General features: G+C 43.3%; 1 protein-coding gene across 4 annotated transcripts; it reads left to right on the top strand.

Annotated features, from left to right (window-relative positions):
- The first annotated feature begins 36,775 nt into the window (after nt 1-36,775).
- ppp1r10 (protein phosphatase 1, regulatory subunit 10) lies at nt 36,776-65,838 on the top strand. 4 transcript variants are annotated; one of them, XM_034160451.1, is made up of 19 exons: nt 36,776-36,823; nt 36,966-37,247; nt 40,569-40,677; nt 40,768-40,854; nt 46,520-46,655; nt 46,738-46,789; nt 46,883-46,972; nt 47,047-47,175; nt 47,250-47,355; nt 48,332-48,435; nt 48,523-48,650; nt 53,457-53,619; nt 53,960-54,103; nt 58,193-58,439; nt 58,537-58,612; nt 60,446-60,658; nt 60,922-61,045; nt 61,139-61,486; nt 64,931-65,838. In XM_034160451.1, exons 3-19 carry the CDS (start codon nt 40,571-40,573, stop codon nt 65,068-65,070), a joined length of 2,394 nt encoding a protein of 797 aa, XP_034016342.1. In that variant the 5' UTR covers nt 36,776-36,823; nt 36,966-37,247; nt 40,569-40,570; the 3' UTR covers nt 65,071-65,838. The 4 variants fall into 4 exon arrangements, with proteins under 4 accessions (XP_034016342.1, XP_034016341.1, XP_034016339.1 ...); XM_034160450.1 differs by lacking the exon at nt 64,931-65,838 and having other exon boundaries at nt 61,148-62,435; XM_034160448.1 differs by lacking the exon at nt 64,931-65,838 and having other exon boundaries at nt 61,139-62,435.
- Nucleotides 65,839-72,089: the final 6,251 nt, after the last annotated feature.

Genomic DNA, 72,089 nt, shown 5'->3' with positions numbered 1-72,089 from the left:
GGACTTAATGAGTGACAAACAGTACTCTTCATCAATCTGGCTCCAACTTTCTCTGATTGCTGTTGCCAGATCAGCTTTGCAGGTTGGAGCCTTGTCATGGACCATTTTCTTCAACTTCCACCAAAGATTTTCAATTGGATTAAGATCCGGACTATTTGCAGGCCATGACATTGACCCTATGTGTCTTTTTGCAAGGAATGTTTTCACAGTTTTTGCTCTATGGCAAGATGCATTATCATCTTGAAAAATGATTTCATCATCCCCAAACATCCTTTCAATTGATGGGATAAGAAAAGTGTCCAAAATATCAACGTAAACTTGTGCATTTATTGATGATGTAATGACAGCCATCTCCCCAGTGCCTTTACCTGACATGCAGCCCCATATCATCAATGACTGTGGAAGTTTACATGTTCTCTTCAGGCAGTCATCTTTATAAATCTCATTGGAACGGCAACAAACAAAAGTTCCAGCATCATCACCTTGCCCAATGCAGATTTGAGATTCATCACTGAATATGACTTTCATCCAGTCATCCACAGTCCACGATTGCTTTTCCTTAGCCCATTGTAATCTTGTTTTTTCTGTTTAGGTGTTAATGATGGCTTTTGTTTAGCTTTTCTGTATGTAAATCCCATTTCCTTTAGGCGGTTTCTTACAGTTCGGTCACAGACGTTGACTCCAGTTTCCTCCCATTCGTTCCTCATTTCTTTTGTTGTGCATTTTTGATTTTTGAGACATATTGCTTTAAGTTTTCTGTCTTGACGCTTTGATGTCTTCCTTGGTCTACCAGTATGTTTGCCTTTAACAACTTTCCCATGTTGTTTGTATTTGGTCCAGAGTTTAGACACAGCTGACTGTGAACAACCAACATCTTTTGCAACATTGTGTGATGATTTACCCTCTTTTAAGAGTTTGATCTGCTTTTTTCTACAAAATTAAACAACTGAATGAACATCCTCCGAGGCCAGTGATTCCATAATTTTTGCCAGGGGTTGTATATGGAGTTTGAGTGCTCTCCCTGTGTTTAACATGTGTTCTCTCTGGGTGCTACGGCTTCCTCCCACATCCAAAGACATGCAGGTTTGGAAATTTTAAATTGTCCGTAGGTGTGCGTGCAGGTGTAAATGTGTTTGTCTGTATGTGGCCCTGCGAGAGACTGGCGTCCTGTACAGGGTGTACCCTGCCCCCGCCTCATGCCCAAGACTGCTGGGATAGGCTCCAAACCCCCCGTGACCCTTAATTGGACTAAGCGGTTGAAGAAGAGTGTGTGTATGTGTATGTGTGTGTGTGTGTGTGTGTGGTAATGGAGGTTTTCTTAAAGAATTGCATCCCTAACTAGAAGTCTTGGTTTCAAAATGGCGACGTGTCTTGAAAATCAAGCATTATCAATGTGGACTGGTCACTGTTGTTATGCCACTTTGCTTTTAATATATAGATGATTTGCCGCCCCCTGTTGGAATAGTGTGTGAGTCCAAAATGTAATTATCAACGTGGATTGTTCACTGTTGATAGCTAGTATCTGCAGTTTCTCTAAAAATATTAGTCCTATCAGCGTTCTATTTAGGCAGCATTCATCCTTGAACCAAAATATATAAGCATACCAAATGGCAAATGTCAGCTGTCCTCAGTTTGCTCATGGTCGAATTTATACAGATTAATACTGGATGGATATAGTGTTTGTTTCCCTCTTCAAAAATCAACATACAGTATAGTGGAGTAGATAAGTATGACTCTTGGCCAGAATTGTTCACTTGGTGATACAAGCATCAGATTTGGCATGAATGTTCTTCATAAAATCAGTGTTTGAGAAAAAAGTGCTGGCCACTTGAAAATCCAATATGGCAGCCAGGTAGGGGTCAATGAAGAATTACACAGGGATAAAAACTTAAGAATGCTCCAATCATATTGAAAAGTATAACATATTATTTGTCTGATCATAAACATTCCAAAAAGGTATAGTTTGGACTATCTGTGACTGAATATTATGGAGTTATGAGATTAAAAAAAACAGCAAGAATGGTGACAAAGGTCAGTTTCAGTTTGTACAGGGGTCAAAAGTTAAAGTTGCTCCAGTTTTTGTATAATGTGATGCAAATTACTGGTTGATTTAACAGGGTTTTTAAAAAAGGAATAGTTTGCACCATGTGTCATGGTCAGTTGTCACGTTACAGGGTAACATGTGTCACATGCCAAAGAATCCAATGGATGTCGACATTGACATTTACTTTGCAAACCAAACGATTCCATGTATTAATCCTATTAGGTCAACCAATAATTTGCACCACTTTTTTACCAAAATTGGAGCAACTTTAAATTTTGACTCCTGTACAAATTGAAATTGACCTTTGTCACCATTCTTAATGTGTTTTTTACCCCATAACATTCAATCATAGGTAGTCCAAACTATACCTTTTTGGAATGTTTATGATCAGACAAATAATATGTTATACTTTTCAATATGATTGGAGCATTTTTAAATTTTGACCCCTAGGTAATTCTTCATTGACCCCTACCTGGCCGCCATATTGGATTTTCAAGTGGCCAGTACTTTTTTCCTCAAACACTGATTTATGAGGAACATTCATGCCAAATCTGATGCTTGTATCACCATGTGAAGGATTGTTTCAGTTATCTGCTGCACTAAAGCTTTAATCTATGAGCAGCAGAGAGCTGCGTCAGACACTTTAACACTGTGAGACAGAGTAAATGTTGTGGTGTGTTCTCTGTGTCCTGTTGTCAGTTTCTTTCTGTGTCCATCCCCTGTCTGCCTCTGTGGTCTGTCTTTTGGTGTGTGTGTACCTTTTTGTCATGGTGTTACGTCTGTGCCCTCATGGCTATGTTCTTTGTGTCAGTCCTTGTCCTCTGCCACCCCCTTGTGACTGTTTGTGGTGTTTTTGTGTTACCTGTGGGTTTTTAATTCTGAAGCTCCCCCTTGTGACTGTTCCTAGTGTTGTCAGTGCCTACGTCTCTGTGAACTTTCATATCTGTTTGACTTTCTATGCCCATGTATGTCTTTGGTTCTTTTGTCCCTGTTTTGCAGTTTAGTGTCAGAGTTGTTGTAGTCTGGGCTCAATATTTCATTCTTGAATTCATTTTTAATTTCATTTAACCTTTATTGAACCAGGTTAGTCCCATTGAGATCACAATCTATTTTACAAGGGAGACCTGGGTCTTCGTGTACAAAGCGTGCTTCTGCACAAAAACCTGGCGTACGCCTGTCTCCACGTCCACGTGCAAATGTATCAAAAGTGTAGTATTTATTTAGGTGCCTCTACTGGTGGTTGGCTCTCACTGCGGTATTGTATCACTTCCTGTTCCGGAGCACAGCGGTGTTTTTCTGTATCTGTTAGCTGTTTAATCTGCGCAGTCAGATTGATCTAGTTATCTAGATTACGATTTGTTTCCCAGTGTAATCTTTACGTGCCTTAACTAAAGCACTCCTTCTGCTGAATCACCTCTAAATTATTTACACATTATTCACTTTGCGTGTTTTTAGGAATCCGCTAGCTTAACGTAGCTACTAGCTCTTAGCCGATTTAGCATGGCGGTTTCTCCTGTCTCTCCCGCACTTTTCTGCTCTGGGTGTGAAATGTTTAGTTATTCCTCGGCCTCCTTTAGCAGTAACGGTACTTGTAATAAGTGTAGCTTATTCGTAGCTTTGGAGGCCAGGCTGGGCGAATTGGAGACTCGGCTCCGCACCGTGGAAAATTCTACAGCTAGCCAGGCCCCTGTAGTCGGTGCGGACCAAGGTAGCTTAGCCGCCGTTAGTTACCCCCTGGCAGATCCCAAGCAGGCCGACTGGGTGACTGTGAGGAGGAAGCGTAGCCCTAAACAGAAGCCCTGTGTACACCGCCAACCAGTTCACATCTCTAACCGTTTTTCCCCACTCGACGACACACCCGCCGAGGATCAAACTCTGGTTATTGGCGACTCTGTTTTGAGAAATGTGAAGTTAGCGACACCAGCAACCATAGTCAATTGTCTTCCGGGGGCCAGAGCAGGCGACACTGAAGGAAATTTGAAACTGCTGGCTAAGGCTAAGCGTAAATTTGGTAAGATTGTAATTCACGTTGGCAGTAATGACACCCGGTTACGCCAATCGGAGGTCACTAAAATTAACATTAAATCGGTGTGTAACTTTGCAAAAACAATGTCGGACTCTGTAGTTTTCTCTGGGCCCCTCCCCAATCGGACCGGGAGTGACATGTTTAGCCGCATGTTCTCCTTGAATTGCTGGCTGTCTGAGTGGTGTCCAAAAAATGAGGTGGGCTTCATAGATAATTGGCAAAGCTTCTGGGGAAAACCTGGTCTTGTTAGGAGAGACGGCATCCATCCCACTTTGGATGGAGCAGCTCTCATTTCTAGAAATCTGGCCAATTTTCTTAAATCCTCCAAACCGTGACTATCCAGGGTTGGGACCAGGAAGCAGAGTTGTAGTCTTACACACCTCTCTGCAGCTTCTCTCCCCCTGCCATCCCCTCATTACCCCATCCCCGTAGAGATGGTGCCTGCTCCCAGACTACCAATAACCAGCAAAAATCTATTTAAGCATAAAAATTCAAAAAGAAAAAATAATATAGCACCTTCAACTGCACCACAGACTAAAACAGTTAAATGTGGTCTATTAAACATTAGGTCTCTCTCTTCTAAGTCCCTGTTGGTAAATGATATAATAATTGATCAACATATTGATTTATTCTGCCTAATAGAAACCTGGTTACAGCAGGATGAATATGTTAGTTTAAATGAGTCAACACCCCCGAGTCACACTAACTGTCAGAATGCTCGTAGCACGGGCCGGGGCGGAGGATTAGCAGCAATCTTCCATTCCAGCTTATTAATTAATCAAAAACCCAGACAGAGCTTTAATTCATTTGAAAGCTTGACTCTTAGTCTTGTCCATCCAAATTGGAAGTCCCAAAAACCAGTTTTATTTGTTATTATCTATCGTCCACCTGGTCGTTACTGTGAGTTTCTCTGTGAATTTTCAGACCTTTTGTCTGACTTAGTGCTTAGCTCAGATAAGATAATTATAGTGGGCGATTTTAACATCCACACAGATGCTGAGAATGACAGCCTCAACACTGCATTTAATCTATTATTAGACTCTATTGGCTTTGCTCAAAAAGTAAATGAGTCCACCCACCACTTTAATCATATCTTAGATCTTGTTCTGACTTATGGTATGGAAATGGAAGACTTAACAGTATTCCCTGAAAACTCCCTTCTGTCTGATCATTTCTTAATAACATTTACATTTACTCTGATGGACTACCCAGCAGTGGGGAATAAGTTTCATTACACTAGAAGTCTTTCAGAAAGCGCTGTAACTAGGTTTAAGGATATGATTCCTTCTTTATGTTCTCTAATGCCATATACCAACACAGTGCAGAGTAGCTACCTAAACTCTGTAAGGGAGATAGAGTATCTCGTCAATAGTTTTACATCCTCATTGAAGACAACTTTGGATGCTGTAGCTCCTCTGAAAAAGAGAGCTTTAAATCAGAAGTGTCTGACTCCGTGGTATAACTCACAAACTCGTAGCTTAAAGCAGATAACCCGTAAGTTGGAGAGGAAATGGCGTCTCACTAATTTAGAAGATCTTCACTTAGCCTGGAAAAAGAGTCTGTTGCTCTATAAAAAAAAGCCCTCCGTAAAGCTAGGACATCTTTCTACTCATCACTAATTGAAGAAAATAAGAACAACCCCAGGTTTATTTTCAGCACTGTAGCCAGGCTGACAAAGAGTCAGAGCTCTATTGAGCTGAGTATTCCATTAACTTTAACTAGTAATGACTTCATGACTTTCTTTGCTAACAAAATTTTAACTATTAGAGAAAAAATTACTCATAACCATCCCAAAGGCGTATCGTTATCTTTGGCTGCTTTCAGTGATGCCGGTATTTGGTTAGACTCTTTCTCTCCGATTGTTCTGTCTGAGTTATTTTCATTAGTTACTTCATCCAAACCATCAACATGTTTATTAGACCCCATTCCTACCAGGCTGCTCAAGGAAGGTTACAAATGATCTTCTTATGGCCTCGGACAGTGGACTCATCTCTGTGCTTGTTCTGTTAGACCTCAGTGCTGCTTTTGATACTGTTGACCATAAAATTTTATTACAGAGATTAGAGCATGCCATAGGTATTAAAGGCACTGCGCTGCGGTGGTTTGAATCATATTTGTCTAATAGATTACAATTTGTTCATGTAAATGGGGAATCTTCTTCACAGACTAAAGTTAATTATGGAGTTCCACAAGGTTCTGTGCTAGGACCAATTTTATTCACTTTATACATGCTTCCCTTAGGCAGTATTATTAGATGGTATTGCTTAAATTTTCATTGTTACGCAGATGATACCCAGCTTTATCTATCCATGAAGCCAGAGGACACACACCAATTAGCTAAACTGCAGGATTGTCTTACAGACATAAAGACATGGATGACCTCTAATTTCCTGCTTTTAAACTCATATAAAACTGAAGTTATTGTACTTGGCCCCACAAATCTTAGAAACATGGTGTCTAACCAGATCCTTACTCTGGATGGCATTACCCTGACCTCTAGTAATACTGTGAGAAATCTTGGAGTCATTTTTGATCAGGATATGTCATTCAAAGCGCATATTAAACAAATATGTAGGACTGCTTTTTTGCATTTACGCAATATCTCTAAAATCAGAAAGGTCTTGTCTCAGAGTGATGCTGAAAAACTAATTCATGCATTTATTTCCTCTAGGCTGGACTATTGTAATTCATTATTATCAGGTTCTCCTAAAGGTTCCCTAAAAAGCCTTCAGTTAATTCAAAATGCTGCAGCTAGAGTACTGACGGGGACTAGAAGGAGAGAGCATATCTCACCCATATTGGCCTCTCTTCATTGGCTTCCTGTTAATTCTAGAATAGAATTTAAAATTCTTCTTCTTACTTATAAGGTTTTGAATAATCAGGTCCCATCTTATCTTAGGGACCTCGTAGTACCATATCACCCCAATAGAGCGCTTCGCTCTCAGACTGCAGGCTTACTTGTAGTTCCTAGGGTTTGTAAGAGTAGAATGGGAGGCAGAGCCTTCAGCTTTCAGGCTCCTCTCCTGTGGAACCAGCTCCCAATTCAGATCAGGGAGACAGACACCCTCTCTACTTTTAAGATTAGGCTTAAAACTTTCCTTTTTGCTAAAGCTTATAGTTAGGGCTGGATCAGGTGACCCTGAACCATCCCTTAGTTATGCTGCTATAGACGTAGACTGCTGGGGGGTTCCCATGATGCACTGTTTCTTTCTCTTTTTGCTCTGTATGCACCACTCTGCATTTAATCATTAGTGATCGATCTCTGCCCCCCTCCACAGCATGTCTTTTTCCTGGTTCTCTCCCTCAGCCCCAACCAGTCCCAGCAGAAGACTGCCCCTCCCTGAGCCTGGTTCTGCTGGAGGTTTCTTCCTGTTAAAAGGGAGTTTTTCCTTCCCACTGTAGCCAAGTGCTTGCTCACAGGGGGTCGTTTTGACCGTTGGGGTTTTACATAATTATTGTATGGCCTTGCCTTACAATATAAAGCGCCTTGGGGCAACTGTTTGTTGTGATTTGGCGCTATATAAAAAAATTGATTGATTGATTGATTGATTGAATTTGGTTTGCTTGTATGTTTTATTTCTTCCGGTGTCTCTCCCCAGCTGTTTAGTTATAATTTCCCACACCTGTCTGTTTGTTCATTAGTTCCTTTTTGTTTTTATACCTGCTCCATTCCCTTGTTTAGTTGCCTGTTTCTTCTCGTTATCTGCCCGTGATTACACTTGTGCGCATACTGTTTTATCTTTGTTCTTGTACCCTGAGGTTTTTGATTTTCTTTTCTTCCACCGGTGGGTTGTAGGCCAACCCTGGCGCCTCATGCGGCCTCACACACACACACACACACACACACACACACACACACACACACACACACACACACACACACACACACACACACACACACACTCTATAGCTACAACGAACATTTTTCCAGTTTCATGATTAATCCGTTTAACAGCGTAATGAATAAACTGTCCCTGCGTGTCTCCACATAATTTCCAGTCATCTGTAGTATAATTTCTTTTCTGTGTTCATGTTGTCTGATGTGACGTCGTGGGGAATCCCTGCTCCAAGGGCCTATTTACATGAAATTGCATATTTAAATGGGGAGTAGCCAGGGAGGAGTTTGGTTCTACGTTCAGTTACACACATGTCTTTGTACATGAAGCCCCTGGTTATTAGTTTTTGTTGTTACCTTAAGACCTCTGTTTTTATTTCCTCGGTTGTTGGATTTTTGTTGTGAAAGTGTAGGAACACGGACCCACAACAGGGGGCGCAAATGAACGGACAATGGAGGAGTCGAATAACACTGCTTTTACTGTTGTGAAACAGGCACAACAAATACAACCGGTTACAATATCGAAATGGAGTCCAATTACAACGGTGTCGTGTGGGCAGGCTCGACGATAGGAGACGTCTGTCCAAGTCGAACCGGAACCAACCCGATTTCCTCTGCCACCGAACCCCGGGAATACTGGAGCCGCCAAGTCCCAAATTCCCAGGTGGCCACTGCCTCCGCTCGTCGGATCCGGTACTGCTGGCAAGAAACAGAAACAGTCAGGTGTGGATGCGGCTGCACCCAGTAACACGGAGGGTGGAGAGTCCACCTCCACCTCTCGTCAACAACAATGTAGGAAGGTGAGTACTTATCCGAATGTTGTCTAGTAGTCAGCTGTCCTATAGACAATCAAACAAGAATACAAGTAAAGACACACGTATGTGCAGGCTGAAATGGTTACCTCTTTGGTAAGGCGATATCTCGGCAAATGAGGTGGAGATGCCGTCCTGCTGATATACCTCCGTATTGATTGGGATCAGCTGTCTCCGGTGATGGGTGACAGCTGTCATCCTGGCTGCTCCTGTAAGGCGGCAGCGCCCTCCGGTGCCTGGAGCCCGCACTCCAGGCAGGGCGCCCTCTAGTGGTGGTGGGCCAGCAGTACCTCCTCTTCAGCGGCCCACACAACAGGACCCCCCCCTCAACGGGCGCCTCCTGGCGCACGACCGGGTTTGTCAGGGTGGCGACGGTATAAGTCGGCCAGGAGGGCCGGGTCCAGGATGAAGCCCTTCTTCACCCAGGAGTGTTCTTCGGGGCCGTACCCCTCCCAGTCCACCAGATACTGAAAACCCCGGCCCATTCGTTGGACGTCGAGGAGCCGGCGCACGGTCCAAGCCGGCTCTCCGTCGATGATCCGGGCAGGAGGTGGCGCCGGACCCGGAGTGCAGAGGGGTGAGGTGTGATGGGGTTTAATCCTTGACATATGGAATACCGGGTGAATCCGCAGTGAGGCCGGAAGCCGGAGCCTCACTGCGGCGGGATTGATGACCTTGAGTATTTTGTAGGGGCCGATGTATCGTTCTTGCAGTTTCGGGGAGTCCACTTGAAGGGGAATGTCTTTGGTGGACAACCAGACCTCCTGCCCTGGACGATACGTGGGAGCCGGGGCCCGCCGCCGGTCTGCATGGTTCTTCGCCCTCGTCCGGGCCTTCAACAAAGCAGAACGGGCGGCACGCCACACCCGACGCCACTTCCGTAGGTGGGCCTGGACCGAGGGCACACCGACCTCCCCCTCAACCACCGGAAACAACGGGGGTTGATACCCCAAACACACCTCAAAGGGGGAGAGGCCCTTGGCGGACGACACTTGACTGTTGTGCGCGTACTCGATCCAGGCCAGGTAGGTACTCCAGGCCGTCGGGTGCGCGGCTGTCACACAGCGCAAGGTTTGCTCCATCTCCTGGTTTGCCCGTTCTGCTTGTCCGTTGGTCTGGGGGTGGTACCCGGACGAGAGACTGACCGTGGCCCCCAGTTCCCGGCAAAAGCTCCTCCAAACATGCGAGGAGAACTGGGGACCGCGATCGGAGACGATGTCTGATGGTATCCCATGCAGACGGACGACGTGGTGGACTAGGAGGTCCGCTGTCTCCTGGGCCGTTGGGAGCTTCGGGAGGGCCACGAAGTGGGCCGCCTTGGAGAATCGGTCCACTATCGTGAGGACGACGGTGTTTCCCTGGGACGGCGGGAGACCCGTGACAAAATCCAGGCCGATGTGGGACCAGGGGCGATGAGGCACGGGCAGCGGCTGTAGCAATCCCGGTGTCTTACGGTGATCCGCCTTGCCCCTGGCACAGGTGGTACAGGCCTGGATGTAACCCCGGACGTCGGCCTCCAGGGACGCCCACCAGAAGCGCTGCCGGACGACTGCCACGGTTCTTCGCACCCCAGGGTGACAGGAGAGCTTAGAACCGTGACAGAAGTCCAGAACTGCAGCCCTGGCTTCTGGTGGGACGTAGAGTTTGTTCTTCGGTCCGGTTCCGGGGTCCGGGTCTCGTGTCAGGGCCTCCCGGATGGTTTTCTCCACGTCCCAGGTGAGGGCGGCCACGATAGCGGACTCCCGGATGATGGGTTCCGGGGGATCCGACGGCTCTGTTTTGACCTCATCTTCGTGTACCCGGGACAAGGCATCCGATCTTTGGTTTTTGGTCCCGGGACGGTAGGTGATCCGGAAGTCAAAACGGCCGAAGAACAGTGACCAGCGGGCTTGCCTGGGGTTCAGTCGCTTGGCGGTCCTGATATACTCCAGGTTCCGGTGGTCAGTGAAAACCGTGAATGGCATGGACGTTCCCTCCAACAGATGTCTCCACTCCTCAAGAGCCTCTTTCACCGCAAGGAGCTCTCGATTGCCGACATCATAGTTCCGTTCGGCTGGGGTCAACCTGCGGGAAAAATAGGCACACGGGTGAAGGACCTTATCGGTCTTCCCGCTCTGGGACAGCACGGCTCCTATCCCTGAGTCCGAGGCGTCCACTTCAACCACCAACTGGCGACTAGGATCGGGCTGCACCAGAACGGGTGCAGACGAGAAGCGCCGTTTCAACTCCTTAAACGCGGCATCGCACCGATCCGACCAGGTGAAGGGAACTTTTGGTGAGGTCAGGGCTGTCAGGGGGCTAACTACCTGACTGTAGCCCTTAATGAACCTCCTGTAGAAATTAGCAAAGCCTAGGAACTGTTGCAACTTCCTACGGCTTGTTGGTTGGGGCCAGTCTCTCACCGCCGCAACCTTGGCCGGATCAGGAGCGACGGAGTTGGAGGAGATGATGAACCCCAGGAAGGACAAAGAAGTGCAGTGGAACTCACACTTCTCGCCCTTCACAAACAGCCGGTTCTCTAACAACCGCTGCAGGACCTGACGTACATGCCGGACATGAGTCTCAGGATCCGGAGAAAAGATGAGTATATCGTCTAGATATATGAAGACGAACCGGTGCAGGAAGTCCCGCAATACGTCGTTAACCAAGGCTTGGAACGTCGCGGGGGCGTTTGTGAGGCCGAACGGCATGACCAGGTACTCAAACTGACCTAAGGGGGTGTTGAATGCCGTCTTCCACTCGTCTCCCTTCCGGATCCGAACCAGATGATACGCGTTTCTAAGATCAAGCTTGGTAAAAATCTTGGCTCCATGCAGGGGCGTGAACACCGAATCCAACAGGGGTAACGGGTATCGGTTGCGAACCGTGATTTCGTTCAGCCCCCTATAATCGATGCATGGACGAAGTCCGCCATCTTTTTTACCCACGAAAAAGAAACCTGCGCCCATCGGGGAGGTGGAATTTCGGATCAACCCGGCAGCTAACGAGTCCCGGATGTAGGTCTCCATTGATTCGCGCTCAGGCCGTGAGAGGTTGTACAGTCTACTGGACGGGAACCCACTGCCTGGAACCAAATCGATGGCACAATCGTACGGACGGTGGGGGGGGAGTGTGAGCGCCAGATCCTTGCTGAACACGTCGACAAGGTCGTGGTACTCCACCGGCACCGTCCCCAGATTGGGCGGGACTCTGACCTCCTCCTTAGCTTGGGAGCCGGGAGGAACCGAGGAACCTAGACACACCCGATGGCAGGTCTCGCTCCACTGAACCACTACCCCGGACGGCCAATCAATCCGGGGATTGTGCTTCAACATCCAGGGAAAGCCTAAAACCACACGGGAAGTGGCCTGAGTCACAAAAAACTCGATCACCTCCCGGTGGTTTCCTGACACCACCAGCGTTACAGGTGGTGTCTTATGTGTGATCGGACGGAGCAGGGAGCCATCTAGTGCTCGAACCTGCACAGGCGAGGTAAGTGCCACCAGAGGGAGCCCTATCTCCCTGGCCCATCTGCAGTCCAACAGATTCCCCTCAGAGCCCGTGTCCACCAGTGCTGGGGCCTTCAGGGTTAAATCCTCATACAGGATCGTGACTGGGAATCGTGTAGCAATGTGGGTGTGTCCCACGTGAATGTCTCGGCCCACCCCTAGCCCAGTCTCTAGGGGCGGGCGTTGGTGTTGTAACCGCTCGGGGCAGTCTCTCACATGGTGCTCTAGTGCACCACAAACAAAACAAGTTCCATGGGCCCGTCTCCTCTGTGCAGCTGGTGCCCTAAATGTTGCCCTACTCGTGTCCATAGCTTCGTCAGTAGCGGGAGCTGTGGCCCCACGGAGCGCAGGGGCCGTGGAGCGTGGGGAAGGCGGAGCGCGGTCGGAACCGGAAGGGAGAGGGACGGCGCGTGCCCGGCCACGCCCTTCGTCTCGTTCCCGCCGACGTTCTTCTAACCGGTTGTCCAACCGTATGACAAGATCGATAAGCCCGTCTAAATCCCGCGGTTCGTCCTTAGCCACCAGGTGCTCCTTGAGAACCAAAGACAGTCCGTTTACAAAGGCGGCGCGGAGGGCAGCGTTATTCCAGCCGGATCTTGCAGCCGCGATGCGGAAGTCGACTGCATAAACAGCTGCGCTCCGGCGCCCCTGTCTCATTGACAGTAGCACGGTTGAAGCGGTTTCTCCTCTATTAGGGTGATCGAACACGGTTCTGAGCCCCCTCACAAACCCATCGTATGTCAGAAGGAGCTGTGAATTCTGCTCCCAGAGCGCTGTAGCCCAAGCGCGTGCCTCACTGCGAAGCAGGTTTATGACATAAGCTACTTTACTAGCATCGGTCGCGTACATAACGGGACGCTGTGCGAAGACGAGCGAACACTGCATCAGAAAATCCGTGCACGTCTCCACACAGCCTCCGTACGGCTCTGGAGGGCTTATGTATGCTTCCGGGGAAGGAGGGAGAGGTCGTTGAACAACCAGTGGAACGTCAAAGTTACGCACAGGATCTACGGGAGGGAGAGCCGCAGCGGCGCCCGGGGGGGCGCGCTTCCACCTGCGCGGCGAGAGCCTCCACCCTGCGGTTCAGGAGGACGTTCTGCTCGGTCATGAAATCCAACCGAGTCGTGAAAGCGGTGAGGATCCGCTGCAACTCACCGATTACCCCTCCCGCGGACGCCTCCGCGTCCTGTTCTTCCATTGGCCGTTCAACAGCCGGTTGACGCCCCTCGGGATCCATGACGCTGGCCGAGATATCCTGTTGTGAAAGTGTAGGAACACGGACCCACAACAGGGGGCGCAAATGAACGGACAATGGAGGAGTCGAATAACACTGCTTTTACTGTTGTGAAACAGGCACAACAAATACAACCGGTTACAATATCGAAATGGAGTCCAATTACAACGGTGTCGTGTGGGCAGGCTCGACGATAGGAGACGTCTGTCCAAGTCGAACCGGAACCAACCCGATTTCCTCTGCCACCGAACCCCGGGAATACTGGAGCCGCCAAGTCCCGAATTCCCAGGTGGCCACTGCCTCCGCTCGTCGGATCCGGTACTGCTGGCAAGAAACAGAAACAGTCAGGTGTGGATGCGGCTGCACCCAGTAACACGGAGGGTGGAGAGTCCACCTCCACCTCTCGTCAACAACAATGTAGGAAGGTGAGTACTTATCCGAATGTTGTCTAGTAGTCAGCTGTCCTATAGACAATCAAACAAGAATTCAAGTAAAGACACACGTATGTGCAGGCTGAAATGGTTACCTCTTTGGTAAGGCGATATTTCGGCAAATGAGGTGGAGATGCCGTCCTGCTGATATACCTCCGTATTGATTGGGATCAGCTGTCTCCGGTGATGGGTGACAGCTGTCATCCTGGCTGCTCCTGTAAGGCGGCAGCGCCCTCCGGTGCCTGGAGCCCACACTCCAGGCAGGGCGCCCTCTAGTGGTGGTGGGCCAGCAGTACCTCCTCTTCAGCGGCCCACACAACAATTTTGTCGCGTTTGTTTTTGGACTTGGTGACCCACTTAGTACTCACATTGTTTAGTGGACTGTTTCTGACATGTTTGGATAATTAAAATCACCCTTTGTTTTCAGCTCACTTTCCGCTGGTCTTGCCTGCGTTATTGAGTCCATTTTTGTACCGCTAATCGTAACCGTAAATGTAATGTTTTTTCATTATACATTTTTTAATTGGATTGCAGTTCTTCTCATTAGCATTGGATGCATTTAAAGTCACGAGCCACCTTTTAACAATTTTTGCAATTTTAAATGTGTTTAATTTTTGCCCAAATTATCACACTTTATGAGTGATCACCCTGTAAAGATTAAAAATCAATGCATGCATTACAGCATTATAAAGGTAATTCGTTACTCGTGAAAGTAAAGATTGTGTTACTTTTTTATAAATGTAAAAAAAAATTTAAACAAAAAAAGTTTACCATTAATTTCCTCTGGGATAAATAAAGCTGATCTTAGCTGATAAATAAAGAATCTGGATTCCCCCCCCCCCCCCCCCCATTTTAATGGAACTTTAAATTCAGCTCACTTCAGAAAACCATTGTCACTTAACACAGTTCATCGCTACATCTACAAGTGCAAGTTAAAACTCTACCGTGCAAAGTGAAAGCCATACATCAACAACATCCAGCAATGCCGCCACCTTCTCTGGGCCCGAGCTCATTTGAAATGGACAGACGCAAAGTGGAAAAGTGTGTTGTGGTTTGATGAGTCCACATTTCAAATTGTTTTTGGAAATCATGGACGTCGTGTCCTCCGGACAAAAGAGGGAAAAGACCATCCAGATTGTTACCAGTGCAAAGTTCAAAAGCCAGCATCTGTGATGGTATGGGGGTGTGTTAGTGCTCATGGCATGGGCAACTTACACATCTGTGATGGCACCAACAATGCTGAAAGGTACATCCAGGTTTTGGAGCAACACATGCTGCCATCCAAGCAATGTCTTTTTCAGGGACGTCCCTGCTTATTTCAGCAAGACAATGCCAAGCCACATTCTGCACGTTACAACAGTGTGGCTTCGTAGTAAGAGTGCAGGTACTAGACTGGCCTGCCTGCAGTCCAGACCTGTCACCCATTGAAAATGTGTGGCGCATTATGAAGCGCAAAATATGACAACGGAGACCCCGGACTGTTGAACAACTGAAGTCGTACATCAAGCAAGAATGGGAAAGAATTCCACCTACAAAGCTTCAACAGTTAGTGTCCTCAGTTCCCAAACACTTATTGAGTGTTGTTAGAAGGAAAGGTGATGTAACACAGTAGTAAACATACCACCGTCCCAGCTTTTTTGAAAGGTGTTGCAGGCATCCATTTCAAAATGAGCAAATATTTGCGCAAAAACAATAAAGTTTATCAGTTTGAACATTAAATATCTTGTCTTTGTGGTGTATTCAATTGAATGCAGGTTGAAGAGGATTTGAAAATCACTGTATTCTGTTTTTACTTACATTTTACACAACATCCCAACTTCATTGTAAATGGGGTTGTATGAATGATATTTATTGCACCTCAACAGGCCACAACTGGCAATCAAATAAATAATTTAAAAAAAGTGGTTATTCACATGAACATTCTTGCCTTGTTCTGCTGGCGGACTTCAACACACACGTGTGCAATGACAGAGACACCTGGAGAGGTGTGATTGGGAATGGCCTCACCGATCTAAACGTGGACGGTCGTTTGTTATTGGACTTCTGTGCTAGTCACGGACTGTCTATAATGAACACCATGTTCAAACATACAGATGCTCATAGGTGTACATGGTACCAGAGCACCCTAGGCTGAAGATCGATTTTGTGATCATATCACCTGATCTGAGGCTGCATGTTCTGGACACTCGGGTGAATAGAGGGGCAGAGCTGTCAACTGATCAACATCTGGTGGTGAATTGGATCAGAGGATGAGGGAGGACTTTGGACAGATCTGGGAAACCCAAATGAATAGTGCGGGTGAACTTGGAATGTCTGGAGGAGCTCACTGTCTGACAGATCTTGAACTCACCTCTGGTGGAGCTTTTCCAGCATCCCTGTGGAAGTTAAGGGGGCATTGAACCAGAATGGTCAATGTTCAAAGCTTCTATTTCTGAAGCTGCAGTGGGGAGCTGTGGCCTGAAGGTCTTTGATGCATCAAGGGGCAGGAACCGGTGGTCAGGAAAGCCATACGACTGAAGGAGTCCTTCCGGGATATGTTATCTCGGAGGACCCTGGGGGCAGTTGCAAGGTACCGACAGGCCTGAAGCGTGGCAGCCTCAGCTGTTGGGGAGACAAAGCAGCGGGTGTGGGAGGATTGCGAAGTAACCAAGGAGGACTTTTAGCCGGCACCAAAGTGCTTCTGGTGGACCGTGAGGCATCTCAGGAGGGTTAACAGGGAACCATCCATGTTGTCTAGAGTAAAAATGGTACTCCGCTGACCTCAACGGAGGATGTAATCCATCACTAGAAAAACAATTTGAGGAACTCCTGCATCAGACCGGAGCAGCCTCTATAGCAGGGGCAGACCTGGAAGCTGATAGAGGATTATCATCAATTTCCCTGGTGGACATTACTGACGTAGTCAAACAACTCTGTGGCAAGGCCCCAGGGCCCCTGGGATTGATGAGATCTGTCCAGCATTGCTGAAGGCAACATTGCATCTGGGACAGTGCCTAAGGAGTGGCAAACTGGGGTGGGGGTTCCATATTTAAAAAAGGGGCCAAAGACTGTGTGTCAGTTACAAGGGTATCACACTACTCAGCATCCCCGATAAAGTGTACTCCACGGTGCTGGAAATTAGGGTTTGGCCGATAGTCGAACCTCTGAATGAAGAGGAACAATGCAGATTCTGTCCTGGTCATGGAACAACCGACAAGCTCTTCACTCTCACAAGGATCCTGGAAGGTGCCTGGGAGTATGCCCATCTAGTTTACATGTGTTTTGTGGACTTGGGAGAAGGCATACGATCGGGTCTCCAGGAGCTACTTGTGGGAGGTGCTGGTGGAGTATGGAGTGTGGGGGGTCCCTTCTCAGGGCCATCAAATGTCTGTTCTCACAAAGCAAGAGTTGTGTTTGGGTGCTCGGCCATAAGTCTGACTTGTTTCCGGTGGGGGTTGGCCTCCGCCAGGGCTGCGCCTTGTCACTAATCCTGTTTGTGATATTCATGGACAGGATATCAAGGCATAGTCAGGGAGGAGGGTTTCCTGCGTAGTAGGTTCAGGGTCTCATCACTGCTTTTTGCAGATGATGTGGTCCTGTTGGCTTCATTGGCCTGTGACCTCCAACACTCACTGGATCAGTTCGCAGCAAAGTGTGAAATGGCTGGAATGAGGATCAGCATGTTATGTGGGCCGCTGAAGAGGAGGTACTGCTGGCCCACCACCACCAGAGGGCGCCCTGCTTGGAGTGCGGGCTCCAAGCACGAGAGGGCGCCAGACCCAGAAGAAGTGACAGCTGTCACTCATCCTCAGCACCAGCTGTCACTCATGCATCATCATCATAGTTGCCTTGGGGCAACTGTTTGTTGTGATTTGGCGCTATATAAGAAAAACGTTGATTGATTGATTGATTGATCATCATCACCATAAAGGCCGGACTGCAACTCCACCTCCTCACCGAGAAATCAACTACCGAAGAGGTAATTTTCTCTGCTGACTCAAATCGTTGAGTCAGCAGAGAAAATTGGCGTTTGGTGTGATCAGCGACGGCTTCGCCTCACACCCCAAACCAGATAAGTGGTTAAACAGGAGCTGCACAAGTGTGTGATTGGAGGTGGAGGTGCTCCCTCCTAACTGAGTGCAGACTGTGGATTACTGAGTGTGCAAATTCACACTCATCCATCCTGTCTTTGTTTTCTGCCAGCAGTACCAGGGTCAACAGCCGAAGACAGAGGCCACCTGGAGACTCGGGACTTGGCGGCTCCGGTGTTCTTCAGGCCGTTGGTGGTGGAAACCGTGTGGGACGCAGCTCATCTTTCGTCGGGGGTCTTCTATCTTCGAGCCTGCCCACACGTCACCTGGTGTTAATTGACTTTACAGATCTTGTGTGTTTAGTTGTGTGTTGTCACAACATTAAATTGTTACTTTTTGGCTTATTCATTGTCCGTTCCTTTGCGCCCCCTGTTGTGGGTCCGTGCTACGACACCTTCCCAACACAGCACCTCTAAATCTGAGGCCATGATTCTCAGCAGGAAACTGATGGATTGCCTACTCCGGGTAGGGAATGCGGTCTTTCCTCAAGTGAAGGAGCTCAATTACCTCGGGGTCTTGTTCACAAGTGAGGAGACAATGAAGCATGAGATTGGCCCAAGAGTTGGTGCAGCAGGGACTGTATTGCATTCGCTCTACCGTATTGTTGTGATGAAAAGGGAGCTGAACCATAAGGCAAAGCTTTCAATCTAGTGGTCAATCTTCATTCCTACTCTCACCTGTGGTCATGACCGAAAGAATTAGATCACGGGTACAAGCAGCTGAAATGGGGTTCCTTAGAAGGGTGGCTGGTGTCTCCCTTAAGCCCCTTTCACATCAGCGCAAACGTAGAGTTGCGCATTGTGGCGTACCTACTACGTTGAGTAGTGCAGCTCTACGCAGATCAGCCCAAGTTTTTGCTCCCCAACGCAGCAGTAAGGGGAAGAATTAAACATGTTTAATTGTTCTGCATAGACGATTAAGCAAGTCTGCACTACACTGAGCTACTACTTGTAAATCTACACAGGTGTATACTGTAGAAACTGAGTCAGTGGCTCTGAATGTTGCGTGGAAGCCTGTTTGGAGCACTGCTGTGGAGAAGGAGAGGGTTTGCAGAGCGTGATCACCCTCGCTGCCGTGGCGCTGATGAGTGCCGGCACAGGTTTGATACACACAGCATGCAGCGCGTGTGATCTAACGTGCGTGAGTCTGTGATAAATGATACACACAGGCTGGCGTGTGTGCATAAGCTGGTGTCGCAGACTGAATGGTCCATCCCTAAAAATTGGTCCGCCTTTTGCATCTGCGCATGCATCATTTCGGACTATAGCAGCATGTCTGAGACGTAGTCTCTTCACCCAAAGCAATCAAATGGATTAATGGGATTATTAACCATCACATGATAAAGGTAAAACCTCTTAAATCATTCTAAAGTCAGTTTTAAGCAAAAACAAGGCCTATTAAGCAGAAACGAGGCAAAACTCTGTGATACTTTGAAATATCTGATGCACATGCAGTGAATGCATCAACTAGCAGCTCGTTTAGTCACGCACTTATGGAATAATGCTGAATTTATGTGGACAGAATTGTTGTACAAACGCTTCAGCTATCTGTCGCTGACATAGATGATCACTGGTGTGCAGTTTGAAGCAGAAACGAGGTGTTAATCCATGAACCGCGCCATCAGGGGGGATCGATTTTTAGGGGAACCATTCGGTCTGTGATGTTCTCACACACATTGTACGTTCAAAATCCACACGTCGGACTCGTGCTTCCAGAAGCAAAATGTAAACAGAAGCTTTTTTTCAAACTTTTTTTTTTTACAAAAACTCTGGATGGGAGACATCAAAGTTAAAAAAAAAATACAAGACTTAACATGAGTTGGGGGGGGGGACAGAAGCTGCTCTCCCAAAGAGATGATCACTGTTTATGTTCTCTCTGGTGTTTGCACATGCACAGTGTGAGAGGTTGGATGCTTGTAGCGCTTCAGCAGCGGGATACCCTCAAAACGCCGACCAGAATATCAAACAGGTTTGATTTTCATCCAACCATACGACTGTCGATCAGGAGGTGGTCGCGAGAGGTTAAACGCAGCTTGTTACTCCATGCATACTACACGATGCAGGACGCGGGATTAACCTGAAACTTGGTGCAATCCAAAAAATTCTCGCACGAGTGAAAAATCGGCTGAAAAAGGGCCAAAACTCGCACAGTGTAAACCCAGCTTCAGTACTGAACATCTGGCACCAGTAGATCATGGCAGTGTTCTATTTATTTTGACACCGGGTATATCAGACGGCAAGGTTGGGTAGGATTACTTTGAAAGAATACATGTGGATTACATGTATGTATGTACATACATTTGGATTACTTGTAATCTGATTACTTTTGGATTACATTTCAAAGTAATCCTACCCAACCTTGTCAGTTATCTAATTACAACTTGGCTTTTTTTTTTTTTGAAAATGCCTTTTTTTTTTTTACAAATAAAAAAATCTGTAAACACCAACACATGACACACGTCACATTAACGTGTTGGTTTACATAGAATGAATGAGTCAACCAATCCGGATTAGCGGAAGCACATTTTACCCATAATCCTTTTCCATCTGTCTGTGTTTGTTACAAAACTTCAGAATTAGTGCATTAGTCAACATTAAAAAATATGTTATATTTTAACTTTGTACAAATGACAGAATTGACATTAATGGAGTTATTCTATCAGTATTAATTTTATTTATAAACCAAACCATAAGTCAGCACTGCTTTATTTGCCAAGACCGCCGCCTGATGGCAGTGCTGTTATTGAGTAGAGAGTTGAGTTTCACTGCTGGAAGCTATGTAATAAACAGGAGCTTCTAGCAGTGGGCAGGGCGCTCTAAGACAGAAGTGCTGAGTCATTGTTTGGGTCTGTAGTCACCTTTGATGCTACCAGAAGCGAGCGTGGTGTTAAAACTCAAAATCAGCTTCTTAGTAGTTGCAAATGTACCGGAGACAATACTGGAATTTATCAGTTATCTGTAGCTTCCGATAAATTTTTGGGTGGTTTATTGGTTTAGCTTTATAAAAGATAACTTTTCAGGTAGCTGATTATCTGTTATCGAAGCTCATTTTTTGGTTAGCTGTGCCCATCACTGGTTAAAATGCACATCAGGAAACATGATTAAATTATTTTAATTCATAAAGAACAAACAGCAGGTCTTGAAAAAAGAGCAGACAAAGACAGTGCATTCTCTCTCTCTCGATACACAGGAAAAATGGCGAGTACACGTGTATTTCAGGCATACTCTAAACGTAACAAAACGCTACTCTATGTTTGCGCCAGTGTGAAAGAGGCTTTAGAATCCAGCCTCAGTGTACCATGGCCTACAAAAAATGTATGATAACCATCCCAGGGTCATAGCTGTAGTAGCGGGTGACACGGGAGTAGATTTTCACTCCTGTCCTGTTCCACTCCCACAGAAAAATTCCTGTCCCATCCCAATCCTGGTAAAATGACTTCCACTCCCATCCTGCTCCCATTCAGAATGACTCCTGCTCCTGTACCACTCCCATTTTTTCCATTCTTTTAGTTTTTAGGCTTTAGTGTTCTGCAGTTTTATTTCAGAAGATGTGGCAACAGGAAGAGTTCATCTGTGGTAATACAGGGAGGCACTTATGGCCTTAATAAAAAAAAACCTTCAGTAAAAGACACAAAACATAAATAACGCATGACATGTGGTCTTATAGTTTTTCAAAATGTGGTGGTGGACACGTAATGATCCCGGCATTTACTTTGACTTCTATTTCTGTAACTGCTGACTGTATGAAACCAACATATTTCATGTTTTGTGTGGTTAGCTTTATTTTTATTTAGTTTTTGTTAATATATATACATTCCTACATTTAAGGCCTGCAGCATTTTTCAAGTAAAAAAAAGTTTGGGACAGGGCAGTTTATTCTAAATGTAAGAATTAATTAATAATTTTTTACAGCCAGTTTTCTTGAGAAATGTCAGAGGATGAAAACATGAACATTTCCAAGTCACTGAATATTTTTTTGACTTCATTTATATCATTCATTCAGAAATACAAACAGTGTAGTACTTTATGGTAAATCTGTGTCAGGTAGGCAGTTCTCAAAAACTAAATGTCCATGCTGGAAGGAGACAAGTGAGGGAAGCCACCAAGACACAACTTTGGAAGAACTTTTGTCTTCTGTGGGTGTGAGTGGAGAAACTGGGAATATAACTACATTTTTATTTTTATCTTCATTTTACATATAGTCTCAACTTTTTCTGATTCGTGGTTGTTTTCTGTTGCATTTCTGAAATTACAAAACTGCTATAAAGAAAAGTGCTAACATTTGATTGTTTTTTTAAACTTTGTAGACCAAACACAAACACCAAACTCTTATAAAGAAGGAAAAAAAATACACAAACACGTGCAGGAAAAGCTGAACAATGCAGACTGATCTGACTCATGATTTTTGAAAATAATAAGCGGTAACTTACTTTGAAATAAATGAAACGCAGAGCTGCAGGCTAATAACTTCGAAAAATAAAAATCAGCAGCTTGTATTTTTATTCTGACTAGAGTTCATTCCCTCTTTTTTCCTCCTCCTCAGTCACATTTTGTACTTGAACATAAAATGACATTTAAGCCCTCTAAAATAAATATATTTGGAAAATAACAGCCAGTTCTCAGCTGTTTTATGTGATTTCTGCTTCTGAGAATCACTGCAGAGTTTCTCCACATCAGGTTTTTTTAAAACACACGTGTGTGATTTTTATAATGTTCATTCATATATTTTAATTTTTTAAGGAATTTTGACCATTTATTTCATCTTATAAATTCAGTATAACTGTCACGCGCACACGACGTGAACAGGACGTATCTTCAGATCAGACCAGGGAGAAATAAAGGCAGCGCAGTTTTGTTTTCTTTTAACGTGTTGCTTCATTCTGCGTGCGCGCTCTCCGTGCACTGACTGAAGCGGCTCACAGCCCCTCCCCACCCCCCCTCCTCGCAGCCAGCCGAGTCTCACACACACACACACACACACACACACACACACACACACACACACACACACACACACACACACACACACACACACACAAACAGCGATTGGACCCAGTCCTAACTTTAGACGGCTTTAAGCAAAGCCACCCGCTATTTTTCGGCCTACTTTTTCAAAAATTGACCACCCAAATGACAGCAGGATGGCTCACTGCCTAAAACCTTGGTTCCCGCTCCCATAAACTTTTAATCCCATGCCGTCCCAATCACGTGATAAATAGCAAAGTTGACTCCCATCACATGGGAATCCCACAGGAATCCTGTGACCCGTGGGATTCCCCAAAAAATGTCAGCCTCTAAGCTGTAGCCAGCTAGGGGTCAATGAAAAATTACACAGAAGTCAAAATGCAAAAATGCTTCAATCATGTTGAAAACTATACTACATTTGTCTGATCATAATGATTCCAAAAAGGTATAATTTGGACCATCTGAATGTTCTGGAGTTATGGAATAAAAACAGCAAGAATGGTGACAAAGGTCAGTTTCAGTTTGTACAGGGGTCAAAAGTTAAAGTTTCCCAATTTCAGTAAAAAATTATACAAATTGACTGAAATAAAATGATTAATGAATGAAATAGTTTTGACTGTGTTGAATGTTTTGTCGCCAAAGTAAAGGTCAAACAAGGTCGACGTCTATTGGATTCTATGGTGACATGTTACCCTGTAACATGATAAATAAGCATGACAAATGGCAAAAACTATTTCTTTTTAGAACCTTATTAACCCAAACAATAATCTGCATCTTTTTTTTTTAACTGAAATTGGAGCAGCTTCAGTTTGTACAGGGTTAAAACTCGCTCATACATACATACATATATATATATATATATATATATATATATATATATATATATATATATATATATATATATATATATATATATATATATATATATATATATATATATATATATATATATATATATATACAGTGGGGAAAGTAAGTATTTGACCCCCTGTCAGTTTTGCAGGTTTTCCCACCTACAAAGAATGGAGAGGGCTGTAATTTTTATCGTAGGTACACTTCAACTGTGAGAGACAGAATCAAAAAAAAAAAAAATCCAGAAAATCATATTGTATGATTTTTAAATAATTAATTTGCATTTTATTGCATAAAATAAGTATTTGACCTCCTACCAACCAGCAATAATTCTGGCTCTCACAGATCTGTTAATTTTTCTTTAAGAAGCCCTCTTATTCTGCACTCTTTACCTGTATTAATTGCACCTGTTTGAACTTGTTACCTGTATAAAAGACACCTGTTCACACACTCAATCAATCACACTCCAACCTGTCCACCATAGCTAAGACCAAAGAGCTGTCTAAGGACACCAGGGACAAAACTGTAGACCTGCACAAGGCTGGGATGGACTACAGGACAACAGGCAAGCAGCTTGGTAGAAGACAACAACTGTTATTTATTCGAAAGTGGAAGAAACACAAGATGACTGTCAATCTAATTCATGCATTTATTTCTTCTAGGCTGGACTATTGTAATTCATTATTATCACGTTGTCCTAAAAGTTCCCTGAAAAGCTTTCAGTTAATTCAAAATGCTGCAGCTAGGGTACTGACAGGGACTAGAAGGAGAGAGCATATTTCACCCATATTGGCTTCTCTTCATTGGCTCCCTGTTAATTCCAGAATAGAATTTAAAATTCTTCTTCTTACTTATAAGGTTTTGAATAATCAGGTCCCATCTTATCTTAGGGATCTCTTAGTACCATATCACCCCAATAGAGTGCTTCGCTCTCAGACTGCAGGCTTACTTGTAGTTCCTAGGGTTTGTAAGAGTAGAATGGGAGGCAGAGCCTTCAGCTTTCAGGCTCCTCTCCTGTGGAACCAGCTCCCAATTCGGATTAGGGAGACAGACACCCTCTCTACTTTTAAGATTAATCTTAAAACTTTCCTTTTTGAAAAAGCTTATAGTTAGGGTTGGATCAGGTGACCCTGAACCATCCCTTAGTTATGCTGCTATAGACTTAGACTGCTGGGGGGTTCCCATGATGCACCCAGTGTTTCTTTTTATTCACCTCTTTTTGCTCTGTATGCACCACTCTGCTTTTAATCATTGGTGATTGATCTCTGCTCCCCTCCACAGCATGTCTTTTTCCTGGTTCTCTCCCTCAGCCCCAACCAGTCCCAGCAGAAGACTGCCCCTCCCTGAGCCTGGTTCTGCTGGAGGTTTCTTCCTGTTAAAAGGGAGTTTTCCTTCCCACTGTCGCCAAGTGCTTGCTCATAGGGGGTCATTTTGACCGTTGGGGTTTTTCTGTAATTATTGTATGGCTTTTGCCTTACAATATAAAGCGCCTTGGGGCGACTGTTTATTGTGATTTGGCACTATATAAATAAAACTGATTTGATTTGATTTTGATTTGAATCTCCCTCGGTCTGGGATTCCATGCAAGATCTCACTTTGTGGGGTAAGGATGATTCTGAGAAAGCTCAGAACGACACAGGAGGACTTGGTCAATGACCTGAAGAGAGCTGGGACCACAGTCACTAAGATTACGTTAGTAACACATGATGCTGTCATGGTTTAAAATCCTGCAGGGCAGCAAGGTCCCCCTGCTCAAGCCAGCACATGTCCAGGCCCGTTTGAAGTTTACCAGTGACCATCTGGATGATCCAGAGGAGGCATGGGTGAAGGTCATGTGGTCAGATGAAACCAAAATAGAGCGTTTTGGAATCAACTCCACTTACCATGTTTAGAGGATGAGAACAACCCCAAGAAAACCATCCCAACCGTGAAGCATGGGGGTGGAAATATCATACTCTGGGGGTGCTCTTCTGCAAAGGGGACAGGATGACTGCCCCGTATTGAAGGGAGGATGGATGGGGTCATGTATTGCGAGATTTTGGCAAACAACCTCCTTCCCTCAGTAAGAGCATTGAAGATGGGTCATGGCTGGGTCTTCCAGCATGACAATGACCCCAAACACACAGCCAGGGCAACTAAGGAGGGGCTCTGTAAGAAGCATGTCAAGGTCCTGGAGTGGCCTGGCCAGTCTCCAGACCTGAACTCACTAGAAAATCCGAGTGGCCCTTGGACTTTGTGACCAAACACTAAATCATTAGGGCGAAATCCCGTGCTTTCCTGCACTACCTCACGAGCAGTAAGTAACAGCCAGGGTAGGTCCTCTTCCCAATCTGCTGACAACTCTGTACAATATGCACAAAGCAAAGACTTTAAAGTTTGATGAAAACGTTCCAAAGCTCCTTGACTCTGGGCATGGAGCTTGTATTTTGTTGCACCACCTCTGGCTTTTATAACAGCTTGCAGTCTCTGAGGCATGGACTTAATGAGTGACAAACAGTACTCTTCATCAATCTGGCTCCAACTTTCTCTGATTGCTGTTGCCAGATCAGCTTTGCAGGTTGGAGCCTTGTCATGGACCATTTTCTTCAACTTCCACCAAAGATTTTCAATTGGATTAAGATCCGGACTATTTGCAGGCCATGACATTGACCCTATGTGTCTTTTTGCAAGGAATGTTTTCACAGTTTTTGCTCTATGGCAAGATGCATTATCATCTTGAAAAATGATATCATCCCCAAACATCCTTTCAATTGATGGGATAAGAAGAGTTTCCAAAATATCAATGTAAACTTGTGCATTTATTGATGATGTAATGACAGCCATCTCCCCAGTGCCTTTACCTGACATGCAGCCCCATATCATCAATGACTGTGGAAATGTACATGTTCTCTTCAGGCAGTCATCTTTATAAATCTCATTGGAACGGCAACAAACAAAAGTTCCAGCATCATCACCTTGCCCAATGCAGATTCGAGATTCATCACTGAATATGACTTTCATCCAGTCAACCACAGTCCACGATTGCTTTTCCTTAGCCCATGGTAACCTTGTTTTTTTCTGTTTAGGTGTTAATGATGGCTTTTGTTTAGCTTTTCTGTATGTAAATCCCATTTCCTTTAGGCGGTTTCTTACAGTTCGGTCACAGACGTTGACTCCAGTTTCCTCCCATTTGTTTTGTTGTACATTTTTGATTTTTGAAACATATTGCTTTAAGTTTTCTGTCTTGACGCTTTGGTGTCTTCCTTGGTCTACCAGTATGTTTGCCTTTAACAACCTTCCCATGTTGTTTGTATTTGGTCCAGAGTTTAGTCACAGCTGCCTGTGAACACCCAACATCTTTTGCAACATTGCATGATGATTTACCCTCTTTTAAGAGTTTGATAATCCTCTCCTATGTTTCAATTGACATCTCTCGTGTTGGAGCCATGATTCATGTCAGTCCACTTGGTGCAACAGCTCTCCAAGGTGTGATCACTCCTTTTTAGATGCAGACTAACGGGCAGATCTGATTTGATGCAGGTGTTAGTTTTGGGGATGAAAATTTACAGGGTGATTCCAAAATTTATTCCTCAGAATTGAGTGAGTCCATATTTTTTCCCTCTGCTTGGTCTAAAAAGTAACCGTTACTGACTGCCACAATTTTTTTTCTTGATTTCTTATAGTGTTTCATAAAGCCAGAAAGTTGCCATTTGAAATGACTTTAGTTTTGTGTCATGTCTGTGATCTGCTTTTTTTCTACAAAATTAAGCAACTGAATGAACATCCTCCAAGGCCGGTGATTCCATAATTATTGCCAGGGGTTGTACATACAGGTGCTGCTCATATAATTAGAATATCATGAAAAAGTTGATTTATTTCAGTAATTCCATTCAAAAAGTGAAACTTGTATAATGTATACATTCATTGCACACAGACTGATATATTTCAAGTGTTTTTTACTTGTTTTTTACTTGTTAATTACTAATTAATTAATTAATTATCAATCAATGATTACTCAATTAACAATATTAATTACTATTATTAATGATTAGTATTATTAACATTAATTAATTGCTAATTAATTATTCTTAATACTATTAATTATAATTATTATAAATTACGAATTAATTAAATTAATTATTAATACCACAAAATTCTCCGACATGACTGCGATGCGTCGACAAAATCTGTGACTTCTTCTATTTCTTTGCATTTACGCAGAAAGGCAAGAAAATAAAAAGAGCAAACAGGCTACTGCAACAGGTTTCGCTTCGGTTGCCATGTTGACAAACAGTGAAGATGGCAGTTTGAGACTGGCAGTTTTTTTTTCCCGTAAGGAGGAGGGGTGTCTCAATTCATAGTGCTAGAGGCATAGACTTTCGCCTTACCCCTTGTTTTAAAGGGGTAGGCTTAGGGGTAGGGCCAAGGGAAAGGGGAAGGGGTACAAAAGAGAATTGAGATTAGGCATAAGTCTGAATCCAGCTTTTCCTTAAACGCTGGCGATATGTCTCAGGCACAAGCTCATACGCTTTCAGTACTACTGACTTAACTGTAGCATATATTTTACCCTCAGCACCGAAAAAGCTTCACATGCTTCACCCGTGAGAACACATTGCAACAACGTTTCTATCCAGACCCAACTGACCTCTTGAATATGCAATTCATTCAAATAGACTAAATTAAGTATCAACATATGACTCATCAAATTTAGGTAACAAAGATTCTGAGAAACCTCAAATTGTGGTGTAGGATCTGCTACTGGCCTATCGGCACCTTTCAACCATTCCAGCTCTAACTGCATCTTCAACAGCCTCTCCTGCTGTGCGTTCAGCAGCTGTAATAGCTCCTTCTGCTGTATATTCAGCTCCTGCTGCTCAAACATCAGTTTTGTTGGACTAGACTGTCCACCAAGAACTCCAGCAAACACAAGACCTTATTTTAAGCCAACTTTAATGGTCTCTTCACTTTGCATCACCAATGTCAATGTCGTAGTGCCCAGCTATTTCAGTTAACTGCTTCTTAGTACAACGCTCATTCTGAAGGAGAATCAAAATTGTGCAAAAACAACATTTTAACAACCAAATACAAGAAGTAGCTCACTTGCTCCCAATCTAGGTTTAGGACAGGAGACATTCCCCACTATTCCCCAAAACCAGCTAACTAACCATTCCCTAGTCTTTGTGCAGTCACATATGGTAAGGTATTATGCACGCAAAACCAGTGGAGTGAAAAAGTAACCAAAACTGGCCACCTCCAACAGCCACGGAGGTGCTCCCGAGCCGATGTTGGGAAAAAGGGAAACTCCACTCTCATTCACTGCCGCCTAAAACAAGGCCACCATGAGTCTCATGGAAACTCACTAATAAGCCTCAAAAGGAGAGGACTCCCACCTGGACACAAACGCAGCAAAGGCCCAAGGTGAGTCACTAACAAAATTATCAAAAAGTTAACCAAAAGGGAACAAATGCTCTACTCCTGCCCACCAAACAATTGCCTAACCAACATCCCCTCAACAAAAATGGCAAACTTAACTAAACAACTCACATTTAACAAGCCAATTAGGACAAGCCTCCATTTGTCACAATCCGGCTCCAAGCTTGCAACAACAACAACAAATGAGGGGAGACACGTTTAGGCCAATCAAAAGACATTTATTGTAAATAATTAACTTCAAATAAAAACTAAAGACAATGGGGTGTGGTGTGTCAACATGTAGGCTGTATGCAGTGCATGGATGTACAAATATGACTGAGTATAAAACCAAACCAAATGAAAAAGAGTTACGTGAGGGAGCAAGCAGAGACAGTGAATGTTACTGGAGCCCTGCTTTTATAATGAGCCCCCAGGTGACTCCAATTAGACATGACCCTGTCTCTGCCTGCAGGAGGAACCGCCCCTCCAGGGCAGAGGAAGGCCATGACACCCACCTTAGTAGATGTAGAAAAGTGTTTGAGCCAGGTTTGAATTTGAACACACAGACTCCTACTTATATTCGTGAGTAAACAGCTGTTTTCGAATTTCTACAATGATCGTCATGAAACTCAAATTGATAGCAAATCTCTACAACTTGGTATAAATTGAATTAAAAATATAAAATACAGCTTCCTGATGGAGTGTTGTAGAGGAGATTTTTCTTAAATAGAAGACCTGAACGTTCAGCTAATTTGGCCATCTTGTGCAGCCCTACTGTGAAGCAGCTGAAAAGTTAAAATCTGAATTTACATCAACATAAAAAAAATGCTTAAAGTGGCAGGGGGTTAGAGGGGTGTAGTTGGGGGGGTTAGGGTTAGATTTCTAGCCATGCATATGCTCCTCAGAAGTATTTACTGAACAAAAGAAAAAGTTTGAAGGACCTAAATTACATGGTGAAAAGAGTCCTCACCATGTAATTTAGGTCGATTTACGGATCGATCTATGTTCCGATCCTCACCTATGGTCATGAGATTTGGCTCATGACCGAAAGAACAAGATCGCAAGTATAAGCGGCCAAGATGAGTTTCCTCTGCAGGGTGGCTGGGCGCTCCCTTAGAGATAGGGTGAGGAGCTCGGTCACTCGGGAGGAGCTCGGAGTCGAGCCGCTGCTCCTCCACATCGAAAGGAGTCAGGTGAGGTGGCTCGGGCTTCTTTTCCGGATGTCCCCTGGACACCTCCCTGGAGAGGTGTTCCGGGCACGTCCCATTGGGAGGAGGCCCCGGGGAAGACCCAGGACACGCTGGAGGGACTACATCTCTCGGCTGGCTTGGGAGCGCGTTGGGGTTCCCCCGGAGGAGCTGGGGGAGGTGTGTGTGGATCGGGAGGTCTGGGCGGCTTTGCTTGAGCTGCTGCCCCCGCGACCCGACACCGGATAAAGCGAAAGAAAATGGATGGATGGATGGACTCTTTTCAAGGCATGTAAGATGCAAATAAAGGAAATGCTTAAAATGGCAGTGATTAAAAAGGCAGTAGTTGGGGGTTCTGGGGGGCAATGCCCCTGAAGGATATATATCCTATATGCACATAATAATTGACATTTATCAATGCTTATTGATCATGTAATCAATAGCTATGGTTAATTATACAATATCTATTGTTTGTCCAGATACTTTTGAGCTGTGTCTGAATACTTTTGAACTGTGAATTCTTGTATCGCTCTTCGATCGTTGCTATGCAAAGCTAGTTAGAACAGGATGTGAAACTGCCACGCGGGTATGTTTAGACTTCTCGGTGTGGAGTATGTACAACTTTCAAATGTCAAATGCATCTGTGGTAGTTTCTGCACAGGTAACTCCAATTATGTTAGGCCTGAAGGAATATATACACTAAATATGCTTAATTATGTATTAACCGTATATATCCTAACTGTGCTCAAATGTGCTTAAATATGTATTAACCATTTGTGCTCTTTCCCCAGTTATTTGATTTATCATGTTTCATTCATTGTTGTATGTTGGGGGGGGTTTGGCTGGACAAGGTTGGGTTGTTTTGTGTTTATTTTCCTTCCCAGGTGATTTGGGGCTGTTCTCTGAGGAAAATGTGCTGCAGATGAGTCTCTCTCCTCTGTTACGATGATTGGCTGCACCTGTTGCATTCTCGTGCGGCTCTCTATCAGGACAATCCACGACACCTGTGATGTTCACGTGCAGATCTGAGGACTTCCAGCTGGTACCAATGTAGTGATGAAGAACTACATTTAAACCAGCAGTGAGTTGGATAAGATTGCCAGAGAATACGACCTTGTGACGACCGTGTGGGGACGCTGAGGGCCATTTCAGAGTCTGACATCGCGCCTGTGAAGGAGGACGAGGGTGAGAGGCAAACGTTGTCAGCACACGACAGAGGTGAATATTCTGAAAGGTTTATCCGTGAATGTAAATTGGCGTTTATACGCAGCTATAAGTAATTATTGGTGGAAATTGTTTGGCGTGCTCCTCATGGCAGTGGCGTGCGGATTAATGATCCTCCACTAGCTGTGAGCAGCAGCCTCTTTGAACTAAGTTTTGAAACCAGACCTAAACGTGTAGCTGATAAGTTTGCCTCTAAACAATATTTCATAGTAATAAGTGTTGAATAATCTCATCTCTGTTCCTCCTTCGCAGAGTACAATCTGGGAAAGTCACCTGGGGGGGGGGGGTGTTGGTGGAACTCCTGAGTCCTGAACGTTCGGACTCCGACTGTTGAGACGCTGAGAGAGCGCGCCGCCTTTTCACCTCACCAGAACCATAATTATTTAGTATTTCATGTATAGCACAAAGGGAGAAAAATAAATGTGTTTTCTTTTTGGAACTGCTTCTGATTATTTCATGCTGGGTTCAGTCAGATACTGGACCGCTCCTCAATCCGCGCCTTATCCATAACAGAATTCTCCGGCCAAACCAATACGGACCCAGCGGCAGAAGCAGTTCCATTTCAGGAGAAAGTCCAGAAGCACCTGGAGATGATTCGGGAGCAATAAATCATCACTGCTAGAATCCTTTGATGAATCTTCCCGTGAACTTCGTTTGGTTTTTGATCATCCGATGAAAACAAATATCGTGGTTCAACGATTGCTGAACCTCCGACAGGGGTGACGAAGCGCAGCTGATTATTCTGTGGATTTTCGAGTCTTTTCCGCTCAGTCTGGTTGGAATGTTGCTGCTTTGAGGGGGGTGTTTGTAGACGGGTTGAATGACTCCCTGAAAGACGAGCTAGCCGTCTGTGACGAACCGAAGGATTTAGATGAGTTAATATCCGTCTAGACGATCGGATTAGGGAGCGTGGACGAGAGAGAGGGCGAGTGTCTGAGCGGGGTGTTTTGTCTCGGGGTTTTCCCCGACACAAGTCCGGACCGCCTCTTCTTCGTTCCTCTGAGACTCCTCCGACGGGACCTCTAGCTCCACTAGTGGACGAGCCAATGCAACTTGAAAGGGTCAGAACAGCCATATTGCCCCGGTCAAACGAGCGTCTGGAGACAGCATCATAACATGGACATTTGTGTGGGATATGAATGGGAGTTTTTGTAAACCAGGTTTTGTGTATAGCACTTGAGGTAGTTCTGGTGGGGTGAACAGGCTGGCTGGTCGGAGTTCGTTTGGACTCAGGTAAGCGTGTGTTTTTTTTTTTTTTATTGTTTATAGTTATTTAATTTTTGTTAGCAGAATGGGTCGTTTTATTTTGTTGGTTTTTATTTCCCTGTCCCCTAACCCCAGCCTCACACACTTCTGGGCGTTCATCTTTGGTGTTGTGAGGTGGTGCAGGTTGGTTGCTGGGCCTTCCCATGAGGACCTCTGCACCTGGGGGGGGGGGGGGGGGGTCCAGGGCTTGGGTATTGTGTTTTTCTTTTGTGTATTACCCCGGTGTGCTTCCCTGGGGTATGTTTGTGGTACTCTCTGGGGGGGATGCTGGGGGCCTTTTTTTGTTTTGTTTTTGTGTTTGGGGTTGTTTCGGGATGTTTTTTTTTTTTTGTTTTTTTTTTATGCCGGCCAGCCTTTCTACAGCATCTCCCGGCTCTGCTGCCTGCTGTGATCTCTGCCCTCCTCCTGCTTTGGCCTTTGATGTGTGGGGTTGTTTTTGGGTCTGGTTTGTGCGGTCGCCGGGAGGCTTCCCGTTGACAGGGTGGGGGGGGGGGTACTGTTGTGTGTTGGGGGGGATTTGGCTGGACAAGGTTGGGTTGTTTTGTGTTTATTTTCCTTCCCAGGTGATTTGGGGCTGTTCTCTGAGGAAAATGTGCTGCAGAAGAGTCTCTCTCCTCTGTTACGATGATTGGCTGCACCTGTTGCATTCTCGTGCGGCTCTCTCTCAGGACAATCCACGACACCTGTGATGTTCACATGCAGATCTGAGGACTTCCAGCTGGTACCAATGTAGTGATGAAGAACTACGAGGGCTGTCAATAAAGTATAGGTCCTTTTTATTTTTTTCAAAAACTATATGGATTTCATTCATATGTTTTTACGTCAGACATGCTTCAACCCTCGTGCGCATGCATGAGTTTTTCCACGCCTGTCTGTGACGTCATTCGCCTGTGAGCACTCCTTGTGGGAGGAGTCGTCCAGCCCCTCATCGGAATTCCTTTGTCTGAGAAGTTGCTGAGAGACTGGCACTTTGTTTGATCAAAATTTTTTCTAAACCTGTGAGACACATCGAAGTGGACAAGGTTTGAAAAATTAAGCTGGTTTTCGGTGAAAATTTTAACGGCTGATGAGAGATTTTGAGGTGATATTGTCGCTTTAAGGAATTCCCACGGTGCGAGACGTCACGCAGCGCTCTCCAGCGCCTGTCGTCAGCCTGTTTCAAGCTGAAAACCTCCACATTTCAGGCTCTATTGATCCAGAACGTCGTGAGAGAACAGAGAAGTTTCAGAAGAAGTCGGTTTCAGCATTTTATCCGGATATTCCACTGTTAAAGGAGATTTTTTAATGAAAGACGTGCGGACGTTCAGACTCCGACTGTTGAGACGCTGAGAGAGCGCGCCGCCTTTTCACCTCAGCAGAACTATAATTATTTAGTATTTCATGTATAGCACAAAGGGAGAAAAATAAATGTGTTTTCTTTTTGGAACTGCTTCTGATTATTTCATGCTGGGTTCAGTCAGATATTGGACCGCTCCTCAATCCGTGTCTAATCCATAACATTCATTATTGATTTTACCATGTTTTATTCATTACTGATTGATTCTTTATTGAGCTAAGGATACTTATAATTACACAGTATGTATTAATGTTTCTGAAGTTATCATTTAAGCATATATTAGTAAAACATGAAATTGTGCAGACAGAAAGCAGAACTTGCCGCGGGGTAAGAAAATTCCTGTCAGGACGTCTAGTTTCTTTTGTGTAAGGCGAGTTGGTATTTTGAGTGTGAATGTGAAACTACTGGCTTAACTGCAGGCTTTCTGAGAAAATAGCAGAAGTTCATGTAAATGTCAACCATAGCTGTCGAATATAATAATTAGTGAAGTGTTATCAACTAGGGAAAGGGTTATGCATCTCCTCATTAGGTAAAAAAAAGCCTTGGAGTCAGATGGAAACATCACCTGTCAAAACAGGAAGACAGCACGATGTGATCAGGAGGACCAGGCCCAGAAGAAGATGAAGTGAAGACCCCCAATCTTCCAACATTAGAATATTGTCTAGACAGTGTAGAGCTGAAAGATAGTATAAAGTGGGGTCCAGGGTTAGATACAGGTTGTCTCTTCATGCCGACATTCTTCATTCGGCTACATCAGGGACAGACCGCTGAACAGACCCACGAAGCTTTGTGTATGGTAAAACTGAGCCTACTCGTCCTGTAACTTTAAATTCTGTTACTGTTAATGTGTTATTAATAATTCTGTTCATTAAATCTCAGTGTGAAGGTCTATTCACTGGAGCAATTGTGTTCAGTTTTAAATAACTTGTCAAATCCTTCTTTCAAATGAAACAAACATGCAGACTGATGTGATGGGGGGAGGCGAGGTCACAGGAGACCCCCAGAATCCAGTCTAACACTCCCAGAAGCAGAAGATTTTTGTCATGATTACACTCCCAGCATTTTTACTGAAAATAAAGTGTGACGGACATAAATGAGATGGTGAGGACTTTTTCCAGGCATGTGAGAATGCAAAGAAAATGCTTAAATTGGCAGGGGATTAAAGCCCCTTTCACACCAGGGCTGCTTCAAGTTGCGTCATGCAGCGTCATGACGACGCCACGTGGAAGCAACCCAGTGCAGAGACGATGTAGCTCAACGCCACAACAGTGCGAGGAACGCAAAGGATGAAGCAAATCCGACGCCAACATGGCTTCAAATGATTCAACACACACCTACAACTTCAAATGGTTCAGTACTCACACACACATATGAAAACGCGGCTTCAAATGGTTCAACACACACACAAAACAAGGCTTCAAATGGTTTAACGCACACACATAAAAAATCCACAAGGATTCAAATGGTTTAACACACAAATGGTTCAGTACGCTCACACATATGACGGCTTCAAATGGACACTAACCACACGTTTGAGGACAAGGAAGTTAAAATCTAACCAGAGAGAAGAAATGGTTTGAGAGAGGTGTCAAGGAAGCATTCTTTGTAAAACAGTTGAAACCCAGCCTTAACCGCGGAGCGGGTCTCAGACACGCTTTGTCCCCTGTTTACAATGTGGTACTCAGGTCAAAGCAGTTTCAGTCTTTTGTTCATGGTAATGAGTCATTCACGTCATCAGGAGAGAGTCGTCAAGGGAGCCATCAGGGGAGGCATCCGTCCTGTCATTAGGAGAGTGCTAACTAGAGCACAATCGGTGCTAATTAGAGCTATTGTTTAGTCACTAGCCTATAGCAGTCAGCCTCTCGGTAGGTGGGGTCTGGTTAGGATAAAAAAACCCAGCTTTTGTTGGCTTCTGGTTTATTCTTCTCTACAAGAGTCAAGACAGAAGTCAGACTACCAGAGCAAGTATTTTAGGTGAGGAAGCTTCTGTGATTTGAAGCGAAACGTCCTCACGTCAAGCAACCCAGTCCAGTCGAAGATTCAAGCTTCTCTACTACACATATGAAAACATGGCTTCAAATGGTTCAACACACACATAAAAAACACAAGTGGTTCTGTACGCACACACACATACGAAAACATGTCTTCAATGGTTTAACACACACAAAACAAGGCTTCAAATGGTTCAGTATGCACAAGCGCACATATGAAAACATGGCTTCAAATGGTTCAACACACAAACATAAAAAACCAAAAGGCTTCAAATGGTTTAATGCACGCCCACACACACACACACACACAAACAAAATCAACACTTCAACTAAAGTACGCACACGCACATATGAAAACACAGCTTCAAATGGTTCAACACACACATAAAAACATAAGTGGTTCTGTACACGCACACACATACGAAAACATGTCTTCAAATGGTTTAACACACACAAAACAAGGCTTCAAATGGTGCAGTATGCACAAGCGCACACATACATACACGTACACGCTAGGCTTAACTCAAATCGCCATTTTGTCCTTCACTGGGCAGCAGAGGTCGTTTCACCGCCATTTTGTTGCAGGAGAACGCTGCATGTGACGTAAAAAACGTCACGGTGTATAAAAGCCAGGTCCCTCCTACCAGGCTTCATTCGTGGATTTGGTCAGAGGTAAGTGTGGTTTGTGCGACAGTCATCGGCGTGTTGCGCATTTCCACCTTGTTTTAACCGTTATTTATTGTAACCAAACTATGACTATTGACATAGCCGAAGGTTTATGTAATTACATGTGTTTTGTTTTTGTGTTTTGCAGGTGTGAATTCGCTTCTCTGGAGACTGGGTCATCGTGGACTTTGAACCACTACTTAAAAGCATATTTTTTCTTCAAGTAATGGACATTTGATTACTCTTTTTTTCCTCCAGTTTGCTCCCGAAGGAAAGGCTAGCCTGTAGCTACCACAGCCCCACCCAAAAGAAGTCTGTGTGATACTAAACCATGAAGTTTGACGTTATAAACTTATGAAATAAGAGTTATAAGTGCCTTTAAGGTACAGAACAATATATCCGAGCCGCTGAGGACCTGTGTTTAAAAATAGTAAGTTTTACTGTTTCAGTCGTAAGACAATAGGCTAGTGTTAGCGGGCTAGGCTAACGCTAGCAGGCTAGGTTAGCTTGTGGAATGTTCTGGTATGAGCTCACACAGGAAGGCGGACGGAGGCTCAAATGCTCCGTTTCTTTGTGTGTGAGACGGACTGGACGCACCAGAAAGAACCGTTAAAGAACCATAAGCAATCTACTGATAAAGATTGCCGTAAGCGTAGTCAGTGAACAGACGAAGCCGGAGTTTGGCCTGCTGTAGCGGACGGATGCCAGCGCAATCTGTACATAAAGATTGCTTTAGTTTGACGGGACGCTCGCTGTGGATTCAGACTACCTCCTGGTTTCTACACTGGACGTTTTGACTAAACTGACGCAGATTAAGTTGAGACTGAACTGCTTGTGTGTTTGGCTAGGTTACGTTTTTGGAGGGGGGAGGGGGCGCTCCGTGGAGTGTTTGCGTGGCGGCCATTGTTTAGCGGGAGGAGGGCTTTGCTGAAGCCGCGGGAGGGACTCGCGGCGGATCCGCAGGCCTGCACCGTCGTTGAAACTTTATATAAATCATTAAATATGCCCGGCAAAATACTTAAAATCAACCTACAAATGTTTTTTTTTTCCCCTCCCTTTGCTGCAACAACATTTGAAACGCCATAAACTTATTGATAGGTCCGTATACAACAAATAAATTGATAATTATTTTAAGTCATGAAAAAAAATAATGCATTGCTTTTATTTTTATCCTTCAAATCGAAGTAGTTTATTGGTCAATTTTAGTATGGTTTTCTTGGGCTTTAGAGAATTGTACTTTTTTCAAAATCAAAGTTTGTTTCTGTATTCTCGGTAAATTATGTTTACGTTTTCTTGGGCTCTAAAGCGTTATGATTTATATTCTCTGATATATCAAAAATCCATATTTTTGTACTTAAGCAAATTATTTTAGTACTGTTTTCCTTGTGCTCTAGAAATGTGACATTTTGTGTTGGTAAATGTTTCCTTGAGCTATAGAAAGTTGATTTATTTATTCTATAGCATAAGTCAAATATATTTTTATACTTTTTGTTAAATTATTCTCCATTTCTTTGGTCTGTAGAAAGTACTTGTTTTTTTCTGTAGCTTAAATCTGTTTTTGTACTTTAGGTAAATTATTTTACCATTTCCCCAGACTGGAGAAAGTTGATTTATTTTGACATTTTACTAAATGTAGTAGTGATTAATGTAGGCAAAAAGTGAGTTTCCCTATGACTGACACTAATAAGTAGGTCGTGGTGTAGGGTGGGTGGGTGATTTTGTGTTATAATTGTGACATTTCCGTGAGTTGTGTAATTTGCAGTGTTTTGGAGGTGTGAGACTTTATAAAACTTCTACTACAACACGGGTACACGGGTAAGATCTGATTCCTCACATTGCCACAGCCTATTTACATGGTAAATGACACTAAATCATTTCAGCATGACAGTACAGAGAAATAAATGCATGTTTGTACAGCTCAGACCAACAACTTTAGTGGCCAGAACTGTAGACACGCCTGCACAGTGTCATGAAGAAGACCACAGGCATCCTGCTGTGAAGCCGGAGCTTTTCTTCAGCTGTCAGCTGTGTGATAAACTCTTTATGTGTGCATCTCCTGCCTCATCACCACGCATACTGAGGTCCAGACCCCAGCCTGCTCTGACACGGAGTCATAAAGCCGTTGATTATCGGGGAAGTGGTGTGTGCTGTCTTTCTGGTCATTGAATGTAATGAACACATTGTGAACACATACTGTACACAGTCTGGACATGCATAAAGGACAATCACACTTGGCGGCCTTTTTTTTCCAGTCACATTTTTGAAGAAACCAGCATGTGTGTCCCCCGCTGTACATGTGAAATTTTATATCATTATCATGTGACACGTCACACAGCCTACAGGGGGCGCTAACTGCCCTCTAGTGTAAAAGCTGATGAGATGATTCAGTGAAAATCACATTTTATAATTGCATATGGGAAATTAACAATTCTGTTCTCGGTCACATGGTTTGTTGTTGCGTAATTTGTGCCATTGTCTTTTAATATTAATTGCTGAAATGGCGCCTCCCCCCCAAATAATGACTGCCATCAGCCAGGAAAGGAAGTTAGTGGTTGTTTGTGTGAATGCTTAAAGGCAGGAATGGTGCACTTCCAGGCAGGTGTAGATGGGATACAAAATTTAATTTGTGTGAGGTGGGATTTCCTTTCATCTACCTGCAAGTACTTCAAGCTTTGGTGTTATTCATAAAACGCTTTGGACATCCTGGAGTCTGGATTCTGATTTTCATTCTGCCTTGTGATGTCACAGAGGTGTCAGAATTTGAACTGGCCTCTGTCTGCTTTGCCACAGTACCTTGGCAGAGGGATGTGCTCTCCTTGTTCTACTTTATCGCTTTCCTTTTCATTACATGTTCCACTGTGACAGAAGTATGTTGATTAAAAAATTGTTTCTGTCAAATCTCTCTTTTATTCCAGTACAGGGTTTGAGTTTTCATCTACCTCTTAGTCTGTTTAATGTTACTCATCGCACCCCCCAATACACACACACACACACACACATGTTGACATCAAAAAGTATTCAAATGGACTAAATTTTGGAATTGAACATTCATTAGTTTGAGCCAGGCGTGAATAATTAACTTCTTAAATTATTCGTTTTAATAATCTCATCTATTGTACTTTATTGAAACAGCGCCCCCACCTGTAGAGTAGCTCATGCAATTGGAGGACTGCAGGGTCCTGGCTGATGTATGCGCTCCCTGAGTGCTCTTGTTCGTGTGCGTTCATAAGCAGCAGGTTTCCTGATGGTGCTCCATGCCTGTGGGCGGTTTGTGTCCCAGGCCGTGCTGGTAAGTGTGAGGTGTCGAGTGCTGTTAAAACCACAGGGCGCCAGGCGTGCTGCCACCTATGCCCACTGTACTCCAGTGTGCTACTTTTGGGGCCTTTGGCTTTAACAGTTCACTGCTGTGTTTGGCAGCTGACAGTTTAACCAGCTCGGGGTATTGATGGGGGTGTTTGAACCTGGTGGTTATTGTGAGGGGGTTCAAGGTGAAACCGGTCTGGCGTGTGTGAACTTGACTGTACTTTAGCTCTCAGGGAGTGAGTGTGTGTGTAACCTGACTGGTCTGACTATACTCTAGGTTTCTGTTTTGTTAGCGACTCCTGACTGTAGTCTGGGTGTTATTCCTCTGTGAGGTTTTCTTTTTTGGCGGGATGGGTAGGCAAATAATGATTGTTGAAGATGACATTTTAAAGTGTCCAGTTCATGCCAGATGTGTTGTGCACGTTCTAACCATGAGTTGTTTTGTCAGATATGGCAGGGGGACCTGTGGACCCCAGGGAGATTCTGAAGGGCGTGGAGGCTCTGTTGGGGAAGGATGGGGAGCTGCGCAGCCTTGAGGGTGTCCCAAAAGTATTCAGGTAAGAAGCTAAAATGAGCCATATGTGTTGCTGCTGAATCATGACCTGTATACTCTGTTAACTGTCTACTCTTGATCTGTTGTAATACAGTTTGATGAAAGCTTCCACCAAGATGATCAGTAGGTGTATGTACCTGAATATTTTGCTGCAGACAAAATCCCACGACATTCTTAACAGGTACGTCTCACATTTGCTCTGCTACAAATAAACATATATGCATCAATGTGGGAACCTTAATGTGGAATTATTGCAGTCAATATAAAATAAATGAATAAAAATCCACAACACAGTTTGGGTTCAGGTGTACATATTTGCTGTTGGAATCCCTCAGTCATCACTGACAGATGTCAGGGTGCATGTGCACCTGGTTTCTCTTGAAAATTTAAGTCCAGACACCCTGGTACAGCATGTCTGTGCAAAGGAGACTGGGCCTTATGAGTTAGTAACCCTCATTCAGGAGCTGCAGAATGGCAGATTTGCTCTCCCAAAAACCTGTCTGACGCCAGACGCAGATTTGAAGAAGGGCCTTGCATTGTTTTTTTTTGTTTTTTGTTTTTTTAGGGCCAGAACGGGACTAATGTCTTTGTCCCACAGCCGCTCCTGTCCACCCCGCTTTATTTCAGACCATTCGCCCTATTGAGATATCCGATAATCACTTGCATGCCAGAGAGGTGCAATTTTGCATGCCAATGAGTAAACTTGTCTCATTGCTCACAGGGCATCTGAACCTGAAACTCGATTATTATGTTACATCTATGACAAACATAACTTTACAGTTACACTGTCTAACTCATAAGAAGGAATGAAAAAAGTGTCTCCTGTGAACACCTAGGGATAGAAAACTGCTGTATCCTAGTAAGAGCAGAATACTACTGGAATGAATTTGAATAAGGAAAGTTGGGTTTATTTTCTCACCAAAGTGGATGCTGCACTCACTGCAATTTATTTTCTGTCATAGTGCCAGATTGCATTTCAGAGCTTCTAGAATTCAAACATTTTTGTGTGGGTGCTGTTGGGGGGTAGTTTTGGGTTTCAGCTTTTTTTGTTGTTTTTCACCACTTTCATCCCTGAATATGTCAGTCGTGAGTCACTTTTGTGAGGATTAAAATCACTAACTGGGACTCCTGTCTTGTTGCGAAAAAGAAACAAGAATCGTCCTCCGTTCTGTTCACACAGCTCCAAACGCTGCACGGCTCTCTGCCGAGTCAAGTTAGAATGATAGAGTCCAGTCGGAATTAATAACTTAAAAGGGAAACGCTGGTTAAATCAATGGACACCTCTTTCCAAATGTTGTAATATAAACAAACTGCAATCAATCAAAATGAGACGTCCTGCACAGATGTGCAGCAGCCGGCTGAGCTCAGTTCAGAGGTATGGAGTGACATTCATGCCAAAATGTCTGAAAGGAAATGCTTTTGACAAAACTACAGATTTTGTTTGTTTTTATTTATGCCCAGAGTCCAAGGATACAGTGACCAATTTCATATTTATTTACTTTAAGCCTACTTTTAGTACACAGAAAATTCGCAAGAGGTATCGATAAGTAATTGGATTGATAAGCAGAATCGATAATGGCATCGATATCGATAAAATCTTATCAATACCCATCCCTAGTCGGGTTGCTGCGAGAACTCCCACTGCGGCTGCACCTGTTTTTGTATGTGTACCTGATGACTACCAGGCTATAGTCTAATAATTATTCCATATTTTATTTATCAGCATTATTATGAATAATCTATATTGGAAATTTGTACATATTGTAATCATGGTAGCTTGTGTTTTTTTTATTTTTTTTATTTTGTGGTTGGCGGGTGACTGACAGGCTTGTCTGTCCAGGGTGGTCACAACTGACTCCAAGGGCGGGCAAGGCACCCAAAGGCCCCGCCTATGATGCCAAGTCTACCACAAACCATCAGTCAGGCAATGTGAAGAATCTCAGAGGGGTTTTTTTTTTGGGGGTTTTTTTGTTGTTGTTTTTTTATGACACGTTTGCACTGATTGTGGTGTGAATCGAGTTAACGAGGAGTGAGGTGAAGTCCTCCAGCTCTTTTTTTTTCTTTTGTTTTCTGAGTCAAAATCTGTTTAGTCAGATTCTGATACCTGACACCTGTTGAAAGCTCTGATTGTATGGATGTGGACCACACTGAGAGCTTTTAATGTCACACTGCAGTCAGAAGACTGGCGGTAAGATTAAAAAACAAAAATGAGACAATTAGTGCACTGTCAGGTCAAAATAACATTTACTCCTAAGATGTTTGTGTGAGAGAATACTGAACTCAAAGGGCTCTGGAAGTGCTAAAATGATTATTCAGATTCAAATTTTGTTTATTTGGCCACATTTTTCATTGGTGTTATTAACATAATGGGGCCTGATATCATTCGGTGAAACTTTTTCATTCATCCATGTTTATTAACTTGAACAAGATAAAACCATGAGGGCAGCAGTTCATTAATGTTTTGTACCCTTTTTAAAGTGATGCTGTCAGGGATTAAAGTTCTCCATCGCTATGATGGATTTCAATCAATCAATCAATCAATCAATTTTTTTATATAGCGCCAAATCACAACAAACAGTTGCCCCAAGGCGCTTTATATTGTAAGGCAAGGCCATACAATAATTATGTAAAACCCCAACGGTCAAAACGACCCCCTGTGAGCAAGCACTTGGCTACAGTGGGAAGGAAAAACTCCCTTTTAACAGGAAGAAACCTCCAGCAGAACCAGGCCCAGGGAGGGGCAGTCTTCCGCTGGGACTGGTTGGGGCTGAGGGAGAGAACCAGGAAAAAGACATGCTGTGGAGGGGAGCAGAGATCGATCACTAATGATTAAATGCAGAGTGGTGCATACAGAGCAAAAAGAGAAAGAAACAGTGCATCATGGGAACCCCCCAGCAGTCTACGTCTATAGCAGCATAACTAAGGGATGGTTCAGGGTCACCTGATCCAGCCCTAACTATAAGCTTTAGCAAAAAGGAAAGTTTTAAGCCTAATCTTAAAAGTAGAGAGGGTGTCTGTCTCCCTGATCTGAATTGGGAGCTGGTTCCACAGGAGAGGAGCCTGAAAGCTGAAGGCTCTGCCTCCCATTCTACTCTTACAAACCCTAGGAACTACAAGTAAGCCTGCAGTCTGAGAGCGAAGCGCTCTATTGGGGTGATATGGTACTACGAGGTCCCTAAGATAAGATGGGACCTGATTATTCAAAACCTTATAAGTAAGAAGAAGAATTTTAAATTCTATTCTAGAATTAACAGGAAGCCAATGAAGAGAGGCCAATATGGGTGAGATATGCTCTCTCCTTCTAGTTCTTGATTTCCGTCAAGTGGGCTGTCAATAGGTAGGTTTCGCGCTGACGCAGTCCTGACAAAAAAAAAATCTAAGCTGGACGGACGCAAGATAAAAAAAAAATTTACCTCATTCAAAATGTTCATGGCGGCGGTGTGTTTCGGTGTGTTACAGGGCGGTGATGAACACTAACGTTCTCCTCCACCCAAAATACTCCTAAAATTTCTTTTTGATGACGACATAACGTAAAATGCATTCATGAAACCTTTTTGCCTCTCAATCAGGTCACGCTTTCCACATAATTTTTTGATTGCTCCTGCTCGGACAGCAAACCAGGGGCATATCCAGATGGAAAGAGGGTATTGTTGGTGGGGGAGGGGGGAATCATGCCCTCTACCACACCTCTTGATTAAAGGTCTGCTTTTGACATTTTCCATAATGCTACTACTTATCTATAATAGCTAGTTGGCTTCTGTGTGCATTTATGCCTGCGTGACTATGGCGAAATTGGAGAGAGCTGACATTTGCCATTTGGCATGCTTATGTATTTTGGGTCACGGATGAATGTTGCGAAAATGGAAAGTTGATGGGACAAATATTTTTTGAGAAATTGGCGATTTTAGCTAACCAGTAAACAATGGATATTGTGCTGCCATGGGAGTTCGGGGTTTGGGGGTTTTAAATGTTGTTATTGTGGTTCATGTTAGTTTAACAGTGTTGTTAGTGTTATTGATTTTATTGTGTTTTTGTAGTTCATTTGGTTCAGTCAGTTAAGTGTTATGCTCCCGGTGTTGCCGACCGAACGGTCTCCCCTAAAAATTGGTCTGCCCTACCTTCATTACACATGCATCATTTTGTAGGTCAGGAGCATCATTTCTGAGCGTCACCAGCAATTCACTGATTATCACTTTGTTTCTGCGCTTCAGTCATTATCTATTTCACTGACGGATATCTGTAGCTTTTGTACAACAATCATTTCCACATAAATTCAGCATTATTTTATAGTAAAAGACGGCGGACAGATCAGAGCGCACAACAGCTGCTGTGGTGCCTACATCATTTCAGAGCATCAGTAACATCTCACCAATTATCGCCTTGTTTTCTGTTTAAAACTGCACTCCAGTCAACATCTATCTCAGCGACAGATATCTGAAGCTTTTGTACAACATCATTCCCACATTAATTCAGCATTATTTCATAGTAAAAGACAGCGGACCAATCAGAACGCAGTACAGCTGCACCTACGGAATGTCAGAACATTAGTAACGACTCACTGATTATCACCTCATTTTCTGCTTAAAACAGCGTTGTTTCTGCTCAAAACTGACTTTAGAATGATTTAAGAGGTTTTACTTTGTCATCTGATGGTTGTCATCTGATGGTTGATAATCACGTTATTCCCTTTGATCGCTTGGGGGTAACGAGTCAGTCTCAGACGTGCTGCTGCGGTCCCAAGTGACTGACGCATGAGCTGTGAAGGCGGGGTGGACCAATTTTTAGAGGGGGCCGTTCGGTCTGCTACACAGGTACCATAAGTAAAGTTAGTGCTTTTAATGTCTCTCGCCACAGTCTCTGTTTGTCAAATTTGTTTGTCAAATTAAAAGCACATCCTTACACCAGAATGCAGAAAAGACAAAATGCTCTGCATGCGTGCAATTTTGCTCACGCACAAACTGGGGAGAGCAGACATTTGCCATGTGATATGTTTATGTATTTTGGGTCAAGGATGAATGTCGCCAAAACTGAACATTTTTACCACCTTGAAAAATGAGAACTGCTGTTAATGTCAATAAACTGTCCGGAATTAGTTTTGATTATAAATGAAACCATGAGTGAAACTGCAGAAACAAAAACAGTTTCACTCATGGTTTCATTGGTTCAGACAAAACTAATTGTTTATTGACAGTAACTGCAACTCTGTTATTTTACAAACTGAAAATATCACAGATATCTTTTAAAGTAACACACTAATTCTGAAGGTTTGTGTGTTAACTGAAATACACATGAAAAAGCATTATTGGAAATTATATTTTTTGTGGGTTTGCTCCGGGTGCTCTGGTTTCCTCCCACATTTTAAAGACATGCAGGTTCGGTTAGTTGGAAAATTTATAATGTCCAGATGTCCCTTGGAAAAGGGGTCTCAATCTCAATGGGACTAACCTGGTTAAATAAAATTTTCGGAGTCACCGTCTAATCACTCCCACCAGATATCAGATCGTGACATCTGGTGTCTTTGATGAAAGCTTTGACTGATGCAGCGTTTTAAAATTGACAACCGCACAGAAAATTGATTGCATCAAAGACATTCAAATTAATTTTTCAAGTTGTTTAAGTGGTCACCATACTGAGGGGTTTTATATGTATTCTCATGATTATGGGAACCAGTGCTACATTTTAATGCCTCATTGACGTGAACAAGAACCCTGTTGATGTTTATTGAACACTGAAATACACAGCAGGACTGCAGCTTAAAGAAGATCTCTAGAGTTTTGAAGATTTGTGGATGATATATGGTTGTAGTTTTGCTTGAGCCATGAGAGTGTCTGTCTGACCTTTTCCAGGTTTATCCGGGTTGGAGGCTACAGGCTGTTGAACTCATGGCTGACGTACTCCAAAACCAGCAACAACACGCCTCTGCTGCAGCTCATCCTCCTCACCCTGCAGAAGCTGCCTCTAAAGGTGGATCACCTCAAACAGGTATGTCTTCTTTTCCGCTCTGTGACCAGCCTCTGGTTCTCCGCCTGACCTAATCTCTGTTTTTAATGTCCTCTCCTCCCAGAACAACACAGCCAAGCTGGTTAAGCAGCTGAGCAAGAGTGCAGAGACTGAAGGTCAGTTTCCTTTATTAAATAAAACCACAATCTTTGCTACTTTTGTGTTTTTATGGGTATGCTGGTTTTAAAGCTGTTTTTCTTCTCCTGTAGACCTGAGGAAGTTGGCATCTGTGCTGGTGGATGGCTGGATGGCCACAATCCGCTCCCAAAGTGCCTCGGGCAGTGGCGGCTTACCTGCTGGTATAGATTGATCCTCTCACTTGTTGCCTTCCTAACTAGCTCCTGCTTGACACTGGACTTTTTTTTTCCCCCAGATAAAAAGAAGAAGAAAGAGGAGCAAAAGGTGCCGCTGCGGGAAGTGAAGGAAAAGACTGGAGAGGAGGAGAAGAAGAGGGAGAAATCTAAAGCACATGCACCCAGCCATGCTAAGATTCGCTCCATAGGTAAAGCTACACTGGCAGGAAGTGAGTAGGTCGCGCCAGAAGTGTCCCACTGACTGTGACTGTGCTTTCTTTAGGACTGGAGATGGAAACTTCTAGTCCTGTTCCTGCTAAAAAGACGCCCACTGCTCCACAGCTGGGAGACAAGTACAACATCAAGCCTCCAGTTCTCAAGAGGCCAAGGTATGAGCACAGCACCACCTGGTGGTTGAGCCCTGTTACTGCTGTTACTTCTCAAGTATTAAAAATAAAAAGTTGGTCAAATATTTTAGATTTGTACTCGTCATCGTGGCAAGGAAGCATGTCTTTTGGTCTATTCCCGCATAGGATATCAGGACATCCAGGGTTGTTCTATAGACATCTGTGCGTGGGTTTAATGTGAGAATGTTGTTGCACGCTGACAAACCCACAGTCCTCGATAGATCCTTAACCTGGTCCGATGGCTGGAAAATCCTGCACGATTGGTGTCTGAGGACTTGTTACAGCCATCATCTGCCTTCACAGCTGTTGGATTACAATCCATCACTTCCTCCTCCTGATCAGCCGTTGAAGACTTCTTGTTTAGATTTGTACTAAGTTTGAGTTTCTCTCAGCCACATTAGCAGAATGTGGCTGAGAGCCTGCTCAGGCTGCATTTGTTAGAAATGTGAAAGGTCAGCGTATCTCAGCTGTTTCACATACAAATGAAGACTCAGTCATTTCCTTAAGTTTTGCTGCCACTCCTGACAAATTCATCATTGCTCACTTTGATCTCCTGGGTCAGTTGGTCACAGTCTGCCGTTATTAATCCCTCACCCCAATGTCTACTTTTAATACTATACAACAAATATACTGCGCCCTCTGCTGAGTGAAAGTGGTACTACGTTATTTTCACTTTATCCATTTTAACTCCATTGTGGAGGCAACATTTCAAAAATGGTCACTGTCTAAGTGCTTATGGATCTAACTGCAGCATTATAAGAACACTCATTCACTGTATCACAAATCAGTTTCACACAGTAACTAAAGTTTGGCTTTTTCCTGTAATCATGCAGCCCTTGTGATGGGCCACGTTTTTCCTGTGTTGGTGATATGGTTGGTTGTACATCCACCTATCCAGCATTATTTTCTTGGTAAATAAAAGTTCTTCACTTGTTCCCTGAATTTGTTCAATTTGCAGCTCTGGTCTATCAGACGCTCCTCATCTGGAGAAGAAATATAAGCCCCTAAATACTCCTTCTAACGCTGCCAAAGAGATTAAAGTGAAGATCATTCCAGCACAGCGTAAGTTTTCAGCCAATACGTGCACACCAGCAGGTTGTAATTGTTGGTGTGGAACTTCTTCATCTCATCACTTCTCCTGTGTTGCAGCGATGGAGTGTACTGGGTTCCTGGATGCCCTGAACTCTGCCCCAGTACCTGGCATCAAGATCAAAAAGAAGAAGCCCAGCACAGGGAGCCCTGCTAATGCTAAGGTTGCCTCCCCCACGTCTAACAAGGTAGCGACTGCTGTCCTAATGCTAACCTGAGTGAGACTGTCAGCAGTCAGGCTTGTGATTGGTCAGAATTGTGAAGCTTGAGTTCACAACTTCTTTTTTTTTTTTTCCATATAATGAAAATAACGTGTTTAAGCTGTTGGACTGGTGGTTGGCTCTCACTGCAGTTTTGTATCACTTCCTGTTCCGGAGCACAGCGGTGTTTTTCTGTATCTGTTAGCTGTTTAATCTGCGCAGTTAGATTGATCTAGTTATCTAGATTACGATTTGTTTCCCAGTGTAATCTTTACGTGCCTTAACTAAAGCACTCCTTCTGCTGAATCACCTCTAAATTATTTACACATTATTCACTTTGCGTGTTTTTAGGAATCCGCTAGCTTAGCGTAGCTACTAGCTCTTAGCCGATTTAGCATGGCGGCTTCTCCTGTCTCTCCCGCACTTTTCTGCTCTGGGTGTGAAATGTTTAGTTATTCCTCGGCCTCCTTTAGCAGTAATGGTACTTGTAATAAGTGTAGCTTATTCGTAGCTTTGGAGGCCAGGCTGGGCGAATTGGAGACTCGGCTCCGCACCGTGGAAAATTCTACAGCTAGCCAGGCCCCTGTAGTCGGTGCAGACCAAGGTAGCTTAGCCGCCGTTAGTTCCCCCCTGGCAGATCCCGAGCAGCCGGGAAAGCAGGCCGACTGGGTGACTGTGAGGAGGAAGCGTAGCCCTAAACAGAAGCCCCGTGTACACCGCCAACCCGTTCACATCTCTAACCGTTTTTCCCCACTCGACGACACACCCGCCGAGGATCAAACTCTGGTTATTGGCGACTCTATTTTGAGAAATGTGAAGTTAGCGACACCAGCAACCATAGTCAATTGTCTTCCGGGGGTCAGAGCAGGCGACATTGAAGGAAATTTGAAACTGCTGGTTAAGGCTAAGCGTAAATTTGGTAAGATTGTAATTCACGTCGGCAGTAATGACACCCGGTTACGCCAATCGGAGGTCACTAAAATTAACATTAAATCGGTGTGTAACTTTGCAAAAACAATGTCGGACTCTGTAGTTTTCTCTGGGCCCCTCCCCAATCGGACCGGGAGTGACATGTTTAGCCGCATGTTCTCCTTGAATTGCTGGCTGTCTGAGTGGTGTCCAAAAAATGAGGTGGGCTTCATAGATAATTGGCAAAGCTTCTGGGGAAAACCTGGTCTTGTTAGGAGAGACGGCATCCATCCCACTTTGGATGGAGCAGCTCTCATTTCTAGAAATCTGGCTAATTTTCTTAAATCCTCCAAACCGTGACTATCCAGGGTTGGGACCAGGAAGCAGAGTTGTAGTCTTATACACCTCTCTGCAGCTTCTCTCCCCCTGCCATCCCCTCGTTGCCCCATCCCCGTAGAGACGGTGCCTGCTCCCAGACTACCAATAACCAGCAAAAATCTATTTAAGCATAAAAATTCAAAAAGAAAAAATAATATAGCACCTTCAACTGCACCACAGACTAAAACAGTTAAATGTGGTCTATTAAACATTAGGTCTCTCTCTTCTAAGTCCCTGTTGGTAAATGATATAATAATTGATCAACATATTGATTTATTCTGCCTAACAGAAACCTGGTTACAGCAGGATGAATATGTTAGTTTAAATGAGTCAACACCCCCGAGTCACACTAACTGTCAGAATGCTCGTAGCACGGGCCGGGGCGGTGGATTAGCAGCAATCTTCCATTCCAGCTTATTAATTAATCAAAAACCCAGACAGAGCTTTAATTCATTTGAAAGCTTGTCTCTTAGTCTTGTCCATCCAAATTGGAAGTCCCAAAAACCAGTTTTATTTGTTATTATCTATCGTCCACCTGGTCGTTACTGTGAGTTTCTCTGTGAATTTTCAGACCTTTTGTCTGACTTAGTGCTTAGCTCAGATAAGATAATTATAGTGGGCGATTTTAACATCCACACAGATGCTGAGAATGACAGCCTCAACACTGCATTTAATCTATTATTAGACTCTATTGGCTTTGCTCAAAAAGTAAATGAGTCCACCCACCACTTTAATCATATCTTAGATCTTGTTCTGACTTATGGTATGGAAATAGAAGACTTAACAGTATTCCCTGAAAACTCCCTTCTGTCTGATCATTTTTTAATAACATTTACATTTACTCTGATGGACTACCCAGCAGTAGGGAATAAGTTTCATTACACTAGAAGTCTTTCAGAAAGCGCTGTAACTAGGTTTAAGGATATGATTCCTTCTTTATGTTCTCTAATGCCATATAACAACACAGTGCAGAGTAGCTACCTAAACTCTGTAAGGGAGATAGAGTATCTCGTCAATAGTTTTACATCCTCATTGAAGACAGCTTTGGATGCTGTAGCTCCTCTGAAAAAGAGAGCTTTAAATCAGAAGTGTCTGACTCCATGGTATAACTCTCAAACTCGTAGCTTAAAGCAGATAACCCGTAAGTTGGAGAGGAAATGGCGTCTCACTAATTTAGAAGATCTTCACTTAGCCTGGAAAAAGAGTCTGTTGCTCTATAAAAAAGCCCTCCGTAAAGCTAGGACATCTTTCTACTCATCACTAATTGAAGAAAATAAGAACAACCCCAGGTTTCTTTTCAGCACTGTAGCCAGGCTGACAAAGAGTCAGAGCTCTATTGAGCTGAGTATTCCATTAACTTTAACTAGTAATGAGTTCATGACTTTCTTTGCTAACAAAATTTTAACTATTAGAGAAAAAATTACTCATAACCATCCCAAAGACGTATCGTTATCTTTGGCTGCTTTCAGTGATGCCGGTATTTGGTTAGACTCTTTCTCTCCGATTGTTCTGTCTGAGTTATTTTCATTAGTTACTTCATCCAAACCATCAACATGTTTATTAGACCCCATTCCTACCAGGCTGCTCAAGGAAGCCCTACCATTATTTAATGCTTCGATCTTAAATATGATCAATCTATCTTTGTTAGTTGGCTATGTACCACAGGCTTTTAAGGTGGCAGTAATTAAACCATTACTTAAAAAGCCATCACTTGACCCAGTTATCTTAGCTAATTATAGGCCAATCTCCAACCTTCCTTTTCTCTCAAAAATTCTTGAAAGGGTAGTTGTAAAACAGCTAACTGATCATCTGCAGAGGAATGGTCTATTTGAAGAGTTTCAGTCAGGTTTTAGAATTCATCATAGTACAGAAACAGCATTAGTGAAGGTTACAAATGATCTTCTTATGGCCTCGGACAGTGGACTCATCTCTGTGCTTGTTCTGTTAGACCTCAGTGCTGCTTTTGATACTGTTGACCATAAAATTTTATTACAGAGATTAGAGCATGCCATAGGTATTAAAGGCACTGCGCTGCGGTGGTTTGAATCATATTTGTCTAATAGATTACAATTTGTTCATGTAAATGGGGAATCTTCTTCACAGACTAAAGTTAATTATGGAGTTCCACAAGGTTCTGTGCTAGGACCAATTTTATTCACTTTATATATGCTTCCCTTAGGCAGTATTATTAGACGGTATTGCTTAAATTTTCATTGTTACGCAGATGATACCCAGCTTTATCTATCCATGAAGCCAGACAACACACACCAATTAGCTAAACTGCAGGATTGTCTTACAGACATAAAGACATGGATGACCTCTAATTTCCTGCTTTTAAACTCAGATAAAACTGAAGTTATTGTACTTGGCCCCACAAATCTTAGAAACATGGTGTCTAACCAGATCCTTACTGTGGATGGCATTACCCTGACCTCTAGTAATACTGTGAGAAATCTTGGAGTCATTTTTGATCAGGATATGTCATTCAAAGCGCATATTAAACAAATATGTAGGACTGCTTTTTTGCATTTACGCAATATCTCTAAAATCAGAAAGGTCTTGTCTCAGAGTGATGCTGAAAAACTAATTCATGCATTTATTTCCTCTAGGCTGGACTATTGTAATTCATTATTATCAGGTTGTCCTAAAAGTTCCCTAAAAAGCCTTCAGTTAATTCAAAATGCTGCAGCTAGAGTACTGACGGGGACTAGAAGGAGAGAGCATATCTCACCCATATTGGCCTCTCTTCATTGGCTTCCTGTTAATTCTAGAATAGAATTTAAAATTCTTCTTCTTACTTATAAGGTTTTGAATAATCAGGTCCCATCTTATCTTAGGGACCTCGTAGTACCATATCACCCCAATAGAGCGCTTCGCTCTCAGACTGCAGGCTTACTTGTAGTTCCTAGGGTTTGTAAGAGTAGAATGGGAGGCAGAGCCTTCAGCTTTCAGGCTCCTCTCCTGTGGAACCAGCTCCCAATTCAGATCAGGGAGACAGACACCCTCTCTACTTTTAAGATTAGGCTTAAAACTTTCCTTTTTGCTAAAGCTTATAGTTAGGGCTGGATCAGGTGACCCTGAACCATCCCTTAGTTATGCTGCTATAGACGTAGACTGCTGGGGGGTTCCCATGATGCACTGTTTCTTTCTCTTTTTGCTCTGTATGCACCACTCTGCATTTAATCATTAGTGATCGATCTCTGCTCCCCTCCACAGCATGTCTTTTTCCTGGTTCTCTCCCTCAGCCCCAACCAGTCCCAGCAGAAGACTGCCCCTCCCTGAGCCTGGTTCTGCTGGAGGTTTCTTCCTGTTAAAAGGGAGTTTTTCCTTCCCACTGTAGCCAAGTGCTTGCTCACAGGGGGTCGTTTTTGACCGTTGGGGTTTTACATAATTATTGTATGGCCTTGCCTTACAATATAAAGCGCCTTGGGGCAACTGTTTGTTGTGATTTGGCGCTATATAAAAAAATTGATTGATTGATTGATTGTATTAACTGTGTGTTACCAGGCGAGTCCTTTTGACACTAAGCCGCCTGCATACACATCACCTTCTGCTAAACCGTCATCACCGGAAACTGGAGCGTCGACGACTCCCCCCGAGGAAAGTCAGGAGCCCGAGCAGCCTGGGACACCGGTTCCATCCGAGGACACGGAGACCCCTGATAGTAATGGTAGCAGCACCTTTAAATGTTCCTCTCTCTCTCTGACTAGAGTCAGAAAAAGGTGCAGAAGTCTGGTTATTTATTTTGTACATTTTGAAGTACTCGACCAAGAAGCTCTTGCATTAATTTTATGTTCAAGAGGCTGGAAAAGACAGAATACATGTTCACACTGGGCCTTTTTTGTATAAATAATGTCCAGCAGTGCCTATTTTGTCATGTTTCTTTGTTTTGAAGAGAAGATGATTGAACATTGAAATATAAATTAAAACTTTTTAAAATTTTAATTGGGCAAATTTGCTGTTTTTTTATCTGCCTATTCACACCATCTGTTTATTTTTGTGGTTTTTAGGTGAGAAGCCAAATGCTTTGGCAGAGCCACGAGGTGAAGAAGAAAACTTGACTAAAAAGGGAAAGAAGAAAAAGACAGTTCATTGGGCTGAGGAGGAACAGCTAAAACACTACTTCTATTTTGACCTTGATGAGACTGAAAGAGGTAAAATTTACAGAATGCATGTGCTCTGTGATTTAGTGATTCTAAAGATGTAAATTTACTTATCTGCTTTGCTCGTTCAGAGTTGGCTGGCAGTTTAGCGAAGTGATGGAGTGTGCGCTGGTCAGTAGTCACCAGATACCGCTGCTCCGCTTCTTTTAGCTCCGGGTGATGACGTAGCATGTGGGCTTGCGGATTTGAAGTGTTTCCGAAGTACTTGACTTTCATTTTGCAGATTTTGCACACTGCATAAGTCATGTCGAGCTCCTTCTTACGCAGCAAATAATAAAATCCAAAATGCGCCCAAACATTTGCCTTCAGCAAAGACGGTGCTGGCTGAATTAGCTCTTCGTCCGCAATGCTAAACTGCAGCTCACGAATGTTTGAAGCATGCCGGACCCTCCCCTCGCGGGGACGCTGTAGTACGGAGGCCGTTGCCTGACAAACAGTACATGCATCGAGTAAGCAAGACAATGTTTTTTAAAATGCTTTTTAAAAATCAATTCTTGGACATTTTGGATCAGTTCAGCATCTTAATAAATAAGAATCGTGATTCGGATGTGAATCTATTTTTTCTTGTTTTTTTTTTTTTTTTTTTTTTTTTTTTTTCCTCGTCACCCCTCCTTCTGTTCTGTCAGTTTGATATGTTATTCCTTTTATGAAGCTTTGGTGAAATGCCAAAAATTAGGTTTGTATCTTGCAAACATTTGAAGTTACAGCCTTTGTAAAATTTTGTGAATTTTTCACATATCGTGAAAACTGTTTTTTCAAGTTAATGAGCTCCCTATATGCTTCACAGCTTTGAAACTGCTCAGGCTGGGCTAACTTTTGGTGTAGAGTCTGGAAATGTTGGCAGGTTTGGTGTATCTAGTGGCATCTGCCTTCCACAAAGGCCTCGAGATGGTAGAAAACCCAAAATTTTACATGTCGTTCGTATCTTTGATTAGTTCAAAATCAAAGAAAAATACCAGCTATAGAACATTTTCTATGATGGTTTGTCTTATTATGGAACATATTTACACATTTAAATGATACACCAGGTTCTTTTAACAAAATTTATAGTTGTTGAAAAAAATAATTTTGAAAAAGTGTCAATTTTCTGTCACCCCAGATGTCTATGTGGACAGTTGACATTTATTCATATTCTTACTATATATTATTGCATATTCCAATATGATATGCTGCAAATATGGTGTTATTGAGCTTGATTGAGATTGACTTGCACAATGATAACCTGGATCAAAAGTTTACATACCCCTGTTCTTAATACCCTTTAACATCAGTGACAGCTTGGAGTCTTGTGCTCGTTGTGGATGAGGCTCTCTGATGGTGAAGCTGCCACTGAATATGTCTTTATTTACATCAATTATGAAGAAATACAAACACTCTGTGGTAAATCTGCCTGGAGTAGACAGTTCTCAAAAACTGAGTGACTGTGAAAGAAGAAGAGTGAGGAAAGTCAATCAATCAATCAATCAACTTTTTTCTTATATAGCGCCAAATCACAACAAACAGTTGCCCCAAGGCGCTCCACATTGCAAGGCAAGGCCATACAATAATTATGAAAAACCCCAACGGTCAAAACGACCCCCTATGAGCAAGCACTTGGCCACAGTGGGAAGGAAAAACTCCCTTTTAACAGGAAGAAACCTCCAGCAGAACCAGGCTCAGGGAGGGGCAGTCTTCTGCTGAGACTGGTTGGGGCTGAGGGAAAGAACCAGGAAAAAGAGATCGATCACTAATGATTAAATGCAGAGTGATGCATACGGAGCAAAAAGAGAAAGAAACAGTGCATCATGGGAACCCCCCCACAGTCTACGTCTAAAGCAACATAACCAAGGGATGGTCCAGGGTCACCCGATCCAGCCCTAACTATAAGCCTTAGCGAAAAGGAAAGTTTTAAGCCTAATCTTAAAAGTAGAGAGGGTATCTGTCTCCCTGATCTGAATTGGGAGCTGGTTCCACAGGAGAGGAGCCTGAAAGCTGAAGGCTCTGCCTCCCAATCTACTCTTACAAACCCTAGGAACTACAAGTAAGCCCGCAGTCTGAGAGCGAAGCGCTCTAATGGGGTAATATGGTACTACGAGGTCCCTAAGATAAGATGGGACCTGATTATTCAAAACCTTATAAGTAAGAAGAAGAATTTTAAATTCTATTCTAGCATTAACAGGAAGCCAATGAAGGGAGGCCAACACGGGTGAGATATGCTCTCTCCTGCTAGTCCCCGTCAGTACTCTAGCTGCAGCATTCTGAACCAACTGAAGGCTTTTTAGGGAACTTTTAGGACAACCTGATAATAATGAATTACAATAGTCCAGCCTAGAGGAAATAAATGCATGAATTAGTTTTTCAGCATCACTCTGAGACAAGACCTTTCTGATTTTAGAGATATTGCGTAAATGCAAAAAGGCAGTCCTACATATTTGTTTAATATGCGCTTTGAATGACATATCCTGATCAAAAATAACTCCAAGATTTCTCACAGTATTACTAGAGATCAGGGAAATGCCATCCAGAGTAACAATCTGGTTAGACACCATGCTTCTAAGATTTGTGGGGCCAAGTACAATAACTTCAGTTTTATCTGAGTTTAAAAGCAGGAAATTAGAGGTCATCCATGTCTTTATGTCTGTAAGACAATCCTGCAGTTTAGCTAATTGGTGTGTATCCTCTGGCTTCATGGATAGATAAAGCTGGGTATCATCTGCGTAACAATGAAAATTTAAGCAATACCGTCTAATAATACTGCCCAAGGGAAGCATGTATAAAGTGAATAAAATTGGTTCTAGCACAGAACCTTGTGGAACTCCATAATTAACTTTAGTCTGTGAAGAAGATTCCCCATTTACATGAACAAACTGTAATCTATTAGACAAATATGATTCAAACCACCGCAGCGCAGTGCCTTTAATACCTATGACATGCTCTAATCTCTGTAATAAAATTTTATGGTCAACAGTATCAAAAGCAGCACTGAGGTCCAACAGAACAAGCACAGCATTGCATTAATTACATTATTTACATTGTGGCATTCATTTGAATGCACCATTGTGTTGATGTGACAAATATAGATGCACGGAAGTCAGTCTTGGCCTATTTTCATAACATCATTTGTATATGGTTCTTGGTAAAACTACCATAAATATAAAATCTGTATCTCTTTCCCTGGGTATTAATATCAGCGTTAGTGCTTCATAATTAACTGAATTTTCAGTTGTTCCATTGTGACTATGAACACATTGCAAGTCTCAAACATAAGAAAATAATTTTATTAACACGCACTGCAACATGAGGCCTTTCCAGAGGTCAGATTTGCTTGACCTTGACATTTTTACAGAGAGTTCAACACAGACAGATACATCTGCTGTCACGCACCTTGAATATACAGAGCTGGATATCATCACGTAGCATAACAATCTTCAATTTGGTGATGTCTTAGAAATATTGGTGGTTGTAAATCAGATTGGAATTAACTAATCACATTATGACTGGTAACATTCCTAACTAAAAGGAATGTTAGTAATTATAATGTGATTGCATTACTTCTATAAGAAAGGGTTTAATAAAACATTCTAAAGTTTTATCAATCAATTTGGATGTCATTGATGCTGTGGCAATTTTGCACGTCAAATAAGGGTAACATACTGAATATATGGATTTATATGTAAGTTTATACAAGGACTTCATAGATTTTCTCCAAGTGCTGAAAAAGGCTTTTGGTTGTTTTAGACACACTCGACTGCTAAATCTGGTTTTAGATACGACCCTGCTCTGTCGTGATGCACTGTATTGGGTATTCTATGTTCATTCTGAGTCTTGGTTGCTCCACATGTGCACCACTGATGTGTTTCTCATATCGTGTATTGATTTTTGATCCATTGATATCTCTGTGGTCCCACATCACGCTATCTGGTTGAGTCTCTGGACAAGCTGGGTCCTGGCCTTGGCTGGGGCAGTAATATGTGTTGGACCAGTGACCCTTCCAGGGGAAGTTGTGTACTATCACCTGCTTCACTCTCTTGAGATGGGCACTGGCACCATTGGGCCTTGGAGCCTATACAGAGGATAATCTTAGTTTTTCTTTGCCTACAGTTAATGTCAATAAGATCAAGGACTTTGGTGAGGCAGCTAAACGTGAGCTGATGATGGACAGGCATACGTTTGAGATGGCTCGTCGGCTGTCCCACGATGCCATGGAAGAAAGGATCCCCTGGACACCTCCAAGGCCTCTGACACTAGCTGGCAGTCTGGTTACCCCAGGGACCAACTCCACAGAGAAACTCACCCAGAGGGACCGTGAGATGGGCATCCTACAGGAGATCTTTCTCAGCAAGGAGAGGTAGGAGAGCAAGATGCAAACAGAATGATTCTTCTTACAAATAAACTTAGAATTGTGAGATCCTAATATTGTGTTCTTCTGACACTTTACTGCTTAGTGTGCCTGACAGTCCCCATGAACCAGACCCTGAGCCATATGAGCCCATGCCTCCACGTCTTATCCCTTTGGATGAGGTGGGTATGCTGCGCAGCATGTGCGCACACACACCTACACACACACCAGTGGTGGGCACAGTTCCGCTAACCGCCAATTATCGAAGATAATGTTTTCATTATCGAATTAGCTTTTCAGATAACTTTGAAAACCATTATCAGACTAATTATCTTCCGATAAGTTTTGGTCCTATAATTTTTAGACAGCTAACATATTTTTGCAGATGTGGTAAAGCTTAATAGTTACAAACATTTCTGAAGTCTAAAATCAATTGAGTACCTACCTGTTAAATGTTTTGTAGTAGATGTGCAGTTCTATCCTCTGCAGGCAAAGGAGAACTGATCACAGAAAAGAAAAAACTAATTTCTTTTGACCCCATACTGATAGGCTGGCAATATCACCCAAGTCATCCAGAGGCATACAGTTTTAACTTATGGTTAAAATTTTAACCAAACTAATTTTGGACAAGTTATTTAAATTAACGTCACGTCTGAAGTTTTATAACATGAAAATATCAGATATATGTTTTAGTTTTAAAGTAATGCACTAATTTTGAAAGTTTTAGTGTGGATATGCTGTGCCCAATGCATTATGGGTAATCTCAGTACATTCACAACAGAAGAAATGCATTTGAGACGCTCTGATCAGACTCCACACAGACAACAGCATTAAACTCTGTATATTGTGCCTAAAACTCTCGTGAATATATTCTCTGGGTTTATAGACGTTGTTACTGTGTTGGTTTTATGTAAAAATGCCAGAAGAATCCCAGGTAGCTTCTCCATTACTTTGAATTGGAATCACTGCAATCGAGTCCTGCTAATGTCAAACACTGTCATCTTTGTTTCAGAGTAATATATATAAGATGTCTGAAATTCAGTTTATTTATTAAATTCCACGAATCTTTTGTTTTGGCAAGTATTCATGGCCTCTACTGCCATCTACTGGTCAGGAGTGTTCATGGCAGTATTCGCCCTAAGTACTGAGCATCTGGGAACCAGTAGATGGCAGTGTTCTGTTTATTTTATTTTGACACCGGCTATATCAGACAGCTATCTAATTACAACGTGACTACTTTTTTTTTTTTTTACAAAATTAAAACTGGAATATTTTACAAAAGCACATTTATATGTAAACACCAACACACGACACAACTCACATTAATGTATTGGTTTTTACATAGAATGAATGAGTCAACCAGTCAGTGTTAGCGGAGGCACATTTTACCCATCATCCCTTTGGCATCTGTCTGTGTTTGTTACAAAACTTCAGAATTGGTGCATTATTTAAAATTAAAAGATGTATGTTATATTTTAACTTTGTACAAATGACAGCATTGACATTAATGGAGTTATTCTATCTGTATTAATTTTATTTATAAATCAAACCATAAGTCAGCACTGCTTTATTTTCCAAGACCTCCACCTCACGGCAACGCTGTTATTGCGTAGAGAATTGAGTTTCGTTGCTGGAAGCTATGTAATAAACAGGCGCTTCCAGCAGGGGGCAGGGTGCACAAAGACAGAAGTGCTGACTTATTGTTTGGGTCTGTGGTCCCCTTTGATGCACCAAGAAGCCATTGTGGTGTTAAAACTCAAAATCAGCTTGTTAGTAGTTGCAAGTGTACCGGAGACAATACTGGAAGTTATCAGTTATCTGTAGCTTCCGATAAATTTTTGGATGGTTTATTGGTTTAGCTTTATAAAAGATAACTTTTCAGTTAGCTGATTATCTGTTATCAAAGCTAACGTTTTGGTTAGCTGTGCCCACCACTGACACACACACACACTGTATGAATGTGAAGGTGATGCCTTCCTCACTAAGCAGTCTGTGTTCTTATTGTTTTTGTGCAGGACTTGTCCATGGTGGATGACAGCTATGTTGAGGACACACTGCCACAGCAAAGCTCAGCCATGGCCGCCAATGAAGCCTCCAAGCTTCCCCCTGTGCTGGCAAACCTCATGGTTAACTTGAGCAGCAGCTCCCGCAGCCCTCAAGCCACAAGTACTGTCTCCAACCCCGTGACCCCCACTGTGAATGTACAGGAGCTGCTTTCCTCGATAATGGTACATAAATTACTGCATTCACAGTTTACAGCAGGTTGTGGAATCTCTGTTTAATTCTTTTTTTTTTTTTTTTAATGATGGTGACTGTGGAAAGTCTAGTTAGAGCTGACTAATGAAGACCGGCAATTCAGGAATCTTCTTTTTTTTTTTAATGTAAACGGGCACGCACAAATACATAATTCAGTTTTTCAGCTTTTTGTGTCAATGAATTTGTCATTGGACAACAGTGGCTGTTGTTTGTTAACGTGTGTTGTTGTTTACAGGGTGCTCAGGGTAACCAGTCTACAGAAGAACTCATCAAGCAGCCAGACTTCTCTGAGAAGATTAAGCAGTTGCTGGGCTCCTTACAGCAGAGCCAGAACCAAAATCAAAATGGACCTCCACCAGGTAAGTCACCACTTAGTCTGTTGTCACAGCTTGATGACAACCTGCCTGAGTGCTTCAGATGTCTTCAACAACCTGCTGTTCCTCTTAATCTTGTCAATCCAGGCTTGCTGGGCCATGGCCCAGGAATGAACAACATGCACATGCAGATGCCCATGAACAGCTACCCACCCAACAACCCACCTGGAGGTCCTCGCTTCAACCACCCACCTCCACCCCACAATCATGGACCACATTTCAATGCTGGTGGTGGCCCTCGCATGATGGGGCCACCACCAAACCAAGGTCGTGGGGAAAACGGCAACTACTGGGGAGATGAATCCATGAGAGGAGGGCCCCATCGAGGAGGTCACTTTCATCGAGGAGGTCGGGGTCGAGGGGTTGACCAAGGCTTCAGGGGCCGAGGCCGAGGAGGTCCTAGAGGAGGACTCAACAACATGAATGGTACATGCTCTTCAAGAGACAAGTGCTGGCAGAGACACAGGGGTTACACACATCATACACATAGAGAATTTATTACAGAAATAGTGGCAGAGATGAGGTGGTTTCCTACATGCTTTTTGCCAAACTCAGACCAAGATTATTTATTTATTTTTATTTTTATAAAGTGCCTTTGTGTGTGATGATCTTGAAGCAACATGGAAATGTTTTCCTATCTCCTAAAACGTATAAATGGGTATGTCATTGGCTTCTCTCACTCTGTATTATCACTCAATTTAACATCTGTTGACAATATTTGCTGAACAGGTGCTGACGTGTGTTTGTTTCTCTGGCTTTTAGGATTGACTGTGTTTAGGAAGTGCTTTATAAATAAATTATATGTATGCACATACGTGCCTCATATATAAATGAATTAATGACTTGTATAATTTATTTATAAAGCACTTAAAATATATATATATATATATGTGTGGTATAACAGGGCCCATAAAACACTGCACAACATAAAAGGCATATTAAAATAAATTAAATTATAAAGTACAAATGAGGACATCAGAACATAAAACCTTACTTCCCGGCACTCAAAGGTTATGCCTTAGGAATGAAGGTAAGTCTTAAGCCACCACGCTCAGGTCATGTTACGATATCTTAAGTTATTTCCCTTTTAAGGTACTTGCATAAAATGTTATGTTCATGTGTTGCATATCAAAATGTTCAGAACAATCTGTTTTTTTGAATGTGAGACATTTGTCTAAAATATTGTGTAAAAGATAATTTGGCTCTAAAGCTGAAAATGTCTTTAGAAATTCTTCACATCTTTGAGAATACACTTTATCTCAATATGGACAACATGTCTTGGTGTTAGAAATGGATTTACCAAAGTCTTTGGCTCACAAAAGTTATGTAATATCAGATTTTAGATCACTGTATAATAAATTCTGGACAACAAAAAACCATGGACCAGTACTTGAACATCCATTATACACAGAGTTGATCTTTTTATGTAAATGTAAAGGGGCAGCACGTCACTTCCTTGATGTGTATCAAAAGAGTCTTATCCAAGATTGCACCAAGATTTTTGACAGTATCTGTGCTGACAGAGACTGTGTAAGATGATTACATGAACCTCAGCCTGGCAGGTCTAACAAACATCACCTCAGGCTTATTAGAGTTCAGAAGCAGGAAGTTTGACATCCAACTCTGCATTAACCAGACAAGCCACCAACGTGGCAACATTAGACATTTTCTGCAAAAACAGGCAGATATAATTGTAAACTGTCGTAACAAAATCAATTCCAGAGTAGTGGCAAACGTCTCCAAATGGTGCCATATACAAAGAAACCAAAAAGTAAGAATGGAGTTCACTTAACCACAGGTGATTCCAGTGACATGTCATTGAATCAAACATCTTGGCCACAAAAGCACTTGACCAGAAACGACAAACAAATTCTCCAGTCTTTTCAACAAAATGGCAGATTCAAATGCAGTGCTCAAATCCACTGTCAAAGTCAACGTGACGTCATCATCCAGAGCAAGCAGCAGCTCGCGCACGTCTGAGTGCCCTCTCTAGAATGCAAATTCTCAGACAAATGTTTTACAAGTTGTCTTGAAACCACCTTCTCCAGAATCTTTGACAAGATCAAGACCTTAGATGTCAGTCCATTTTCAGAATCCACTGGTCCAAATCAGGTTTCTTCAGAAGTTAAGGTTTAACTTCAGCAGTCTTAAAGCAAAACAGACCCGTGTTGAGTGAGAAGCTGCTTTACAAGCAGCAGAGGATCCAAAGAGCAAGCTGTGCTCGTGATCTCCATCACAAACTCAAGTTATCTAGTGAAATAGGTTCAAATTCAGACAGAATCTGTCTGGGACCAGAACCAGACATACTGAAAGCATGACCTAATCCTGCTGTGGTACACTGAGGAGTCCTATTTCAGATGCACTTATTATATTATTTAAAAAAAAATGAATCAAGTACTAGTTTGTACATGATTTCCCCCCAAACTCCCCTCCGGATTATATTTCTACTGTATGAAATAATCACTTAAATATTTGCATTAATTTAGAAATTAAACTGACTTGGCAGCTGAGTGTCTGTATTTGGTGGGACGGTCTGGTCGTTCCTGATTGGCTGCCTGCTTCAGGAACAGTTTACATGCCAACTTCCTGCAGGTTTGTCAGAACTTGCAGATACTCATTAAACTGAGGGATTCATTCTCTCTCTCCACAACAAACAGGAATTCAGGTTCCTGCAGATCCTTAAAGTCTTAAAAGGTGTTGAATTTGTTAAACCAAAAATAAGGCCTTAATTGACATTAAAATGTCTTGAATCAGTCTTTTCATAACTGCCCTCAAGCTGTTTCTCATGTCATCACATTTGATCTCACATTTTTACAAAGCCTGAGTTGTGGCAAAGTTTTGTTGGGTTTTGCTGACAGACTTTAACTGAAACCAACAAAACTCTGCCACAATACTTGGAGCAGAGACTCATGGGAAGTGCAAATTTATCTTTTCAATCAAAATTTGGCATCATGGCTTAAACCAGTAAAGCATATTTTATGTTACAATAAATAAATGGGCAAATTTCTCCTCAACCTTTAAGTTTATATTGCATGTATTTCCCCCCCTTTCATTTTCAGTTATTGGTCTTAAACTTCTTTCTGACTGCCATTTAAAAAGTTAAATTTATTTTACCTGAAGCTGTAGGAACTCTGGAAAATATTAACATCATTGGTACAAATATTTAAGTCGGTGAAAGCTGGGATGTTGCACCTTTCACCAAATATAACAGCTAAATTAGATCCTCGTCATTTGATACATTAATTTATAAACAGAAAAGGGACTTACATTTTGCTGTGTGTCACTGCTGCTTTGACATCAAAAGTCCAACACGAACTTTAAACAGGAGTCCAAATTGTTCTCAGTCAACTTGGAAAAACAGAAAGTTCAAAAATGAGTGACGATGTCGTCCGTGATGCTGTGAACTCACTTTGTGTACTTAAAAAACAAAAAACAAAAAAAGACTTCATGTACCTCCTCAGTCCAGCGAAAAATTGCGTCAGAAATTTGTCCAGGCTTTCATCCTAACAGGTCTGTGTGTTAGTGTTAGCGCTGTCAATTAGCTCGTTTAAATCCTCATTCGTTAGCAAAACAAAGTCTGCCATGTTTAGCTAAATGCCTCCCCCACTCGTGTGGGCGGGGTTCACAGTGTGCAATGGTACAAAACGTGTGGAACCAAATTTGCACACTAAATGCAATGTAACACAAATGGGACGAATAATACATGCCACATGACATAACAAGGACCCACTCACCCGTTCTATAAAAGCCACTAATAATGCAGTCAAATTCCAGGTAGATGATTTCACACAGTGCAGTTGCAGTTTAAAGGTGTAATAAAAGATGTGCTGCGTTTGCTGACCTTAATGCTGTTTTCTGTTTCTCCATCAGACATGTCCAACAGGCCGGTGTGTCGACACTTCATGATGAAGGGAAGCTGTCGCTATGAGAACAATTGTGCATTTTACCATCCTGGTGTCAATGGACCACCACTGCCTCCAAACCACCTTAACAACCAACATGGACACTAGTTGGTGCTGCTGTCTGCAAGCCACTGTGGAAGCCCACCTGTGGTGAAAGCTTAGAACCTTGTTCTGTGATCAGGATCCACTCCGGAGTGAACAGTGTTGCCACAAAAAAACTGAAGATGTGACTTCCAGAGCAACGGAGAACAGAAAACGGCATGAAGCAGCTGTGCCGGCCCATCTGTAGGATCACGACCTTGAGGGTCAGACTCTGTACGGAAAGAAAGTCCAGCAGGAAGCTTTCCAACTTCCAAGGATCAAATGGTTTCTCATCACATCACATTTGATCTCACACTTTTATGAAGCCTGAGTTCTTTTAATGAGACTTCCTGGCATTCTTATAGAAAACAAACAAAAGAGCACTTTCTAAAGGTCACGAGGAGCTTCTGCTACTCATGGGGAGTAAACTCTGAGCCACGCCTTCCCAAAGGGATCAGCAAGGACTTGAAGATGAGCTCCACTTCTTTTGTGCATCTCCAGTGACAGTGGTGTGGACATGTTCTTATCACACGTGAGCACGGTGTGTTGTTCCCGTTAGTGCGCCGTCCCCTCATCAGTGTTCTGTGCTCGCCCATAACTCAGTGTTTTCTGTGAAAACTTACACCTCTGTGTCTCTTTTGGGACCTTTTTTTTTTTGTGCTTCTTCCCATGTTCCATATGTCATGTTCCTTGTAATTTTTTACATTGAGACAATCGTGGTCCCTCTCTAAGTGGACCAACAGATTGTCTAAAGCATTTGTATTAATTTTTTGTGTAAATAAATAAATGGCAACTACATACACAAAGACCGTTGCAGTTTGATCTTTGCAGTACATCCAGAACGTATTCACGGCGCTTCACTTTTTTACATTTTATGTTCCAGCCTTATTCTGAAAGGGAGTTTCATAACACCCCATCATGACAACATGAAAAAAGCTTTTACAATTTTTTGCAAATTTATTAAAAAAGAAAAACTAAGAAATCACATGTACATAAGTATTTATGTACAGCCATTTTCAGATCTCTCCAGAGATGTTAAATTTGATTCAGGTCTGGGCCACTCAAAGACATTCACAGAGTAGTCTTGAAGTCACTCCTTTGATATCTTGCCTGTGTGTTTAGAGTCATTGTACTGCTGAAAGATGAACCATCGCTCCAGTCTGAGGTCAAGAGTGCTCTGGAGCAGGTTTTCATCCAGCATGTGTCTGTACATTGCTACATTCATCTTTCCCTCAATCCTGATTAGTCTCCCAGTTCCTGCTGCTGAAAAACATCCCCACAGCATGATGCTGCCACCACCATGCTTCACTGTAGGGATGGTGCCTGGTTTCCTCCAAACATGACACCTGTCATTCAGACCAAAGAGTTCAATCTTTGTCTCATCAGACCAGAGAATTTTTTTCTTCTTCTTCATGGTCTGAGAGTACTTCAGGTATTTTTTGGCAAACTCCAGGGCCCATACATTGGGGTAAAATAAGTATTAAGTCAGCCCCTGATTGTGCAAATTCTTCTGCTTAAAAAGACGAGAGAGGTCTGTAATTTAACTATGAGAGACAAAAAAAAAATAAAAAATATCCAAGAGATCATATTGTAGGATTTTTAACCCCTTAACGCCCATCGCATATATGCTACAATCACTGACTCAAATATGCAACTTACCAAACTGACCTGTATGCCTGTTGTCGCAAATTTTCAACATACCATCATTATTATTATAACATAACATAAAGTCATTACCAGAATACCCAATATTACTATCTAGTTTTTGTGCAAAAGTGAAATTAATAATAACATTATTTACCATCTACTTAAAGGCAAAAACACACACAAAACATTTTTTTATATACAGCTATATAAATTCGGGCGTTAAGGGGTTAAAGTATTTATTTGTAAATTATGGTGGAAAATAAGCATTTGGTCACCCACAAACAAGATTTCTGGCTCTCACAGACCTGTAACAACTTCTTTAAGAAGCTTTTCTGTCCTCCACCTGTTAACTGTATTAATGGCACCTGTTTGAACTCGTTATCCGTATAAAGACACCTAATTCAAACAGTTAGACTCCAAACTCAACCATGGCCAAGACCAGAGTTGTCAAAGGACACCAGAAGAAAATCAAAATAGAACATTTTGGTAAAAACTCATGTTTGGAGGAAGAAGAATGCTGAGTTGCATCCCAAGAACACCATATCTACTGTGAAGCATGGGGGTGGAAACACCGTGCTTCTGGGCTGTTTTTTCTGCAAAGGGGACAGGACGACTGATCCGTGTTAAGGGAAGAATGAACATGGCCATGTATCATGAGATTTTAAGCCAAAACCTCCTTCCATCAGTGAGAGCATTGAAGATGCAACGTGGCTGGGTCTTCCAACATGACAATGATCCCAAACACACCGCTTGGGCAATGGAGTGGCTCCGTAAAAAGCATTTCAAGAGTGGCCAAGCCAGTCTCCAGACCTCAACCCCATAGAAAATTTGTTGAGGGAGTTGAAATCCGTGTTGCCCAGCGACAGCCCCAAAACATCACTGCTCTCGAGATCTGCATGGAGGAATGGGCCAAAATACCAGCTACAGTGTGCGCAAACCTGGTGAAGCCTTAAAGGAAACGTTTGACCTCTGTCATTGCCAACAAAGATTATGTTACAAAGAATTGAGTTGAACTTATTGGCCAAATACTTAATTTCCACCATAATTTACAAATAAATTCTTTAAAAATCCTACAGTGTGATTTCCTGGATTGTTTGTTTTTTTTTCATTTTGTCTCACAGTTGAAGTGTACCTATGTTGAAAATTACAGACCTCTCTCATCTTTCTAAGTAGGCGACTGACTAAATAATTTTTTGCCCCACTGTATCATGAAGCATATCATAGTCCTCTCAGAGAGTCCCCAACTTAGCCTAAAAATTCCTGGCAAGGAATCTTAGCCGAAGAGTGATCCAGGAAGTGTCTGAGAGCAACTCTAAGCAAGGAGTGGACAGAAACTTTTATCTTTGTGAGAAGGTGGGGTTGACCCCATTGTTCGGTATGACACAGTGCTCTATAAGAGCTGTGATTGGTTGTGTAGGGAATCACGTCAGTGTTACGATGTAGTGTCTTACATCAGCAGCACCAGCCATGGAAGCTCTGGTCTGATGCATCGGTGTGGAATTATAGTGTTGTCTGGTGTCCGTGCTGTGGGGATAAGAGGCGATTCCGTCCTGTAGATCACCATGGATCAGCCGTGTGTCTGTGGCAGAGACAAAGAGGCGCGTTTGCCCATGAAAATGTCATGGGGCACCCTGGGCGCTGCTGTGACCACCGTGATTGAAGCGTGCAAGTGGCGGTCCTCAAAGCTGGGCCGCCGCTGCTTATTGTGGCTGCGATGCGCTGGTTGGCTCACTGGCTCGTGGCTGGTGGTCCATCGGCCGTGCGATTCATGGCTGCTATAATTGATGTGAGCTTGGCTGTCCGCACCGAGCAAGTGCCGATCCAAGCTGGGAGGTGGCTGTGATGTGCTACTCTGCCATATGGCTGGTTCTCGTGGCTGGTGATTCTCCGCTAGCCATGTGATTAGTGGCTGTTGTGATGAGCTGCTGGCAGAGGTGTCAAGTAACGAAGTACAAATACTTCGTTACTGTACTTAAGTACACTTTTTAGGTATCTATACTTTACTCCATTACTTATTTTTCTGCCTACTTCTGACTTCTACTCATTACATTTTCACACAACTATCTGTACTTTCTATTCCTTACATTTTTAAAACAAACAACCTTGTTATTCTTGGCTTCAGCGCCGGTGGATGTGCGCTGAGGTGTCAGCTCCACCTGAAGCCCGAGGCGCCAGCGCAGTTCCACCGGCGCGGCTCCACCTGAAGCCCGAGGCGCCAGCGCAGTTCCACCGGCGCGGCTCCACCTGAAGCCCGAGGCGCCAGCGCAGTTCCACCGGCGCGGCTCCACCTGAAGCCCGAGGCGCCAGCGCAGTTCCACCGGCGCGGCTCCACCTGAAGCCCGAGGCGCCAGCGCAGTTCCACCGGCGCGGCTCCACCTGAAGCCCGAGGCGCCAGCGCAGTTCCACCGACGCGGCTCCACCTGAAGCCCGAGGCGTCAGCGCAGTTCCACCGGCGCGGCTTCACCGAGGCACCAGCGCACATCCACCAGCACGGCTCCACCTGAAGCCCGAGGCGTCAGCGCAGTACCACCGGCGCGGCTCCACCTGAAGTCCGAGGTGCCAGCGCAGTTCCACCGGCGCGGCTTCACCGAGGCGCCAGCGTACATCCACCAGCGAGGCTCCACCTGAAGCCCGAGGCGTCAGCGCAGTACCACCGTCGCGGCTCCACCTGAAGCCCGAGGCGCCAGCGCAGTTCCACTGGCGCGGCTTCACCGAGGCCCGAGGCGCCAGCGCACATCCACCGGCGCGGCTCCACCTGAAGCCCGAGGCGTCAGCGCAGTACCACCAGTTTGTTAATTTCTTCAGTGATTTCCTCCAGAACTATCTGCCAAACTAGAAAACTGCTGCATCCTAGTAAGAGCAGAATACTACTGGAATGAATTTGAATAAGGAAAGTTGTTTTGTTTTTTTCCTCACTAAATGGATGCTGCACTCACTCCAGTTTATTGTCTGGAATAGTCCCAGACTGCATTTCACAGCTTCTAGAATGGAAACATTTTCGTGCAGGTGGTGTTGGGGGGATAATTTTGGGTTTTGGGTCTTGGGCCACATGTAGAACGAATCAGTTTTTAAATTAAGCTTTCAATTCATATAGTGGCATCTACCTTTTTTTTTTTAAAGGTTACTTTATACTTTTATACTTTAAGTAGGTTTTGGAGCACATACTTTTTCACTTTTACTTGAGTAAAGAGGTCAAGTTGATACTTCAACTTTTACCAGAGTGTTTTTAAACTGCAGTATCTATACTTCTACTTAAGTAACAAATGTGTGTACTTTTGACACCACTGGCTGCTGGCCCTGGCTGTGAGGCGAGGTTGTGGTGATGAGCCACAGGTGCTGCTGCTGCGGCTGACCAGCAGTCCAAATGCACGTTACATTTTAACTGTTCAGAAAATGATAATACATGTTGTTAGTAATGATTAATATTAGTGATTTGTCCTCCAGACACATGAAATGTACCTGTTATTCTGGTGACACTGCTGTCAGTCCTCATTAGTTTGTCCAATGGTCTGTCACATCTCAGCCACAAACTCAGACGTCCTCTGTGGGCTTTTTGTCAACAAAGTGAAAAGAGCACGTGTATAATGTTTCATGTGATCTTTTCAAGTTGAGTTTTTTCAGCCACATCCTTCTGGGCTCCTCATCCCTCGGTCGGCGGTGGAAACTCTTTCAGTCCGGCTGCATGTTAAAAACATCGCTGTTGAAGCCGCTGATTTAACTTGGTCTGGTTGTTAGTACAAAAGCAAACAGTGCAACATGTTCCTGAGCCCCGCAAGGACATTTTTAAATGAGACAGGAGCTGATCATCATTTAGAAAATAAAACAAACTTTCAATTAAACCAGTCCGGGAAACGAAACCCACTAGAAAAGAATGGCTCACTGCTACTTCTGGTGTCTAACAGGAAGTCACACCTATAATCCCTTCTACAGCAGCGCCCTCAGGAATAAGGTGGATAAGGTGCTATTGTTCATTATTATTACTTACTAAGGCATTGCTGGGCCGGTAGCATAATTTACATTTACGCTACCTGTCTATACCTGCCCGCAGTAACGGGCGGGTATCCCAATACCTGCCTGGTGTGCATAAACTGATGATGTCATAGCACGCAGCCCAAGAACTGTCCGCAGACGAAAAGATGACAAGGCGAGAAATGTGTTGGTCCTAATATGGATATTCCGGATGATTTTATCATGGATAGTACAACAACGAACAGCAGCCAAAGCAGCCAGCTTGATGAGGACGCCCTGGTGAATTTGGAGAGCAGCGAACATGACAAAAGTTAAAGTGAGCCAACTTTTTATGTATGCGTTTGCTGGGTGTCGTGCTTTAGAAATGACATTAAATATTGTTAATGTGAATCCATGTGTTGTGTATCTCAGTAAGTGATAATAATGCAAATAACATGCAGTTGTCATGCGGTATGCATTTTCAGAGTCCCTCTGTCCATGCCCAGTCGTCTAAAATGACAGATACCCTTGTCTAACTTGGGCAAATATCAGTCATTTTGGGCAACTGGGCATGGACGTCGGGCCTCTAAAAATGCATACCGCATGATAACTGCATGTTATTGTATTAGTATAGTATTGTTATTAAGGGCTTGTGTGTTTATATGTGCTTCCATGGGGGGGTGTTGGCACAGTATCTGCATGCAGATTGGCCAGTCTGGACCAAAAAGTCCAGGGCTGAATTTTTGTCCCAGTCCATCCCAGTGAAGAGGTGACCTTCCTCACCACCGAGGGATTGACATGAGACGAGAAACATTTAAATAAGGATCTCTCTCTCTCTCTCCATTCTATTCTCTGTTATCTGTCTGTGGTTTTCAAAGACTTCCACTTCATTTTTTTTGGAATAAATGGAGAATTTGAGATGGAAAAGTATGCCTGCTAATTATTTGGGATTTTTATTTTTTTCAAATTTGGCTAAATATTTTTATGGAGAACAAAAACGAAAGATTTAATTTAAAATAGTACATAGTTTTCATCCAAACAGTGGTTAACCAGATGTTAACATGGTTCTGTGTTTGTGTGTGTGTGGTGGGGGGGGGCTTGCTGAGATTAATTTCCTGTATATTTGTATTGCATGACCCATCTAGAGGGTCCCTCCGTTGAGTCTGTTCTGCTTGAGGTTTCTTCCTCAAATCATCACAGGGATTTTTTCTTTCCCACTGTCTCCTGTGTTCTTGCTCTAGGAGTTGATAAGGTTAGACCTTACTTGTGTGAAGCACCTTGAGGCAGCTTTGTTGTGATTTGGCGCTATATAAATAAAATAAATTGAATGAGGCCTCACCTTCATGCTGTTTTCACACTGAAAATCCAGATCCAGCCTCTCCTCCCCGAGCTCGCCAGAGAATTTTTTAAATGTTAATTTACTGTCTTAATGTATTTATAAATTGTTTAGG

Source organism: Thalassophryne amazonica, chromosome 20 (assembly GCF_902500255.1).
Source record: "Thalassophryne amazonica chromosome 20, fThaAma1.1, whole genome shotgun sequence".
In the NCBI taxonomy this organism is placed as follows: domain Eukaryota; kingdom Metazoa; phylum Chordata; class Actinopteri; order Batrachoidiformes; family Batrachoididae; genus Thalassophryne; species Thalassophryne amazonica.
The sequence above is the reverse complement of the archived record's forward strand: the minus strand, read 5'-3'. Positions and strand labels throughout refer to the sequence as shown.

Coding starts and splice junctions, on each gene's coding strand:
- ppp1r10 (XM_034160448.1), top strand. CDS start 40,571: ATGGCAGGGGGACCTGTGGACCCCAGGGAGATTCTGAAGGGCGTGGAG. Junction 58,440..58,536: donor ATCTTTCTCAGCAAGGAGAG/GTAGGAGAGCAA, acceptor TTTACTGCTTAG/TGTGCCTGACAGTCCCCATG. Junction 60,659..60,921: donor AGCTGCTTTCCTCGATAATG/GTACATAAATTA, acceptor TGTTGTTTACAG/GGTGCTCAGGGTAACCAGTC.